This window comes from Pagrus major, chromosome 18, assembly GCF_040436345.1.
Source record: "Pagrus major chromosome 18, Pma_NU_1.0".
Lineage (NCBI taxonomy): Eukaryota > Metazoa > Chordata > Actinopteri > Spariformes > Sparidae > Pagrus > Pagrus major.
The window spans coordinates 7,113,996-7,178,669 of NC_133232.1; the positions used below are offsets into that span (position 1 = coordinate 7,113,996).

Below are 64,674 nucleotides of genomic sequence, written 5' to 3' on the forward strand. Positions count from 1 at the left end.
CATCTACTTGAGTATAATGTTCCTCGTTTCTTTCCATCTCGAGCTCAGCTAAATGACTTTGTGTTGCTGGCAGCCATTTTCAAGAGCTCTGATGCTAACATGTGAGTATAATGATGCATATTAACATTAAGGATTACTGAAGCAGAGGAGTAAGACACGTTGTTGGTCTTGAATGTGATTTATCACCATGACCCAGAATCTCTAACACATTCAGCAGATTAGTTATCACAGTCCATCTCATTTTGAACCTTTACTGATGTCTGACTCCTCTTTTAGTCAAGTTGTCAAGTTATAACAAATTGGGGTCTCGTCCTCTGTGAGACTCAGAGACCTTTTCATTTCCTTCAGAGGAAATTTAACAAAACTCAACTCAACTATGAGTTAATTAAGGATTAATTTGAGTTATTCGGCATGTTGACGTGGGTGTGTCTACCACTGCACATTATTTTTATTATAAGATTTGCTGAAGGCATCAGGTAAAAAAAAAAAGACATTTAACCTTTCTGCAGCTGTTGATCATATCATACGATCTTCATCAGCAGATGAAGGTCAATATCAACACGGATGAGAAGTCCTTTATGTGCTCGGAAGAAATGTAAATTTTGACATCTACAGTTCCACGACAACAACGGGGTGATGAAGAGCATGTGAAATGAACTGTAGACGTTCTTAGAGGACATTAAATGTTTCCAAGGTCAAGACTAAACTTAATTTTCATTTTTATTTAGGAAAAAAAATATATCAGGCTGTGATACACACACATTCCTTGTTGGTTTGGCCTTTTAATGGAAAATGTAAGATGGAATATCATCAGACTTCTTCAGGACTTTAACTTTCTTTACAAAGAAATCCACCTACAGTAATACACATGTCAACACTAAATATATTTCTATTTATTAAAAGTTTGATTCTGGTGTCCTCATAATGTGTTTTTCTGCATCAGTTTTGTATGTTCTGTGTGAGTAAACGCGCTGCATATGAGGATTTGTTTCCTCCGCTGAATTTAATCATTCTCGCTCCTCTCCAAAGGCCAACAGAGACGCAGACCTGAATCACTTATCTGCCTTTGACTTCTAAATGTTTTTCCTTGATTCTCATCATTTCAGAGCTAAAGAGGGCCAGAACAAAAATACAGAAAGCTAATGAAAAGACCTCCTGTGAATGCGAAGAAAGCTTTTAAAAAGCCCTGAGAGGGAGCAGATGTTGCTGTGTATCGCTGCGATTCAGCCGAGTCTGGAGGTGTGGATCAGGGTCACATTCTCCGTTCTCCTTCCTACTCGATTTTGAAAGAATCTGCTATGCTGACAGGAGACCTTCTGGTTTTTCTGCTTAGAGAAAGGAGAGGTGGAAGTGAGGGTGAGTCCGCCTGAGCTTGGTGAACTCCCGACCTTTAGCTGGCTGAAGCCGATCGATGGAAAGCTTCTGAGAATGGTCAAATGGTCACATGGTATGGATCAGAGTCGGGTGCCTAATGGTTTATGGATTCGGACCAAATATACATTCATTCTGGGATGTGTTTTTGTGTTGTTTCAGGCTGTTAAATGTCTGGAATATAAAGCATTACCTTTCAGAGGTTCAGTTTGAGTCATCGTGTGTTAGGAAGCTACGAGAGGGCACGCGGGTCATCACCGCACATTTTATAGTTTCCTTGAAAAGAGATTTTTTTCTAAAGTAAATCTTCTCTAAATGTCACAAAAAGGCCTGAGTTAGGAAAAAACAAGCTGTTGAGAAAACAGTTAAAGTAGGCAAATGAAAAATGTGATTCCACAAAGCTGTGCTTGCCTGATGTTTGAACTGTGTTAATCACTCACAATCAACAAACAGTCTTTACGTGCTAACTCAAAACGTTTCCATCTGGCCAGTCATCTCCTCTGTCTGTTCACATTTGTGGTCTGTCACACTTGAGGCTTTTTGCAAGTAGTCAAGTACCTACTTATGTGATGTATTTACAGTCAATGCCAACAGTTCACAAGTGGCCATTAAGGCGGCAGGCGAGTGGAGGTTCTTCAGAAAATTATCACACGTACGGTAAACGAGGCTGTTCTGTCACTGATGTTCCTGCCCGGCTCACTCGAACTCTGATGGTTTAAATCGCTGCATAATTGATTTTTCTTGGCCAATTGGAGGTAAATGCAACAAACTGTAAACACAACAATTACATACTGTCACAGGAATACATAAAGTTGACATGCCGAATATGTCAACAGTTTTTTCACGGCAGACATTTTGATTTCCCTCAACAGGAATATCACAGGTGAAACAAGTTTCTTTAAAGATGGTTCAGCTCCATGAAGAGCCCCAGTAAACAGCCCGTCCAGAGGCAGTATATAGAAGAGTCTGCAGCTGTATTGTGTGATTTCTGCGTAAAAAGGGCTTTTGACTCAATCTGCAGTAGTTTGGTGCTGGTGCTGAGTCTTTACCAGAGCTTCTTCACTGAAAACAGCTGCCTGCTTCTGGAAACCAAGTTATGAGCGATATGAGTGAATCAAAATAGAAAAGTTGTGAAACCTAAATAATAATAAATAATGAGCTGAAAGTTGTTAAACCCTAATTTTTCTTGTCTTGCCTGCAATGCCTGTTATGCCTGTTACCATGCGTCTCCATGGTTACGACAAGTTTCCATGGTTACGGACGCATTTCCATGGTTACGGACGCGTCTCCATGGTTACTAACATGTTTCCATGGTTACCGACAAGTTTCCATGGTCGCAGAAGTGTTTCAATGGTTACGGAAGTGTTTCCATGGTTACGGACACGTTTCCATGGCTACAGACGCATTTCCATGGTTACAGACATGTTATCATGGTTACCGATGCGTTTCCATGGTAAAGTAATCTGATAACTGTGGCAGAAGAAAACCAACACCAAAAACTACTCTCTAAATCCTAACATCTGAACTTATAATGTAATATAACTTCAGGTCAATTGTTGTTCTACACTGCTGTGACCACATCCTTACAAAGGAGGTTGTGGAAATGCGTTTGTCCAAAACCGAGTGAGCTGAGCAAAAACTGTTGTGGTTTTTAATGTATTTTGCGCTTTCAACACCTGTTCGAGACATAGATGCATGCGTGTTCTTTCTTATGAACTTGTAACCTGTCTGTGACACATGGAAATTAACTTGTACCCTCTTTTTTTGTGAATGAAGTATAAAAAGCTGGATGGAGAGGAAAGTTTTGGGTTTTTGGGGGGCTTCAGATTTGTGGAGGAATTAAATTAGATGGTTCTGTCTTTGACCTCTTTGACTTTGTTCCTTTTTTGACTTTTGTATTTTCCTGAATTGAAGACCAAAAAAAAAAAGCTGTAAAACTTTAATAAAACTGGGTTTTATTTTGTACATCCCAAGTTCTTTTGTTGAACTCTTACTCCCTGTGATAGGCTGACAGTAGATTGTTACTTTTTTTGTCAAAGCAAAAGATTTGAAATTTGATAAAGTTAAAATCCTGGATGTTAATTAAAGTTGACTAAGAATTGAATTGTTGAAAGTTAAAGTTGCGATCTGACACTGATGAAGTAACATGGTGAACTGTTGTGGTTGAGAACTTGAGTTCATGACTGAAACTCATTTGGTTTGGTTGTGGTTTTACATATGGATGATTTCACTCTGGTAGTGATTGATGTGTTCATGTGGATGAATCAGAGGTGAGGGTAAAAAGCGATAAGTACAAGTCTCACACAACCTACACACACACATCTTGTTGTTAACCAGATAGTTACTAGTAACATAAATACATCCTGAAATAAGTGTTACAACGATGGTTTGGTGATTAGAGCGTCCAGGCTGGAAGTTCCTTAATAAGCAAGTAGCAGTTCAACTTGTGTGTAGATTGTTTCGGGAGTTCTTGAGCCCTGGTTAAGAAGTGTTTGACCGGTCATTTCATTAATCTAATCAGGGGATTATTTTAATGCGATACCATTTCACTGACACATGAAGAAGACATGCAAATCAAATGTTGAATCAACGGTGGCAGCACTCGTGTTGGTGCTGTGACCTTTGGAAGAACTCAGTGATACTTCAGATAAGAGCTGCAATTGAAACCAAGAACATTGAGTCATGTTCACATCCACTGCAAGAATAGATAATTCTTTATATACCACGTGTTTTTCTTATGTGTCTTCACCACCACAGCTTCTTTTCACTCTGATAAAGACGTTATGGCACAACCTTGACTACAGAAACTATGCACTCCAAATTCCACAAAGATACCATTCAATCAGGCTGATACTGTATGTTAATATTGGCTGACTTCTATTCAGACCCACTCAAATAGATACTTGATGGCAACACAAGCATGTAATTCAGAAATGTTGCATGTTGTTTTGTCTCTCAAGAGGTGCCTGAGCCTTGTATTTATACTGACTGTTGTTGGATCTCTGTGTCAGTTTGTGCAACCATCAACTCCTCCGATCTGCCCGGTCACTCTCGTTTAGAAAAGTTGACCCAACTTGTCATTTCATGCCCCGCAGACACTCAGCATATTAATATTCTCACTCTGCATTTGCCTCAGGATGATTACAAAGCTTACCTCTCAATCACAGAACGCTAATGACGGCGGCGGGGCGTGATCGGGTGATTGATAGGTGGCATTTAGCCGTGATGGAGCCCAATATACTCTGTCCTCTCACCGGAGGCCCGCGGGGAGGAGAGCGAGCCACAACCTTTCAATAATCGAAAGCCTCTCGCCCGGCGAAAGGCTGATCCTTTTGTTCTAATTAACCCGTGAAATGAGTTCAACGGCTCCCTCTCTACCTGCAGCGTAAACGCTCTAATAGTCTGCGAACGACCGAGCGAGGAGAAGAATGCCAAGAGGTGGAAGGTCCGCCGGGCGATTTTTCCGATGCTCTCCGTCTCTGATAGCATTAGCATCAGGAGAGAGGAAGATCAGGTACAGCCTGAGTCGGAGGGGATTAAATCAGAAATGAGACTTCCTGAATGACAAAATGACCGATGGGACAGAAGCAGGTTACAGCTGGATATTAAAAAAATCATCCCGGGGTGAGAGATCATTCAACAAGTGCTCTTATAACTTTAACTAAGTAGCTTTTTCATTAACTTAACTTTTAAAGGGGCTCTTCGAACACTTTGTAGCAATTTGCATGTGTTAATCACTTTTTTATTGGCAATACGTGAGCGGATTGTAAGGTCTCTCTCTCTCTCAGTTGTCTACACAAGCCTGTGGACGATGTGGTGAAGTTGTTCAAATGCTGCTGGACTGTGGATTGCTTTCTGAAGAACCCAGAGTTTCTGCAACAATCCAAAGGATGTGACTGTAAACAATAGTTTAATGTGCTAAAGTATACCTACGACCGGCTTTATTTTTGTCATGATGTTGGGATTCAGTTTTATTGTTTCCTGTTTTATTTTGTAGGATTCAACCTAATGTGTCATAATGTGCTTTATTCATGCTTTATTCTTTTTGTACTTTTGTACTTTTTGTACTTTTTGTAATTTTCTTGTTTTTTCCCTTCTACCTGTTTTCTTAGTTTTTGTTGCCTCCCTGTATTTATATCAGCTTTTCGTGAAAACATTAAAAGCTTTTCATTAAAAGCTCTTTTTTTACATTTGCCTGCCCGGATTCTGCTACTATAATAATATTTTCTGACTTTATTAAAGATAAGAGTCAGGTGACATACAATATAAGGAAGGGAGAGAGGGGAGAGAAATACATTCACAGGTCAAGGAGATAAAATTCAACCAGAAAGTACACAGATATATTAAATCATCTTACTTCTGATGTCTGGTGTCATTTAGACTCCAGAGCACTTTAACCAGGTGATAAATCAATTTGTATGATTTCTTATAGCTGTTTTTTGAAGTCTCACGTGCTGAAGCCAATAGTCTGTATACAGTCCTCTTCACAGTCTTGGTCGTGGATGTTTTTCTTGGTTGGGTGATGGCCCTACATTTAAATTAAGTGCCAATTAAGGGAGAGAAAGTCCATTCATCAGTTGAACTTAAACATCATTCTAATTATTTATCATGTTGCTGTGTCTCTGGTGGATGTGGAAGTAATCCACTGTCAGCTGGTTTTGTTGTTTTCCGATGGTTAACAGCTGATAAATGCAGCCTTAATGGACTAATAACTATCTTGTGCAGATTACTTGAGTCCATCTGGTTTTTAAGATTTCCTCCTTTTATGTTACAAGAATGCACACAGACAGCAGCAACAGGAGCTTACTAAACCACAAAAACCCACTCATCCTTGATGGTTTTGATATTCTGGTGTTTTTCTGCTCCACCAAACCCCACTGAGCTTGTATCTATTTCTGCAGACGGGAAGCAGCGGAGGACTCGCAGAGAAAGAGAGAAGAGGAGCGAGGTGGAAAAAACAAAACAATTTCTCCGACATGACGCCTGAGGCGGAGAGGCTCTGCAGGCGGACCGACTCTCCTTCATCTTCCTGCCGAACTGAGGAGAAGATTTTCAAACGCCGTCAGAAGCAGAGGGCATCCCCGCTAACAGGGAAGAGGGCCGGTGGCGACGCTGTCAGTCACAATGTGAAACGAAGCAGCTCATCCGTCCACGTGTATAGCTTTATATTTATACCCTGTTATTGGGTCAGCTGACAACACTACAATATGAGTGTGTGTGTGTGTGTGTGTGTGTGTGTGTGTGTGTGTGTGTGTGTGTGCATGGGAAACAACTCACTGTAGGTGTGAAAAACAACATCGAATCAAACTTCCTGCAGCCTGCCGCAAGTTGTTAATCACTTCATTTTTATTTAGATTCAAGACTTATCAACACGTTCTACTAATTAAAACGGCAAAATGAGAGCGCTCGACGCCTTCAAGAGTGAAATGTTGTCTGACGGGATGACATTGCTGTTTCAAAAATTAAACAGTTGGTTTGGAAAGAGCATAGTGTGGGATCTATATATCCAATCCATGGATTATTTCTCTGTAATGTCACACTACTCCCTCCTTTGTCCCCGACAGACAATCGTCATAATTACTTGGGCTGCTAAAGGTCTTAACGGCAAAACGTATAATTGAGGTGCATTTGCTGAAATTACTGATGCTCCTGTTTTATCTGCAGTATTATTGCAGATATTTCCAAGAATAAGCATAGACAGCATAGATTAAACCAGCCATAAGTCCCTTTCCTGTCACCAGAACAACCACACCACCTTTTGGGTAAAAAACGAGCACTGTGAAAGTGCCGACGCCGGACTGAAATAGCTAGTCAGACCACGCAGCACAGAGCCACTGTGCTGCATTTTAGGCATCAGGCAATTAAAAACACAACAGTTTCCAAGTTTCTTTACCTCCCCAAAGAACACAGGACAGCTACAAAAGAGATCTGTGGCTTCAGGCCATCCGCAGACTGAATTAATTGGTAAAATGTGGGACCAGACCTGTCAAAAACCTTTCCATCTGAGGCAAACACTTCATCACAGGTTATTTAATAATGTTAATAAGTAACTGATTAACGATTCCGATTGGAATCAGAGAAGAGTTTTTGTGATGATCTAACTACACTTTTTATTGTGAAAAAAATATGGCCGATCATAAAACATCTGCTTTAAAAATGGAGTTTGGTTTAACAGTCTTGACAGACCAAGGGAAGCAGAAGGTATTCTACGTAAATAAGTCATAAAAGTTTAGCTTGATTATGAAGCATAAAGTAATGTGAGAAGTGTGAAAAATAAACCTGTTTTCTGCTTTTCTTGGCTTGCAGTAAAAGTCAAATGAAAGTGGGGGCATGATGAAAAAGCGACATACCTGGCTGGGCTGCTTTTAATCTATAGAGCTCTAAAAGCGACTGACACAGAGCCACACAGTCCAGTAGAGCAGTGGTTCTGAGTCTTGAGGGGTTTCAGGCCGTCCCCAGCAAAAATATATTTTCACAACAATTCCATCCATAAGTGCCACAATAACAGAAAGAATGTTTTGTAATAATATTCTGTAAGAAAATATTTAAAGGCAAAAATCTTATCAGCTGGGGGATCCTGGTCTTTTCAGATTGGGCCCTGTCGTCAAATTTGTGTCAATTTTGGAGTCCTTGATGTGAAAAAGTTTGAGAATCACAGCATTGGAAAACACTCTGGCTTGTTTGTATTTCTTTCACAATCTTCTTGAGTGAAACTAAAACCCAGGATGCAGCAACATTGTCCCTGCTGCTGGTGTTTTGCTCTTCGGGAGGCGAGCCCTGGCATTAAAATGGCTAAAAGATAACATCTGCTAGCCTGCTTATGTTCATACTGTTGGCCACCAGGTTAAGATTAGGGTAACTTTCAGGTACTTCCAGCGTGTAGGTCTCCAGCTCGGAGCTTGTTGGTTTTCCGTAAAGACAGGGATTTTAAAAACTGTAACACACAGACAGTGGAAGGGAGGAGAATGCTAACTGAAATAGTTGGCTAATAGCAGGCGTACACTTACAGTAAACATCCACTGAGTCAGACTAAGTAGAGGGAGAAGACTTTAACACTTGAGCCCACTTATGTGCTGTTTAGTTTGGAGGACTTGTACCACAAACCAGGAAAACCTTGAATGAACAGGGCAAGTATCATGGAATTGTAATTGAAGTACCTTTTTATTTAATTATGTGAATCAAAGTTGTGGATGAACATCTGCCAGAAACCTGAATCTGTTTATTTGAGTAATGCTGCCGCTCATCAAATTCTTTTGTCTGAAAAAAAAAAGTTAAAATTGTTCCTCTCTCAATGGGTACATCTAGTTTATCTTGTTTGTCGTTTCCTCGCTCCTAGCTTGTTGTTCCTGTCCGCCATCTTGCAAACTTCTTATTTGTGCGATCTCTAAGGAGCGATGAGCAAGGACACATGAGAGCAAGTCTTTGTACCGGCCGACACGCCCCCCTTAGTTATCTGACAGCTGATCCAGAATAATCAACAACGGATGTCGCTTCACGTGATGCTGCAGAGGAAAGGACGTCTCATTTCTCTTTAAACATATTTCCTCGCTTCCTCTCCACCAATCCTCGGTGGGAGGGACTTAAAAGCTAGGAAAAAAGACACAAGAGAGGGAAATGTGGATGCAATTAAGAGAAATGGGATGCACACACTGACTGCTCAGAAAAAAACTATGCTACAGCTACTCTAACAGTAATCTCATTTATGGATTAATTTACATGTCTGGTATTGATTCAAATATAGGAGAACTTTCTTGGTTGGAGTGAATGTTTTGTTCTCTGATGCTATGTTCTTCAGTATTGAAGAACATGATCTTGTTTTGTGGTGTAACATTCTCAACATTCTCCCCACAATAAGTTTCATAAACTGCTGAGTGACTGAAATGCCTGACTCTCAGAGAGATGGATATCCAGACCTGTGACACAGCCTGGATTATAACAAGCGACAAAACAGTCGTGTCTTAGCTTGACAAAAAAAAGCCTCAGTTATGTTGGCTCCTTGAGTACAGAGATGCTATACATCCATACCTACATAGTCTAGACTGTATGGTTACCATGGATCTCAAAGGTTAATCAACACTGACTTCACTCCCTGTTCACTTTATTATGTCCTGTATAGGACGGTTGGCTGACCTTTAGGCCTAGACATCTATTGCTATGTTGGTCTTACAGACGTTTTGTGACTGACTCAGGTGAAATGTTAATGATAAAGATAGTCATGTAAACTTCAATGGATGCACCATTGCAAACAATGACCGGCTGTGTTATTGTTGTATAAGTGGCTTGTTGTGGCCAAGTGAGCAGAAAATAACAAGAAAAAGTTGCATTTTGGGCAATGTTGGTCCAACAGTGGAATACTTTTCAAAACACATCTGGAGCCAAAAAAAGGCTTTATACTATTTCTTTTGCATATGCAGTTGTACTCCCTAGGACCGGTAAACACACTTTAATGTGGAAACATGGCGGAGTTACCCTGTAAGTCTGTTTTACTGATGCTGAGCTAAACTACTCACCATCACGCTTGCTCATGCTAATGCTAGTTTAGCTGCGGCTTTCTGGTATAACTTACCATATTTGGACAATGTTGGAATCCTGACATAAAGTAGAATGGAGGTCTGTTTGTTCTGCAGCTTAAAGGAGCAGTCAGTGTAACTTCTTTCTCACTCTATTTGCAACTGGTTTTATTGAGGATTTATGGAAACATTTATTTGTATGCCTTGTAATTGCCAGTTCTCCGCTGTGGAGCACCTGTCCATCTGTCTCCGGTGAGTGGAAGATTCTTAATAGCTGTGTTAAAATCAATAGATAATAACTGTGACCAACAAAGTAGACATAGACTGAATTAAATTGTATTACCACATCTGTATGAACCCAAAACAAAGAGATTACACTGCGATCTGACTGCAATAAATGAATCAAAGGGACACGGAAAAAACATCATAATGCTGCCTTTTAAGAAGCCTGAATTCATGCTTCGTCAGGTCTGTTGACTAGACGACAAGCCGACTTCCTTTTTGTCCTGTCTCTATGTGAGTAGATGTGTTATCGTACAGCTCCAGGTGTCTGCAAACAGTTGTGATAAGTGATTATGATCCTCTCCTCCATTGTTGTTCATGACGTCAGTGTGAATGACTACACCAATAGGCTTTTCACGACACAGCGTCACGTAAAATCTTCGGTTGAGTTCAACATTTTCAGCTTGCACGTATGACGTGAATTTCATGTTACATAAATGTTTTTCGGATTATCTGCCATGAACTAGGGAAAGTTCTGAATTCAGGGTGAGTTGACATGAAAAGGTTCCTCAGTAGTTTTTGGCGACACTGCACAATGTACACTTAGGCTGCCGAAGGCCTACATTTAAATTAGTGAGCCAGTTTAACAAAGATATAGAGAGTGAAACAAGCTTGTTAAGGTGAGAGCAGTTAACATTACAACAAAGAGGGCTGATGAGAGGCTGATTTTAGACTTTAAGATGGATCTTTGGATCTATTTCTACTTTTCTTAATCCAGTAAACAAACAAACACACACAGATGTATAATCGGGTCTTTTCCGATCACTAATACCGAGGGCCGCCTCGTTAACATGCAGCTCTGCTGCGGGTTTGTTTTGAGTCCAGATGCGGCCGACGATCCGACGATTTCTGGCATCAATCTGCTGCAGTTGGCAGCTCGACCAGCCAAACAGAAATATAGATTTCACCCCAAACACAAACACACACACACTCAAACATTTACACTTGCATGCACATTACCTTTGGCTGTTATTATCACACCGCACCCACTCAGTGATTCGGTGTATTGGTTGAGTGGCCAGGGGCTTGAAGTATTGAGTCCTATTACAGCGGTTCGAGCCGAGCGGGATAGCATCAATGTAAAGTTGGTAAACAGCAGGGGGGGCCTCTGGCTGTTTCTTCTACTCTCAGGCAGGAAAATGAGCACAGACTTCAAAATGTCATTTGTGGTTGCTGGGCAGATTAAATGGACTTGTATACATTTGCGGAGAAAAAAAAAACAACACCTCTGATGGAAGAAGTCAGAGCAGCTCGGGGCTGTTTGGCTGCAGTTAATAAAACACCTTGTATCTCTGTCTGGTCTGTTGAATGGATAAAAATAAACAAGCACAAACACCTTTTCAGACCTTCACCTGCACATTATTCATTTACATCGTCTTCTACACTCTAACCTTTAAACACCTCACCAAGTCTGTCTCAAAGCTCATCCAAAACTTTTATTCAGATTTTCTTTCAGTATATTAACTTTCTTCTCCCAAACCTCTGCCTTTATCCAAATCCTCTCAAACCCATCATTCCAACTTTGATCTAACCCTTCATCTGAAAGCTTATCCAAACCTTTGCTTTTATTAAAATCTTCTTCTCGAACTTCTATTGAATTAAAATATTCTTCCTAAGCGGCAACATTATAAAAGCCTTACCCAAATCTTCCGAACCCATCCTCTAAAACAGTTGTCTGAACCTCAATCACAATAATCTTCGCCCAAAATTTAATCTTTATCCAGATTTTTTTTATCCATGATGTACAAACATCAATCCCAGCCTTTAAATTAAACTTTCAACTTTTTCTCAAAAATCTTCACCTTCATCCAAACCTTAACTTTACCCTTTAAAATATTTGTCCAACTTTATGTTATGGTTTGGATTTTTTGGATCACCATTTCCTGTTTTATTTTGTAATTATATCCTCTTGTGTCTTGTTGTGACTTTCTACTTCCTGCTCACCTGTGTAGCAGAGTTCCCCTCTTGTGTTCCTGTGCTTCTCCCCAGTCTGACTGTCCCTCCACACCTGTCTCACATCGGCCTCGTTAGCACTGGACTGTTCCCAGTGTCTCTCCACTTGCAGCTCATCCCCTCGTTAGTTTAGTTTGTATTCAAGCCTGCGTTGTTTTTGTTTTCAACTCAGTCCAAATCATCCGAAGTACAACCTTTATCTAAACCTCCACTTTTTTTTCAAGGCTTCTTCCAATCCCTAACCCCAAACTTTAAACATTAACCATTCAGTAAATTGCATCTGAATGTTAAGATTAGATTTTCACCGCTATCCATCTGTTGTCGTCCAAATCCTCCAAACTTTTACTTCTTAATCTCCATCAAAACTTCAGTTCATTCAAGTGTTTACCTTCATAAAAACTTGATTAACTATGAAGGCGCGTTCATTGCATCCAAACTACCTCACAATCCTTCAACTTTAAACCTTTTCTCCCAGGCAGCACTTACATCCAATCCTCAAGCCTTCACCTTATTGTTAAATCTTCTCTTTGAACTGCATTTCTATGAAATCGTGCTTTGCACTTTAATTTATATTCCTTCCAAATTTTCACTTAAATCTTTGTTTCTTTGTCATGTTATCTTCACCTTGATATTTGAGTCCAATTATTCCAAAAATCAGACTCCAAACTTTATCTTAACCTTTGCTTCCCTCTAAACTTTAACCACTTTTATCCCTTCTTTTCATTCAAACCTGGTCTTCCATCCAAACTTTCAACATCCTCCAAATTTTGCTTTTCACCACCTTACAGTGCAGCCAGTCTCTAGCTGTGACTGTCATTTATCACAGTGTGAAACACAGCAGTAATAGACCCCAAGCTGTAGGCTACATCACACCGCACACCATCTATTCCTCCTCAGTTTATACTCTCTCCCAAAGGTTTAGCACTTTGACAAATGTTCAAAATGTCCTCCATTGACTGACAACAGCTAGGGCATCGGCTGATGGTCTCCAGGGATCTGCCCGGTTTGGATGCTGACTGTTTAGCAGCATAAAGCAAACCTCGTTAATGGGGTACTGGGAGAAAAAAAAATATGCCAAAAAACGCTCAATTAAAAGGAAGACAGGAGCTGAGGGAGAGAGAGGAATAAGAATACAAGAAAGACAGATGGAGAGAAGTAATAATCGAAATGAACAAAAGCAGGTGAGGAAGGTGGAGAGTGAGGCAGAGGGAAATAATGAGGGGAGGCTAATCCAGGTAGAGTCGGAGAGGAAGGCGAAATGAGCGAGGGAAATAAAGAAAGGTGGACTGAAGGAGGAAAGCAAAGCAAGCCAGTTAAGTACTGGCTGTTTGCATCATGGAGCTGCAGGCCTGAATGACAAAGTCCCCATTAAACCAAGATGGAGTCTCCTGCCTGCAGCAATGCGCAGCCAGCACTGAACTCGCTCAGGTGGATCCATTACAGCGACGTAATTAGAGAGGGAACACAGTGATTTCCACAGCCGGGTCACTGCTGCAGTTTACAGGAGAGCTGCTGAAAAGCTGCACAGGAAGATGACAGGTTTCCACAGGATGAGTTCTTAAAGTCTGGACTCTGATATCCACATTCTTCATTCTGTTTGTTGTCTGTTTGCAGATCGTTGTGACACTGACTTGTTGAGATGTTGAGTGTGCCCTGACAAATGACAGATGAACATACGACTGCTAATCCTAAGCCAAAAAAAATCCCAAAAAGCATTTAAAACGGCAGATTTTTTTGCCAAAATCTCTTAATTTCAATGTCTCGATCAGCAGATTGTTTTAAGTTGACAAAGTAACTATGTGCCAATGTTTTTCTTTGACGTCAGTTTTGGTGAACCTTGTTGTGCAGATTTGCGCATTTGATTTACAGCAAAGCATCTTGAACATGCTGCGTTTGAGGGAGTGTAAAGCCAAAGTGAGTGTAAACCCTCCAAGACATCACTCAAGGATTTTTCGACTCATGTTTTGAAGCCTCAAGTTTGGCATCATATGCGTCGCCATTTAGCTTTTGCTTTTTGGACACAAAAGGTACCATAATCGGACAAGAGAGCGGAGCTGGGGAGGATATTTGACGACCCTGAAGCGTATCCTGCTTTATCGTCTGTTTTACACTACATGGGTCCATAATTTACAGAATGAACATCATGCTGTGTTGAAGAACAGTTGAAACTAGAGATTGAGACCTTAAACTCACCAGGAAACTGTTTACCGAGGTCATAATTTAAGTGAGAAGCACGGTCCTTTCTCATGATCTTACTTCAATCAGACTTTGTTTTGAAACCAGTGAAGGTCATTCTAAGGTCATTAGAAATAATGCAGATTTAAGGCACCTTTATGTCGACTTAAATAATAAACCTGCTTTGTTGGATAGCTAACCCTGACCCGATCAGTAAAGGCAAATTAGCTTTCTCCACTTCATAAATCTACAGAGACAAGACGAAAGGAGAGAGAGCTGGACATCCTGGTGACTTCTGTTCAAGTCAGAACTGTATTGGAGACACACACACACACACACACACACACACACACACACACACACACACACAGAGTCAATGTTAGCATGCTAACATCTAGCTCTGTCCAAAATAAAAGTATGCAAACCAACACCCGTAAAGACAACACCTGTCTCATTAACATGACGGGATCAATGTTGTTTAATCCACACATTAATAGAAATTCCCAACAACACATAACTTCCCCTATAATCATAAAATTGTTGTTGTTAAATTAGATATTGAAAAAAACACACAACAACTCTAATGAGTGTAAATATAGTTGAGTGAAATTGGCTAAATAATGGAAGAATTCCAGCACAAATAACTTCAGCACAGTATCACACAGACAGAGATTAAATAAAATGAAGGTATAAGGATGGAAAGTATGAAAACAGCCAGAATATAAACAAAAAAGCGCGCTGAGACAAAGGAATAAATGAAAAATATAAACAATAATCTCATCCTCCAGGCCTTTTTATCTTCTCTGAGCTCTTTCATATACGTGCGAATCTCTCCATCTATCTGTCTCTGTCAGCCACTTTCATTTTCCTGCATCTCCTCCACCATCTTTCATTATTTCTCTTTCTCTCTGTCTCTCTCAGCCTCTCAGCCTTAATTGAAGCAGTAGCAGCAGGGCGAGTGAGGCGATACCTGATTAGGAGGTTAAACCAATGGTGCGGCCCGATGGCAAATCCATCTGCTAATAAAAACAGGGAGGCGATTATATCTGCACATCGCTCGCGGCCTCGCTCCCTTATTTGATTTTCAATTCAAAGGTGTTTTATTGGCAGAAAAAATCTAAAGCCTCTCATCAAAGCACAAATCATCTTCTACATCTTTCCTTCATCGAATCCAATATCAAATCAATCAAGTGGGAAAAGATAAGACTCAAGTATAGTAAGACTAGCACTTAGCGGCCCCTTGTTGATGCATTTTTCATCAAGCATTACAATAAAAAGTCACCGTTTTCAGGTAAAGTTTGGAAATTAGGTGAGTAACAGTTAGAGAACTTGAATCATCAGTTAAAAAGATGAACAACTGTGTTAGAAAATGTCTCTTTTTTTGGATAAAATTCAAAGTTCCAGACCTGCCAGCCTCAGTGAAAGTTGTTGAGTACCACCTAATGCCGAAAAAACGTTCAGGTCATGTATTTGTGTGTGTGGCCAATAGTCATATACCTAATCACTTCTTTTTCATTAATTAAATACATTACTTTAAAAGAACAGATTCAGAGCATACAACCACATGTTATTTCTGGAGTAGCAACAGTAATGTTTACAACAGAAAAGCCCCTTTATACACTCAATACCTCAGTACTCAGTTAAATAAATATTTTTCCTGACATCACAAGAGTGAATGAAGAGCAGACATCAGTCAGCATCAGTCATCTCTCCTGTCCTCCGTCCTCCTGCTCAGGTGATTCACTGCCTGCATACAGACAGCTTCTGTTTTGGGCTTGTTTGTGACAATTTGCTGGCGTGTTGTGTGAACTGAGCAGATTGAAATATCGCTTCTCTACATGTTTATTCTTATTCTTGAACAGGTGTATAGATAAAGTACTGGCTTTTAAGGGTGTCTGTTCTCCTTGATGGAGATGGCAACGTCTGTGTCGGGAACATCAGCCCATGCAATATTGAAAAGTAACGACATAAGAGCAACTAACGTTATTAATACAAACGTTACAGTCTTTAATAGTTTAGCTTTAATTTAGTCCCAGGCCCATTATTCACCATGTTTTTGTACCTATCCCTACGTTACCTTATGCAAAGTTCACACTACAGGATTTTTGCCCCGATCTTCCACTCACCGACTATTTTTAAAGCTTGCAGACAAAAAGTCCAGATCAGAGGCAGATTGGCACACAAGCAGTAAGAAATGATTATAGATGTGATCCGGGAGCTCAGGGACAGCTCGCCAGAGTGTTGCCAACATCTGCTTGATATCTAGCAGGCTAAATATCTGTTTGAGATGCTGACAATAATGTAGTTTCTATCAGACTACAGGCACAAAAGCTGTTCAGTATTTGTTGGCGTGATGCCTTGCTGAACCCCAAGAACGAGCAGACAGATTTCTACACATCCTAATGCATCCTAACTTCCTATATTTCCTTTTCTTTCTTGTTTTTTCGCTGAAAATCAGCACACAAACAACTTGGACTGCGTCTCTCCCATGTCTTGTCTCGTGTGTGTGAGACCGCAAGATTCCAGATTACAAGACAGAAAGTTGTGTGGTGTGGCCAAGGCATTAATTGTTCTTTCCACATACACCTCAGTCTGTTTACCTATGCAAAAGGAGAACAGTCTTAACTTGTGGAAACATGAGTGAGGAGGGATAAAATCACGGTCAAGAGTGTTGCTGTTTCTGGATCCAAGCTAGTCTCTAAAGGTGACGTCACACATTTTGACAATCATCCCCACACGAAGCTTTGGGGAACAAAGGCAAGGGGAATGAATGCAGCACTGTGACTGGTCTAACTTCTCTTCTTCGTTGTTTGATTTTGGCTACATGCTTGTTGCTGTATTGCTGCTGCCTCCTACTATCAGACATGAGCACGATTAGTCAAATTAACAAGGCGTTGCCAGTTCTTTGCGTACTTTGTAGTGACAAAACATACCAGCATACTTTGATGTCAGGTTGGCAGGTCTGCAGCGCCTCTGCCTTTTCCCAGTTTGATGTGGAAGAAGTCGACTGGCCTGCAAACCCATCCTAGACAATTGGGATGAACTGGAACGCGGACTGTGAGTCGGTCCTGATTACCAACAGAAGTTTGTCGGACATCACTGATGCTCCTGTGTCTGAACATGTGGTGGACAGTGTGAGAGCAGAAGAGTGGAGGCTGTTCTAGCAGCACAATAATGAACACGGTTTTGGAAAGACGTGCTCGGCTATCACATATGGACATAATGTTCTTGTGTTCCCATTCCTTTGGCGACGTAGCGTACCACCACTTACTTTGGACCAATTTCCTCCACCAACTGTTCTCTCCATCTTTCTGGCGCCGCCGCTGGGCATTTTCATTTAGGCTCCCAGTTTGTCCAAATTAAATTGTGGTGTCAGTCTGGTCACTGGTGGGAAATCTGCTCCCACACACAGGAAGTGACTGATCCAAACCGAGGAGTCAAATCCAAATATTTTTCCAAAAACAGCCTTTAAGTCCAACTGTTTCCTCTTTCTGCCATATGAGACCGAAAAGCAAGTTACACTCTGACAAATTAGGTAGAGAATCTGGTCCCCTACAAGCTCTGCAACTGTAATATGTTGATATAGGTTTTCTTTTCTCTTATAACATTACCAATATGCTTTTTCATTTGGGAAAAGATTTTCAAAATAAGTGCATACTAGTTCAACTTTGGGAGTTTGGAGGTTTCTTTAGTTTCATTGGTCGGCCGTCTCCATGCCTCCCTCAGGTTATACTGTTGTATTAATGGGGTTTCGGACACACACACACACATGCACACACGCACACACACAACCTTACTAATACGCATTCACACACACTCTCACATACACACACTTCTTACTGCAGCCACTGAGCTTGTGGTTCTTCCCCAGGTGATGCCGAGCTGCTCATAAAGCTATATGAGGTGTGGGATTAAACCTGTGTGTGTGTGTGTGTGTGTGTGTGTGTGTGTGTGTGTTTGTGTATGAAAAACTGAACTGTTTCTAAAGTGAAACTTTATGTACAGAATGCACAAAACATTTTGAAAGCAGCTTCAGACTGAATCCCTACCTGCTGCAGATCCTGACCTTTGACCTCTGGTTACTGTTTCTTACTTGGCCAGAGGATGCTTCCCTGCTGTCGTTTGAGAATGTTGAAATCAGCAGAAAAGTGAACCAAATGCTGACAGTCGGTAGACTTTCTTCTTCGCCTTCAGTCTGATATTCTGTCTCTTTATATGTGTTCATGACTGCAGAAGATGGTCCAGGAGTAAAACTCAGCACAGTCCCAGGAAAACTTGGAAATGTGGATCAACAATCGACTCCATTTTTACTTGTGGTTTGTACCCAGAGGTGGCAAAAGTAGAGATACTTGTGTAAAAAAGACAGATTCAATTTCTGTACTCCAGTAAAAGTAATAGAGTACAGGCTCTGAAAAGTACTCAGAGTATCAGAGTAAAAAGTCTCTCTCTGAAGGACATTTGTGGTCAAAGCTAACTGAAGCTCACGTCATATTAATATAATTCAAAGACTATTAAAGTTAAAGGTAGAGTCAGTAGGATTTTGTCCCAGCTGTTCCTGAACGCACCACAAAGATAGTTGATTGTTGAGTCTCATTCCCAGGACGTCAAATAGCCACATTTTGGGTTGGTAAAGTGTCCCGAGCAGCAACAAAGAGAGAAAATAAGAAAATCTCTGCAGATACGAGACACTAACACGCCTTTTCTCCCCATTCCAGCCTCCCTCTCTGTCTGTTTACGTCTTCTTACGTCTTTGTTTTGTCTCGCTGCGTCTGCCGTGCGTGATGTGCACTGATAGAAATCAGTCTTGTGTTGTTGGGAAGGCGGCGTGCGATGACGCCAAATAAAAATAATCCATAATTCACCTCATATGCATCAAACTGAAGTAACAAGCTTGTTTTGAAAATGTGAGGAGGAGAAAGTTCAGATGTTTGTGTTCAGATGTAGAGAGGGAAAGTCAAAGAGATACTCAAGTAAAGTACAGATACCTGAAAACTTTGTTACTTCCCACCTCTATCTGTATCTGGGACGATATGAAAATTTCATGTCACGTTTAGCCCGTTCAACACAATTGCAATTCACAATATTTTCCCGATTGCAATCAAAATATTCTTAAATCTTTTAAACCAAAACTAAATTGGACCAAAACATACTGGAGTCTGGAGACAGAACACATAATGTGACAAACAAAGGATCTTAAATAAGTAATCAGAAATCATCAGATTCATTTTGAATTGTCTGAGCCTATAACTGTAGCAGAAAGCATGGCTTGCACATCGTAGCCCCACAGAAACAAGTTAAATTGGACGTGTGTAAATATTACATATTCCAAACAACAAAAACAACCTATACAGCCATTTTTCTAAAGAGGACTAGCTGCAGAAAAACAAACATAATTGACCATAATTCTTCAATCAACATGGCAAATATTAACTTCTCCTACCAACCACAGCAAAAAGTGATGCTGACAGGATGAATTTGTCTGACTGAGTAATGAAATGCAAATTAAACGGCAATTTTTGTCTGATAATCAGACAGTGTAAAGTAGTAGACGCCCAAAAATGAGGAAACAAAATAGCCAAAAATATCAAACATGTCTGATACAGTTCAACACTGCGGAGAAAATAAAGTCAGTGTTGTCTGAAATAAACGCAGGAGGATGAAGAGAGACAAAGAAAGGGAAAGAGGACTGTTTGGAGGATCAGAGAGAGAGAGAAGTGAACCTGGAAGATAAACCTCCATCAGCAGCAGCAGCTTAGACTCTAATAAATGTTTGGTGTGGAGTAAATTGGCTGCTCGCTGCTGGTGTTTGACCACAGTCTGCTCTGTCACTGAGCTTTACAGCCTCTGAACTCACATCTGAGAAAAAAAACCCATCTGGGCCTCTCACACACTCTCCACTGCTGAGGCCTGGAGAGCAAATAAACATTTATCTGCTCCGTGGACGCAGGAATGAAGGAGAAAAACATGTTAATTCTACGAGCTCGACACCATGTTCTGAACAGGATTTCCAAATCCTGCTGCTGTTATTCCATCAGGACTTCGGTTGACTGTTATTACATTAAATTCTACATAATTCTGTGTCTGCGTCCGCTCTCAAACAGATATAAAGAGCTGTTTTGAAGCCCGGTTCATCTGCAGCCTTACTTGTTTGTGTGCGACCACAACAGAGTCCTGAAGCGTGCACAAAGCTGGCTTTCTGTGTCGACTGAAAGGAGTATTTCAGACAAAAGTAAGTCAGACTGTTTCCTCCTCTGAGGCTGACTGTGTTTATCAGAGAAATCATCTGGTGGAGGATTTGGCAGCGAGAAAAACCTGCAGACGTCTGGCTCCATGTGGCACATAAAGGCCCAGGAAGGTGGAAAAGGAAAACTTCAGTTGACGCACAACAAGAGAACCTCAACAAACAGGACAATACAAATGTTTTTGGGGTGTGTTCAATGTAAAATTTACAATATTTTCAAGGTTGAAAAGTGTAATTTTTCAGAAATAGCCGGCATTATAGCTCCAAAAGTATAGCAGTACAAAAATCTAGAAAGACTTTCACGTTTTACACTTCATAAAACACCACCATAAAAAAGTGACCACCACTTTATTGGCAAATTTAGTTTGGTAGCAACAACAACACCAAAAAAAAAGGAGTAGGTGACCTTCAGCAGCGAGGAAAAAGGACGAGGCAGGGACTGGTGTTGGTTCGGCCAGCGGCGACGTTCACCGCCAGGTAAAGTCACTGCGTGTGACAGGTGGCTGCGAGACAGAACAGACAGACAAACAAACAGACAGCCAAACACACACACAGAGCCGAGGAGGATGTCCAACTGCAGCGACAGATGTAAACGGCTCGCTGCCTGGAACAGCGTGGACGCTAACGGCTGCAACGCTCCACAGATCTGCTGTTAACTCCTGTGAAAACTGAGAGAGAGATCGGCTGGACGGAGAGACGCTGCTGACACTTCTCCCTCCATCCATCTCTGAACAACTTATTATGTCTTTGGTTCAAATATGTCATAATGTTCTGTGAGCTGTGTGTTTTAATAACCTCTTGACCCCCACATTGACAGCATCGTATACTCTTTACTTACCTGATCTAACTCTTTCTGGAAGCTGTTTAAACCCGGGGTTTTCTAAAAATCACTGATGAACACCATTTAACACCAAAAATCAGCCTGACATGTTATTTTTAGAAGTGTTGGGACATCTCCTGGAACTTTGAACCATGTTTGACAACACAGCTGGACTTCCTACTCACCTCTGGGATTGTGACATTTAAAGGAATAGTTCAACGTTTTGGGAAATACGCTTATTTTCGTCGCCAAGTATCATGTCTGTGTGCTAAATATGAGACTCGAGCTGGCAGGCGGTTATCTATCTATGTTTATATTCATCCATGTACTAATCTGCATCTGTGTGGGTTAAAACAATGGAGATACAAGTTAATTAGCGAGCTTTAGAGGCACTGTGAGTTGTATATTTTTGAACTCTGGAACTGTTTCCACTGCTTTCAGTCTTCATTTTAAGCCAGGCTAATTGTGTCCTGGCTCATGCTCTGTGCTTCAGATCTGAGGGTGGCATCTTCTCATCTCGCTCTCAGTATAAAAAATTTCCCTAAATGGTAGACTTGTCATGGTCCTGGCTTTTACTTCAGTTATTTCCTGTGTTATCCTCATGTGCCGTGTTTCGTTTTACACTTCCTCTGTGCGTCTTGGTGTGTTTTCTGCCCTGGCTTCACACCGGACGCCCCTGATTTGTTTAAAGTAACCAGAAGTCAACGTTATGCAAATGAGGACCTAGCAACGTGATGCCCCATCTCTCAACACAATGTGACGCTACCAGAATGCATTGCACGGCTTCCTTCGACAATGAATGAGGAGCGTGGAAACGACGGATCATGTGAACACGCTGTGCGTTCATGTGCGGCTGGAGTTAATGGAAACATGTTTCTCCGACTGGGAAAATTCATGCCCTCTCAAGTCGGAACAACACTTGGAAAGTCGACGTCTTGTGATGCTGAAACATGGCGGACAAAACAACACTGGATTGACGGTAAAAATCGTTACCAGAGTCATGTAGTGTTTCTGTAGTGTCACTGTAGTGTTTCCTTTGCTCCTCCTTGTCGCTCGAATACTGGAAACAGCTGTCAACAATGTTGTTTAAAATGCAATAAAATTCAAAACAACTTCTCTCTGGTGTCCATGTTTCTTCCACATTGAGACACGATGCACATGAACACACTGAAGTCGGAAGAACGATGACTTCCCAACTCAGGATTCGAGACCATCCAAGGAACATGTGAATGTAGTGACGTACCTCACCAGTTACACACCTGTTCCCGCTCCTCATCAGCTCTGCAGTAACCCGTCCTACTCCGCCCACTCTCACACCTGTCTCCTCTCTCCCTCGTCAGCCATACAGGTACCGAGCCAGCCCATTCTCACTCACACTCTGCCAGTTCATCCTAGCAGCCATGTTGGGTTGTTGTTTTTCCTTGTTTTTGAGTTCTGTTATCGGGACCTGTTTTCTTGTAAAGCTGCCAGTCTGTCTACTTACCTGTGTACCTGCCTGCTGCTCCGCATGTAAGCTTCTACAATGAATCACTGAAGTTATCCGGCTGTCTCTTCTGTCATCTGCCTTTGGTTTAACACCCGTTAATCAGCATTACCAGCCATGACAGATGGATATAGATATAGATGGCTAACTGCCTGCCAGCACTAGCTTCATATTTCGCATAGAGACACGAGTAATTTTCTCTTTTTTAACTGTTGGCAATAAAAAAAAGTGTTTCCCCAAATGTTTTAACTATCCCAGAGGAGAGAGAGTCAAAGACGAGCTGTGTTGTCAAATGGTGTTCAAACCCATAGAAGCATTTCACATACTTCGTATTGGAACATGCTAATTATTTTTAGGGATAATCTACATTCAGCGTTACTCACCAAAACACATTTCATGTCCTGAAAGTCTCACAAAGGTGTTGAATGCATTTCCTTCCTCATTAAACCTTTAAAATGCTGATTTTGTTCCTTCCTGCTCCTTGTTGGCCCGTTGCTACATATCTCAGGGTGTTATCACTGCCTGTAGATCAGTGTGATAGTCTGAAATTACTTGTGTGCATGTGGGACAAATAAGACAGGGACCCACTCATAGAAAAACAGCTCAATAGCGCTACGACAGGTCACAGACTCTACAGGGAATTCTTTATACACTCAAGCTATAAACAAGTTTAACAATACAAGTTAAAATACAGAATTTCATCTTATTTGAATGTGAAACCTCCGATGATAAAACTTACAGGACAGAACTTCTAGGTGTAGCGTAGCTAACTAGCTATTAGCTGCAGAGTTTGATGCTATAGAAATGATTTGCATAAAAATGTTGGTTTAAAAGTCATTTTTTGTAAGTTGACGTGCAGCGTTCTGTCCAGCCGCATCAATGTCATCCACACTCGTCACTCACATTTTTCTATAAATATTTCCATGGATGTGTCTCGCTTTGTTAGTTGATGACATTCCCATTCAGTTAACTTGACAAATGGGACACAGACATCATGAATGTTGGGAAAAAAGGTTGTCACCGCAGTTTAAGTTTGACAGCAGAGTTGCAAAGCAGTGGCGCATGTATGTGTTAATCCTCCACTGAAAATGAACATTTGACTCCCGTTTATGAGAGTTTGTTAATAACTACAGGGCCCAGCTGTTTAAGAGAGATTACTGAGCCTTTAAAGAAATCATATGTGTGAGGTGTTTGTGTCACCAGTGGGCAGGATGATCCAGCATGTGGCTGGTTTTGATTTTATGATTATTGTTGCCAAAAACAGAAAAGAACCAAAGAATTCAGATAATGTGAACAAATGCAGCCGTCTTTAGTCTGAAACTGGAGGTCATTATGTCCTCGTGTACTTTTTGATCGGACAGAAAAATATTTCCATTTCATGTTTGGCAAAACTGGTCAGAAATGAGCAAACTTGGAGCTAAAATGTTTCCCATCATTACATGAAAAAAACCTTTTTTTTTCTTGCTATAGCCAACCACTGCCCCACCAAACATTCAAGGCCACATGTCGATTTGTCCCATACACATGCCGTTGCCACAGTAACGGCAGTAAACAGTCCTGTCCTGCTCGCCGTCCTCAGCAGGGAGCTGACAGTAACATCTGAGAACATCTTGTTATTAAAAATATCATTTATTTGAACAGAGTTTGGTGCAGAGCTGTAGCAGTTGGTGTTTTAATAACGACAGCGCTGCAGCTGCTGTGATGACTGCAAAGTTTGTGGTGTTACAAATGTTTTCCCATCTTAAACTAGTATGTTTTGGATGCATCATTTGTTGTGTGATTGATTATTGATCAGTTATTGATTTAAAAAAAGGCTTGTTAGATGTGAAATCCATCAGTGAGGTTGTGGAAGGAGACGCTGTGGATAAAACACTTGCCCTGACTCATCCTGATTTGAGTCTCAGCTTTTGAGGCTGCAGTTGTTCATCCGCAGGCTGCTGCTGCCCTCCAGTGTTTCCTGCAGCTGCAGCATCACACTGAACAACATCTCTGCTGCTCTGATGGTGTGTCACGGTATTTATACATACTGTATTTTACATAACCAATAGATGTTTACATTTTAAAAGGTGATAGAGCAGCATTTGCATCGTAATCCATTTCAAGGATTACACTTGAACCACTATTTTAAAAGCTGTAAAGCAGGCTGTGATGCACAGGACTGATGAGTATTACATTCATTCAGGTAAAGGAAGGAAGTTTAAAGAGTGTGTGGTTATTTAAGTGCAAGTACTCGACCTTATTCCAGCCCAGTTGCAGGATAAAATGTTGGCGGTTAATGTTTCTGCAAACCACTGATCCGTTCGCATTTGTACCAGTCGTAGGCTACGTATATTTACATTACATGTTTAGGACCTGACCTCCACGTCTGCAGATGGAGGGGATGGTGGTGGAGTTACAGGCGATAAGGCTGTCAAGCCAGTGACGGCACTTTGACATTTGAAAGTGTGAAACCACAGGATATTTTTAACAAGAGGTAAGGACAATTTCTAGTTGTGTTTGTAGCGATCAAAACAGGAATCTTGAGCCAAAACATGTTTTCCTAACCCTTACCAAGTGGTTTCTGTGTCAAAACCTAACCTGAGCACAAACACAGCGGTGTCACAACATAACATTGAAAAAATGTTTTGCACAAAGGTACATTGCCAACATTCATTCTTGTGCTTTTGTTGACACGAAGTCCGAGGCCCATTTTCTACCACAATACCACCAACTCACTTTGTATTGAATCATGTGAATGAACATCCCACCTGCACTGGGAACCAAAATACCACACGGGTGGGCGAAGAGAAGTCCAAGGTCAGAAGAGCACCAAACTATCTGCTGGTGTTGGTTGTTGCACCACATTCAAAGTTTTGCTCTTCCAGCCAGAGTTCAAATTGTTCTCTACATACAGAGGTCAACTGTATGTGATATATCGACTTTCTGCTTGTATAAATTGGTGGTTTACTTTTACTCACATTATATCGATCTACCTGTTTTGGTCAGTCAATGTTCAACTGAATAATTTATTTCATATGTACTGTAAACCTCAAGTTCACTAAAGTTATAAAGTTTACGACCTTTAAGTCGTTCTGTGCCCCTTTTTGATATAAGATAAGAAATGATATGAAGGAAAACAAGTAAATAAAATATAAAAATTAAATAAATGCTCTTTCCTGCAGCTGCGGTCAGAAGCGGAGGCTGTAGACTCCAGGTGAAGTCCGACCGCAGGGGGAAAACCTCCCAAAGAGAGCCTTTTTAATTGGTCTCTTTTCGTCCACCACTTGGCAGGAATTTGGTCAAAACAATCAATAACTGCAGCCTGAGCCGAAGCAAACTACCAGCGTTTTAGAGGACATGTGTGGAGTCTAAAAAGCAAAACACAGTTCAAAGAAGCAGCCTACGGCAAGCCTGGAGGCCAAAACCCACCAGCAGTTTAACGCTCTGAAAGTTATACAGTACTTACACATTACCAGATACGTTCGCAGTGTTATATATGCCCACTGGTGTTTTATATAAGAAGAAAGAAGGAATGGATGGATTGATGAAAATGATGAGCACCTCCTGTATATTTTATCAGTCTCATCATGTGTAACTGTAGATGTAACAGCAGAGAGAACAGCCTGACTGACTGACTGACTGACTGCCCAAAGCAAAAAACAACCGTAAGAATCCCAGTTTGACCTGGAAACTCTGATCAGTCAGAGTAAAACAGCCGGTTGTATTAATAAGTCGGCAGGTTTAGTAGAAAAAATGGCGGTTTTGAAGCGTCTCAAGTCCCAGTGTTAAGAGGAAACACACATCAACGGGGGAACAGACTTTGACACAACACCGGAGCGCTCTCCATCCAGTGAATGTCCGTCTGTTCACACTTGTTTTACCTCAGGTTAGGGTTAGGACTGAAGCTCACGTCATATTAATATAATTCAAAGACTATTAAAGTTAAAGGTAGAATCAGTAGGATTTTGTCCCAGCTGTTCCTGAACGCTCCACAAAGATAGTTGATTGTTGAGTCTCATTCCCAGGACGTCAAATAGCCACATTTTGGGTTGGTAAAGCGTCCCGAGCAGCAACAAAGAGAGAAAATAAGAAAATATCTGCAGATACGAGACACTAACATGCGTTTTCTCCCTATTCCAGTCTGTCTCTCTGTCTGTTTACGTCTTCTTACGTCTTTGTTTCGTCTCGCTGTGTCTGAAATAAAATCCATACTTCCCCTCAAATGCATCAAACTAAAGTAACCAGCCTGTTTTTAAAAATGTGAGGAGGAGAAAGTTCAGATATTTGTGTTCAGATGTAGAGAGGGAAGGTCAAAAAAATACTCAAGTAGATGTTTCAGGTATGTGTACTTTACCTGAGTATTTGTCCTCTGTTACTTCACGCCGCTGCTCTTCCTGTTCTGGTGGCTCAGTGGCAGTTGTGCTTCCTTTTGTGCAGTAATTCGACCTTCATTTTTTCATGAAAAATCCCACCTGGTGGCAGATTGAAAAGCAGAGTGAAAGAAAGGTTTATAGAGAACCAATCTGTACATGGATGGTGACATTTTTCTGCAGCGAGGACACTGAGACATCAGTATTCACTTCAGAGTCATAACTTAAAGCAAATACGTTGTCTATTGCCACTTTAACGGTTGAGTATCCTCTGCGTGATTTGGGGGATGGAAATCATTAAATCTACAATAATTTATAGTCATTTTCATAATAAAAGACAGAGTTAAACATAGTCGAGCCTGATCATGAGACAGGAGGTATTTCAGTGGACTTAAACTATGTTTCAGTCTCAGTTTCTCTGTGAAACTAACTGAAGGATAAAGAGCCGATGACTTCATCGTGCTGCGTTGTTTCTCTGCACTTTTAAACCGACCCTCCTTATTATAGTGTAACTAATAACATCAGCAGAGATCAGAAATCCCAAATCAATAAAAAAAGAAAACATGTTTTCAGTGTAAATTAATCACAAACCAAAGTCCTTTTCTTTTCCTCCTGCTCTCTTCTTTAATACAAACAACAGTTTATTTCCTCGGCCTAAAATTATATTCCAGCTCTTTCATCATCCGACATGACTGGAGCAAAATTAAACACCTGTTGTTCCAACTCTGTTTCCGTGCGTCTGCTTTTATTTATCGTTCCTTTACATATTTCCACGGAGGCCCGGCCGGCTGTGTTTTATTCTGCAGCAGGTGAATCTACTTCTCCTCCTGGGATTCGCTCTCCGGCCCAAACGTCCTCACATTTGTGCCAGAAATGAGTTTATACTCGGCTCGTATTATTAGGCCTTACAAATAAAATACTAGTGTTGTTTTAATCGAGTTTTTATTGGATTTTGGAGTTTCTCTCACATTCTGTAACTCACAGGTGGCACATTTAATAGTAGACTGTGCATTAGCAGCTTCCAGATCTATTTCCTGCCTCAGGGCCGCTGCTCCCACACCTACCTGTTTACTCTCCATCTGTGGAGGAAGGAAAGTGTTTGTTTTGCTCTTTTTCGCTCCTCGGTAAATCTAAACCGGACCAGTTTGTCTTATAAATTAATATTTTTCTCTACAGACCGGGATTGTTATAAATGCTCAGCGCTCATCGGAAGTGTCCCAAGAAAAGTTAGACTTTAACTCACTAATGAAAGTAGTGGACTCCTGCAGACTCTCTGCACTAAGTTTACTGGGGAAAAGAAACAGAAAGAGGTTGATGAATGAATCTCAAGGTCCACACAATACACCTGGAAGCTAAAATAGAAAGTACTGAAAGTGTGATGCAAGAAGCAATGCAAGAAAAGCAAAGGACAGAAATGATCAATCAGTAAAATGAATTCTATCTAATCTAGAATTAGCTGTAGCCTACTGAAAATGTAATATTTACAAAGTCTACAAATGAAAACAGGCACAAAAACAATATAATTAATTCTTTAGAAAACGTATGTAGCCTACAGAGCTTCATATTAAACAGGATATAAAATAATCCAAATATCTAGGAACCCATCCAAGCTAGGTCATCACAGAGGCAGGTGATGGTCGTCAGAGATAATCAGACTCACCTGGACTTGACCCTCTCGTAACAATACAAGCTGGTGGCAGTCAGACTTACATCCCGGTTGGTTTGGTTGCATTTGGTTTTCTTTGGTTCAGTTACTCTTGTGTGTAAAATAAGCCTGTATTTGTGTGTTTTTTGTGTTGACATGCAAAATAAGCAAAACTTAAAGCTTAACAAAACTGATATAAAGAGAGAATGTCTGTCTGACAAGTATAAAGACGAGAATATCATCTAAAATAACAACTATATCTTTACACAATACTCACATGCCATACGTATGTTGAAAGTCCAACTCAAGCGCCAGAACAAATGTTGGCAATTTAGGTTCAATTTTCAATTTCATGTTGTTACAACTCTGTGCTTAAGCTCTGGTTAGGTTTAGGAACAAAAAAAACCCCACTGTTTTGGCTCAAAATACCTGGTTCTGTCACCACAAACATGGCCTCATCTCACGTCTCATTAAAAATCCTGAACTGCAGTCTGGAACTGAGGGCTCAGGCCTGGCATCCTTAAGCCGTAACTCCACTACCATCCCCTCCACCTCACAACATAAAAGTCAGTTAATATTTACACTTTTAATGTGAATTTTATACAACACGTATTGTAGAAATGTCAATATGGTACGTAAGACAAAAACTGAGAGTTCAATACCCTTCAGGTTGAAAACTTTACAGAAGGAAATCCCCACAGTTTCATTCAGCTTCATTCATCCACTCTAGTGACAATCATGAAGTCTTCAGACTGAGAGTAGTTGTTCTTCTCTTTTCTTTGCATTATAATTCATTAGTTGCATAAGAGTTAACACCACAATGTAAAACTGCAGTATCATTTATTTCCTAAATCATTTTTTTAGTGTGCATTCAAGGGAAATATTTTTTTTTATTTTAAGAACGGATTTCCTGTCTGTTTTTGCTAAATAACAATAATAACAATAACAATTTGCTGGTTGTTCCTGAAGCTGCCACCAGGTCGTGCTGTTGTTCATGTTTTAGGTGAAGTATGAGTGTAATGTGTCCCTCAAACACCAGATGGCGCTTTGCACAAGGGAAACGTGAGCAGTTATTATTCACCTACCTTTCACACTTGTGAGAATCCTGTACTGCCTTACAGTTTATTGTGTTGAGGTTCAGTTTCAACCATCCGTCATTCTAACCTCCACTGAAAAATAATCATCATCCCAAAATAAGCGGCTGACTTTGAGGAGACCAAATGTTTGTTTGATCCCACAGAAAGAAGGCGAGGAACCATAATGTGAGCAGATGTTTGTGGAGTCACACACACACACAGACACACACACGTGCACAAACCAACCAAACCTCCATCACACAGCAGAAAAGGAGGATACACACACATACTATATGTATGAATTGTAAAATCTGCTGTTTTTCCAATGAAGTTCTGAATGCTGTTACATAAAATCTGCTGTTTTTCCAATGAAGTTCAGAATGCTATAAATAAAATCTGCTGTTTTTCCAGTGAAGTTCTGAATGCTGTTGAATAAAATCTGCTGTTTTTCCAATGAAGTTCTGAATGCTGTTGAATAAAATCTGCTGTTTTTCCAATGAAGTTCTGAATGCTGTTTAGAGTTTAGATTTCTGCACTTAATAACTTGAAAACACGATGACCTCTTATAGATCCAGTTTAAACATGATAAACACTTTTTATTGAAAACGTTATAAAACATGAAAATGTTTCACAGAAGTTTTCTTGACACGAATAGTTTCACAAATTTCCTCAATACAAAAAGTTGTACACACATTTTCTTGATACAAAAAGTTTTACAAAAGTTTTCTTGATACAAAAAGTTTTACAAAAGACTATTTACAAAGTGCTGTTCATCTGGTTTGTAAAATACAGTAAATAAAAATGCTACGCGTAAAGAGTAAGACAACTTTGGATAGAAGTTACACCAATAATTTAAGAGACAACAAGGAGTTACTGCAACCTAAAATCATTTCAGTTGAAATTCCAAAATCATCTTGAAAAAAGCGACAGTAACCTTAAAGTTTACTCAGAGGAGGTGGCGACCAGGGGTGGCTCAGACTGAGCTGCTCTACTGTCAACAAACACTTTTTCTTCCCTGCATTCAGCTTGTTTCTGTTTAGTCTTGAGGAAAAACAAAAAAGACAAAGAGACATTTCCTTCTTGTCGCCGGCTTGCTTTCTGCCAGCGAAAGAACAAAAAACTACCCCCCAAGTTTATTATGTCCTGACACATCCGTCCTGAGTTAAGACGTAAAGTTTCACTGTTCCGAGTACGAGACAACAAAGAAACCAAACAACTTTTCAACTTTCAGATTCACCATTAATATGCATTTCTCCTGCTGTTTGGAGATCTCACCGTCACTTCCTGTTTTCCTTCATATTGTCTGTTTTTCTCCACCTCACTTGACTTTCTGTGTAAATATTCTCAAACTAAATCTGTTTCAATCTTCCTTCCAGTTTCTCTGTTAGAACAAACTTTGTCTTTCTGTTCCTTCCACCACATTCAATTCCTCCCATTGTACTGTAGCACCATTTTAACAGGATCTGTCATTTTCAACACACATCCCAGTCACTAGAATTAAATGATGGCATTTTACCGCAAACCTTGGATATGTTCTTATTTGTACATGTCATAGTATCATCAATATCTCAACAATGCGTGTCATATAACGTTCAAGTTAAATGTTTATGAGCAATCCATTATGTTGGGAGGTAAAGAGGACGGTGGTGGAGCTACAGTATAGCGAGGCAAGATGGCTTCCAAGCCAAAGACCACTGTTCAAGATTTTTGTAAGCGTCAACCACTGGATATTTTTCATGACATATTTGGACATTTTCCAGTTGTGTTGGTGGCAACAAAATCTGATATTTAAGGCAAAACATGATCTTTACCTGACCCATAACAATTCATAAATTGAAGGTAATGAAACGCAAAGTTGCAACATAAAGAAGTGTGAAGTTTCAGCATGTCTGTATTTACAGAAATGTACATTGTCAACATTTGCTCTGCAGATTGGATTGCTCGTATGTACTTGCCCCTCTAAAATGAAATTTTCACCTTTTAGCTAGCTGGAGTGCAATGAACTACTTTAAGCTAGCACCTCAGCTAGATAAAAGGTGAAAATTTCACCTTTTAGCTAGCTGGCATAGATGCACAAACTGCATCTAGGTGATGTCACAGAGCGTGAAGTGGAAAATAGAGGCAGTGAAGAAACAAAGTCAGCAGAAAGATGCAAACTAGACCTACTTGTCGTGGGAGAAGACGACAAGCTGTCTCTTTGCTAAAGTTTACCTCCTGAGTGATCTGTTTACATGAATCGTTTTCCTGTATCGAGTCCCGGGGGCTTATCGCAGCATACAGTAGAGAATTTTACGAAGAAATCCATGAAGTTGCATAATTTTGCATAAAATCAAAACTTCCTTAACTCCTCCACTTCATCTCTCTATTCTTGAGTCTAGACATCGGTGCCAGAATATTTATGAACCTCAATTCCCAAACGGCATCACGCCTCCTCTCCAGTCTTTGGGCCTGTATGTGTGAACAGAACGAGAACTACAAAAGCACCCAAACAGGCAGATTAGTGTGAATATAATGAGCCAGACATCAGCTTCATGTTCACCCTCAGTCCTCTTTGGAAGTGACACATCCTTTTATATTTAACCTCTAATTCTAAAAAAAAAAAACAATTAATCATGGCATTATTTACAGCTGCACTCATCATATTTAATGATATGATATTTGATCATGTAATGCCTCTAAAATCCCAACATACTCCTCAAACACAGAGGCGTAGGAAACATTTTCCTGATCTGAGCTACTTTCGTCAGCTCTCAGTCTTTTCCAGTGTTCACTGAACAAACTTATTGATAAAGTCCTGAGGTTGGAGCCACACCCGACCTCTTCTCTGGATTCCCAGAGTTCCTCGGTGCGTTGCCTGCGACGGTCATGGCGGTGCCGTCCAGGCCAAGCGAGCGGCGGTACGCTGCAGAGAGTCGGTACAGGACGTCAGGCCGTGGGCCGGGGTGGGCGTCGGCTTTCTGCGTCATCAGCATCTCGAACAGCGTGCTGACCTCAGACAAGAGGGCCCCGCCCAGTGGGCCGTCCTTCTCTGGAGTTTTTCCTGAGAGGAAGAGGAGGAGAGGGGAGGTGTCATTAACAGAAGTTCTACTTGAAATACAGCAATTAATTAATCAATCATCAATCATTGGAGTTATCCAAAATTCACTGACAGCTTCTAAAATGTTATCTATTGTTGCTTTTCTCATTCTTCACTGATAATACACTTAACCCCTTTGTGATCTGGAAAGTTTTTTTTTTTTGAGAAATGCATGAGGCTGTTTGTTCAAAAGTAAAAGTGGTGAGATAAAGAGATGAAAAAGCTATATTTGAATAAAGTAGTTAAGTAGATTTAATGGCTTTTGATTTTTTACTTTTTAGAGATCAACAAATTGCAGCAAAAAGTTGTTTGTGTTTTACCAAAGGTGGAGAAGGACGAGGAGTCCAGGGCGTCCCGGGGAAGCAGCTCGCTGTCGGTGGACGGAGGCCCATTGGGGACAAAAACGTTGTCGTGGTAATCAGCAGCGAGGGGCAGAGAGAGTCTGGCCATCCAGGCTGGATCGTTGATCTCTGAGAACACATCATCTGCATAGAGAGAGAGCCACATGAGATGTTTGATTAATCTACAGTTCATTTGAGTTCTGGATTCAAGTCCTGCTGCTGAGTGAAGTCACAGGGAATAAACAATTAAGAGATTTTAAAAATTGTTGCGTGAGTCACTGATCATGCAAAAATGTCAAACATTCTTCGTTTACAGCTTCTCAAATATGAGGAGTTACTGCTTTTCTCTGACCTTTATCATACAACTGTTGCTGAAATCAGGGTCCTCGACAAACCAGATGTTTGGGTAGTTTTTTATTTGACATTTCCTCACTATCAGAATAAACTTTACACTTTGAGCCCCATTCCTACATCATGGACATGGATAACTGTTGTCACATATATATCGTAACTTAGCATAAGCAAATAACGTATAAGTTATGGCTGACGTGTAATTGGCTCATGAGAGAGCTGATGGAACAAGGAGTGGGTCTCCTGTCTAAGAAGTCAGTCATTGGCTGTTTCAGGCCACAGGGCGGGCATAAAAGCTCCTAACTGGTCAAATGAGGTGTAAAACAATAGGTCAGAGGTTGGCAGCCATCTTAGGTAAGTCTGTTTTGCAGTTTTATGGTGTTTTACTTTCAAATAGTGGCATGAACAGGAGTTAGGTGGTTTCTTATATAAGACCATTGGTTGTGTGCTCAGAATCAGGATGGCAAGGTCCAAACAAAATACAACAATAATGTAAGAAAACTTTGCAGAGAAATTATAGTTAAGCTTTCTTCGCTGTATGTATGTAGTCACAGTATTGCCAAGTCAAGTTATGTTCAGCTTGTGCAAAATCACTTCTCAAGGATACTGTGCTGTCGGCCAAAGAAGATTCAGCTCTGATCTGCCCCCAAATGTTATGCTTTACAATCATCCAGCTACAAATGCACTTAGTCAACAACAAGCAAGTAAAGGATGAGCCTTGATCTTAAAGTCTTTAAAACAACAGAGGCCTCTATCATTTTATGATGAGTATTCATTCAGGCCAAAAGTCTTTGTTCCAGATTGGTTTCTCATTTTGTAAACTGAAATCTGAAGAGACTCATTTATAAAATCCTCAGACACTCCCGTGACTGATATGCTGTCTGCAGGACAGATTAAAAGTAATCTCTTCTTTTAGCTTCTCTCTGAATGCTGGATGAGAATGAGGCAGGAAGAGAAGAAGGAAGGGACACAGGGGTTTTATCTGGCAGCTGACAACAGGCTTTTCCTGCCATCCATGGCGTCCTGACGCGCTCCCAACGTGCGGCCAAACATCACGTCCTCACCGACATAAAACCCCCCCTCGGCCTGATCGCTGCCTCCAGTCTGATAGTGATGGGATTTTCGGCTCCTTTGCGAGATCCGGCTCTAACGGCTCTTCTTGATGTGGAGAGCCGGCTCTTTCGGCTCCCAAACGGCTCACATACGCATTTTTTTACATTATTAATTAATTAATAGTGTAAACCTAATTTTACGTCATTTTGTTTCATTATTGACATTGTTAAGCACTTATATGAGTAAAAATGCAGCACAACAATGCTTTATGAATAAAACTTTTATTTAAACCAATTCAATTATCACAAAATAGCACCACTTCCATAAAAATAACTTAAAAAATAAATAGTTAAATATAAATAGGGCCTAGAAACACCCACCACAATACAAAAAAGTAGGCTGTCAAAGCAGCTTCATAACAGAAAAGGTGCCCCAATACAAATATTAAATACAGTGCTATTAAATTAAAGTATAAAACTATTAACATGTCACAACGTGAACAACACCAGTTTTGAACCACTATAGAGTTAAGGAACTTACTGTATCACTCAAAGACTTACAGATTGGCGTTCGAGAAGGAGGAGGGGAGGGGAGAGAGAGCAAGGAGGCACCGCAGGGTAAAAAAACGACGTGGGAAACAACAGAGCACACGCACAGTACAGGGAAGTGGAGAGACAGCGATATACTGAAGAAAAAAAAACGGCTCCCAACAAACGGCTCTCATTGGAGAACCGGTTCTAATCGTTCACGGCAAAGAGCCGGCTCTTTGAACCGGCTCGTTCGTGAACGACACATCACTACAGTCTGACATTCCTGTCAGTGTCAGAGGCGTAAACACCGGGTGTGTCCGGGTGAAAGCACACAAACCGAGTCTCTGAGTCACAAACAAACACATCCAAGATGATTACATGATTATACGTCTCTTTGCATTTATTCATTTACTGTAAAACATGATGTCTGCTGGACGTTTTGGGCTTTAACACCCGCATTTTGTCTGATCTTATCCTCATCACTTCCTGTTTATGTCCTGCTCTTCCTGGTTGTGTCTCGTTTATCTGCTCACACAACATGTTAGAGCTATTTAAGTTTCATCTGATCTAATTTAATCTAAAAAAACATGAAAGAGCCTCTCTGATCCTCCCAGCATGGAGCTGGAATCAGCTCATGCATGTGGAGGATTACTTACGGAAGGTGAGAGGAGAGAAAACACAACTTGTCATGAATGGAAAGACATTCAAAGGAGAAAGACGAGCACAGACGCCTATACAGCAGGTTTATATTCTCTTTAATATAATTTTCAATATAAAATATATGACACAGATTGTTGTAGCCTAACAAGCTTTGTCTGTATACATGGAGACAGTTTGACCTGCTGGGTTGTTCCTGATTCTGCCACAAAGATAGAAAACGTTTGGATGGATGTCTTTAGTCAAAGAGCATTTCAGACACATTTTAAAACTATGGTACTCCGCAGAGCACATACCTCCGCCAAGACAGTCCCCTTTAATTCAATCCCGTATCAAACTTGATAGCCTTTTATCTCTTAAATTTGAGCTCACCAGATCTAGGATCTATATCAAATTGTACTCATTCATAAACAGCTAAATACACCCGTTGCTTTTCATCAAGAGCCATGAATTGTTCCGAGAGAAATTAACGAATATGTAGAAAATGCCTCACAGTCTCACAGTGGCAAAGAAACCTTTATCCAGATCAGCACCAAAAGTTCACGGTGCCTCTGTAGTTTTTTTCGTAATCCTGCTGACAAACCAACCAAACAATGCAGTCAGCGATTACAGAAGTCAAAACTTTACATGAATAGCACCTTTCTGCAAAGTGCTTTACAGTAAAATCATATCATTTAAATAATAGGTAGGCTATTTCAAACTAGAAATTCTTTAGCCTACATGTAAGTCTGCAATGTTTTAGCAAAGAATGAAAAGTTTCTGAGTGTTAAATTATTGATGGCAGGGTGAACAGATTGACAAATTGAATAATAAATACACTGACGCTCTTTCAGCCTAGATAAGGTTTGATGTGGCCTGCAAGATCTACCAGCTACACAAAATAAATAAATAAAAATATAAGTTGCCGTTCTTGTAAAAATGCTCTTTTAATATGTAGGATTCCTTAATACTAATTATTAACCTGTGTGAGGTGGGCAGAGTGACACTTTGCACAGGGAGTCAGTTAATTAAGGGAACTGTTGATCTTCTTTTTGAATCTTAAAAATACAAAAAGGTGTTTGTGTTTGTCCCGTGGCCCACTGTTAACTCAGTTCTGGGCGTCAAAAGGAAAAATTCAGAGCTCATTTAAAATGAAAAAACTAAAACACCAGATTTATTAAATGTTGAATGTCAAATATGAAAGTACCAGTAACCATCAACTCCAACCATCAGATTAATGAAATGGAGTCAAAGTTCAACACTGTGGGTCTCTCCACTCAGCCCGCTGAAGAGCTGCGGTCTCCTTCATCTAACCACGACCAGATGCAGAGAGTTAACTTACTAACACACACATAGGCTTAACACACACACACACACACATATATTTTACACCCCGTGTGGCACAGACCGCCCCTGGAGTTAAGCCCCCTCCCCCTCTTTCCTCCTTTTGTTTTGGCACTTTTTCACCACAGATCCTCCCAACGCTAAATGCTCCTGAAATTTACTGAACGCATCGAGTTACAGCTGATCCTTCACAGATAAAAAGTCTGCTGCGTTAATGTCTTTCCCTGTGTTTAACCTGTGAGTTAAACCTCCCTTTACCCTTTTTCTTATCTGGAAAATCAAATTTGAACACTTTTTTTTTCTAGGCCGGTGCATTATTGACCTTTTGCAAGCAATATGATGAGGATAAGAGCTTGATAGGTAACTTTAAATCACAGACAGCTGCTTTAAAAAAAACCTCAAACCCTTCAAACTAGATTGTAATATTATTGTGAATCAAGAGAATATGTTTTACACATTAATGTGGTAAAATACCGCCATCATGAACACAACAGTCCTGACAGCGTAAGAAGAAAACACACATCCACATTCTCATACACAGAGCCATAAACTCTTCTCTCAACAGCTGTAACATCACCTTCACACCTGAACAAAGGAGCAGGTTTGTGTTTGTATGATTCATGGTGACGGTCTTCAAGGTGAAGCAGTTACAGTCAGAAAGAAAGAGCAAGAGAGAAAGAGAGAGGAATGTGTTGCTGCGACGGCCTCATCAAAGCTGAGATGTCACAGTACTCTGGTGTGAGTTACACTGATAATACAGCCCTGCAGGCTGGAGGTGAGTCAAGTATCACACACACACCACAACACACTCCCACTCACTCTTTTTGTTCCTCTCTCTCCTCTCATAAAGTGATGCTCGCTCTACCATCATCAGGCGGTAAACCCCTCTTTACGCCCCAAGGCTCTGACCACTACAATACCAGGAAGAAACTGTTTAACACACACACACATCCATACACACACACACACTGATACTCACGGACAATGTAGCCCACAAACCGAGCTGGCCTTTACACTGTGGAATTCCCAGCTAAACAATAAGCCTCCAGTATGTTTGATGTTTGGCAGCTAAAACTTCTTAGTTAGACTTTGAAAAAATGAAAGTCATGGTTGAATAGTTAAATGACTCGTACCTCACAGCCCGACCATTGTCGAAACTGTCTTGCAAAGCTGCTGTAAAGGCTAACATGCTGTTAACACAATATAATGACACAAAAGTAAGTTAATGTTTCAATATCAAAATGATAACATGTTCATGTTGGTTATAATATCGCTAATATAAAAATACTATTGAACAACATGCTAATGCTTACATGCCAATAACCCATCATGCTGACAATTCAATATGCTAACACGTACTTGCTAAAAACACCATCCTTTACCAATGCTAACATGCTAGTATGCTAGGCCTATCACCCTAACATGACAATAACAATGTCACCCTCATAAAACTAATCAAACTAGCATGCTCACAACACTGACACACTAATAACATTATCATAATATCACCAACATCCTAACAACCCTATCATACAGCCTAGCCCTTATGCTAAAACCATGACTAACTAATAATACTATCTGCTAATAACCCTAACATGCAAACACCAATATGCCAATGCTAACATGCTAATAACACTTAGCTGCTAATGTAGCAGACTTTTTTTTTATCTCTCATAATACTAACAATAAAAAGCTAACACAAGGTGATCATGCTATCACTAAAATGCTGAAAACACTCTCTGCTAACTACACTAACAAGTTAGTAACACTATCTGTTCATAACCCCTGAAAGCTAATAACAATGTTGTTGTAAATAAACTAATAACTCCTGTACACTCCTGTATCAGCATTATCATGCCAACAACCATAACATGCTAATATCACACTAATGAGAGCTAACTAACACTTACGTGCTAATTCCATTAACACAACAAGCTATGTCTGTTGGACTCTCAATAATATTCAGCATTGTTTTTATAAAGTACGCTACTGAAACTACACTTGTTTATGAGAAAACTAAACTGATTCTAATGAGACGTTTTATTGTCTCAATAGTTTGAGTTTTGGGGAATCTTAAGCATGAAAACATCACACTTGAAGACAAAGAAAGAAAACATATCCATCAACAGTCTGAGTTGTAGTAAGAGACCCAGATGAATGGAGCGTGTGGGTGGATGTGGATGTAAAACCTGCCACTGTGTTATTTCCTGCTGTCTTCCTGTTTTCTACATTTGTCAGTATGTGTCCATTGTGAGTGACAGGTCTGTACGTTCTGCAGGGGCCGAGGTTCAGCTGCTTTTGTCCCCATGAATCAAAGAGTTTCACCAGGAGGTCGTGGCTACACTCAGTGACACCAGGAGACTTCACACAATCAAATAAAGACAGTAACGACGAACACTGTAGAGTCAGACAATACCAGAATTAAAAACGACCTGAAATTTGATTCAATACTGACCGGATGATCCCATTGACCATATCCTAAGAATTATTGTTTAGCAGCAGATGATACTGTTGAGCCTCGATCAGTGTGTTACAGTGTGCCTTTGTGTGTGTGTACCTGCGTTGTTGAGCAGGTTGTGAAGCCCCTCCTCCAGCTGTGGGTCTATGGGCGACTCTCTTCCTGGTTCCCAGTCCACATCTCCAGCCTCGCTCTCGCCGTGTCCGCTGTCTTTGGTGCTCTGCCAATCAGAGCAGTCCTGACCGCCATATCTGTACAGAACGCACAACTGTCAGGTAACATCAGAGATGACACTCTCAAGTGTTTACACCCAACTGAATAGGCACGTTTAGTTCCCTTCATCAGTTTGGTTTAAAACAAATTCAGTAGTAAAGTCACAAGTTAACGGACTACAAAATGAGACCAATGAAGTCAAGTCAATTTTATTTGTAAAGCCCCAAATCACAAATTTCTCTTGGACACCCTTTTTCCTTGGATGCTTGATTTTCCAGCCTCGTTTGTGATGACACAAATTTATGATGGGAAGTTGAGACATCTCCAGCCATGTTTGAGGCAACAAAACCAGGTGCTTTAAACAAAATGTATAGACATCTCCAGCTGTGTTTGTGGTGACAAAAACTGGATATTTCTGCCGGGAAGTCAGACGTTTTTTGGGGGACTAAACTGGGTGTTTTTAACAAGATGTCAGAACATCTCCAGCTGCATTTGTGGCAGCAAAAAAAAAGATATTTAAAAGAGACTTCGGGACAATATCCAGCCGTGCTTGTAGCGACAAAAACCTGATATTTTTGATGGGAGGTCGGAACATCTTGTGCCGTGTCTTTTAAGCCAATACATGATCTTTTCCTAACCCTAACCAAAGTGCTTTTGTGCCTAAACCTAACCAGAGCATCAGCACAATGTTGCCACAACACAAAATTGAAAGTTGAACCTAAAAGAAAGCAAAGTTTCAATGTGGTTGCAGAGACGTACATTGCTAACATTTATTCTGGTGATTGGACTGAAATTGAGAGATGAACATGGATATGACGAGCACTGAGCAGGTCTCCACCTTCAGGAGCAGGATGGGCTGAGCTGGGTCATCAGGAAGATTCAGCTCACCTGGTTGTGTGGCAGCCAGTCACTCTCTGCCAGCTTCCACCCTGTTTAGTTGTGTTGTATTCAGCTTCTCTGTGCCTTAGTTTTCTTTTAATTTATGTAAAATACACTTATTTTAGTTCCAACTCGTGTGCGTTCTACCCTCCTTTGTCCAGCTTGGAGCGGGTTGTGACATGAAAAAAATATGTCACCTGAAAATTTGAACCTTTTTATAAATTGCAGGTTAATTCCTACAACCCTGAGTGCCAGATTTTTCTCTCCCAAAGAGAAACAAAGAACATAAATCCTGATAAAAAAAAAAATGAAAACAGACAGAACTCCAGTGCCAGATCTCCAGATCAGACCAGAGGTCTGTCACGAGATAAGATGGTGATAAAATGCCTGAGGCATTAGGTGGCAAATCCATTGATAACACCCCCAACGCCAGCACACACACACCTCTGAACCTGTAGAGCTGCAGTATCAGCAGCTCTACAGGCAGCGGGCTCAGACAGGAAGTGCCAGTCAGATAATGGTGAGCTCACTCCGAAGCAAACATACAAACTCATTTTATTCCGGTACTGAAGATTAAAATATTATCTGAGTGTGAGGTGAGGAGATGAGTCCACTTGTTTTCACTTCAGATTACTTCATGACAACTTTCAATAATCACGCCAGTGTTCAAATAATGACCAGGACTTAAAAACAATTGTAATCATGAACAAAACAAGTGATAAAATATCGCCTTTATCATTAACTTTCAAATACAAAGGAGCCTTTTCTAATTTTCTGGAAAAAACGCGCGTGTGTGTGTGTGTGTGTGTGTGTGGTTTGCGTTGAAACAGTGCCCTGTGTGTATCAAGGTGATGTCAGATCTAATCTCATCGCCACGGTGCCGCTGAGGTAGCTGCTTCCTGTCAAGAGACTCTGAATCACTCAGACAGAGCTGCCATAACCTGCCTGCACACACGTAAACACACACAGACACACACACACACACTTGAATACTTCAGGGGTTATGAGACACTCTTCCTGTGACACTGAGCGTTGGACTTTTGTGTCCTGTTTGTCTGTTGCTGTTATTTCAGTCACAGCAGGTCAGTCGGTCAGAAACATGGAGGAAGACGTTTATCAGCTACTTCTGACTTTCACCACATCAACGAAAAAGCAAAAGTCAACAGCAGCTTACTCTGACTTGGTCTCTGTTTTTACCCTGAAAAAGAAAGATGTCGGAACATTTTAGCAAAGTGGACCCTAGGCTCTGTCTTTCTACTGCTTCGACCGACTGCTGCTATCCTGACTGTGAATTTTGCTTTGTACCATAATGCTCGTATAGTTATTGGTTTGTTTCTGGAACAGTGCACAGCACAAAGGTGAAAGGAGGATGGAGGGGTTTAATTCAAATAAGGAAGATGAAGAATTTTTGGTAGAAACTTTAAAGGAAAAGCTCACCAAAAAATTCAAATTAAGCCATTATCTCCTCACCCCCATGCTGATGGAAAGTCAGGTGATTTCGTACTCCACAAAACATTTCTGGAGTAAAACAGCGTTGCAGCATTCTCCTACACAACTGAAGTAGATGTGAACTAAAACATGAAAAACAACTCAATAAAACATAAAATGGCTCCATGCATCTTGTCCGGTGTAATCAAAGTCTCTGGAAGCCCCAATATCCAAACTAATTTGAAAAGTTATTTATGTTATTTACACCCTTTTTAAATCTGAAATCTTGTAAAACTGTAGCTGCTAAGCTAAAAGTGTTAGTTCCGAAGTGGGTGCGCGAGCTCACCCGCACGTTGAGGGTGGAAATAAAGTATTTAAAAATCACTTTGGGATCACAGGGCTTCTGGAGACTTGGATCACACCAGAGGAGCTGTATGGAGCCATGTTTTATATTTTTTCAGTTGTTTTTTTTTCTGTTTTAAAACAAGTCCCCAACTACTTTAGTTTTTTTGGAGAATGCTGCGACACTGTTTTGCTGTGAAGCTCCAGAAGTGTTCTGTGGACTAAGAAACTTCATCTGACTTTCCATCAGTATGGGGGTGAGGAGATGATGACTGAATTTCAATTTCAATTTGAACTTTTCCTTTAATAGCTGTGGCAGAACCACCACTGAGTCACTCTGCTGGTAATTTGGTGGTTCTGTCACAAATACCATAATAAAACATGCTCCATGTACTTAAACTGTGTCTGTCACAGCTATATAAAGGCAGTGGATGTATGATAAATAATGTAATGACTTGTCAGGACCATATTGGAAATTAGATGTTGCATCTCAAAGAGTCTCAGATCTGTTTAAATCTGCAGCCTCCAGTTTGGAGCGTGGTGCACCACAGCACAGTAACGTTATGTGCACCCAGCTGCTGAGTGATAGAATCACATGCAAATGACACGAGGCTGCTACAATATGACCACACACACGTCTGCATAGATCAGACTGGTTGCACATAAACCAATAATTTGTGCAGACGTGTCTGATTTTACAAAAACAAACTGAACTGTCGTGCAGAGCCAAAACATCTGTGACTTCTTAAAATAGGCGGCATTCCCCTTTAATGTCTGTCTGTCCTCCTATCAGAGGCAGCCTGTTTTGATCAGAGAGCGCAGCAGTGATCACAGTCAGCCAGCTGGCTTCGAAACAAACCTCTGCTGATGAAGAGAGTGATGGAGAAGAGGAGGAAAGATACGACCGACATCAAGATGTTCTGTTGTGAAGTCAAGCAGCAAGGTCAACAGATGAGACTGAGGTCAGGTGTAGTGACCTGTGTTGACCGCCTCATTATTACCACCTTGAAGATTTAGTGATGCACTTTAGGGATACAAATATTGCATTTTGAGTTTTATCTGTTCGAACAGTCACTGTGATTACACATCTACTAAATAAACAACATCATGTGTTGGTGGTAAAAACAGAAAAAAACCACAAACAGCCACAAGATAAACCCAGTGTCTCTGTTGTGTTTTCATTTTGAAAACCTCCGACTGAAAACCACACGAGAGACAGACAGTGTGAGGTCCCTGTCACCACATTACACATGAAGTTACAGTCAAATGAGATTACTTTTTACTGTATAGTAAATGACACGTAATCTAGAAAATTCCCAGTTTTTCTACCCCGCTGTTAACTTCATCTAAACATCGAACACGTCACAAACTCTGGTTTATTTATATCAGATGAAAACCATGCATTAACAACTGAAGGACCTGTTTCAGTCCATATGCTGTTTAGTGTAACTTGTCACATACAGCATTAAAAACTACTAACGTTTCTATGACATCATGCTGACATTTACTGTTATGTTTTAAATTATGTTGGTAACTGCTGTAATGTGAGTTTTGGGGTGAGTTAATGAAAAAAGTTGTGACATGAAACCAAATGAAAATCTGAAGGCTTTGTATCAAATACTCTTTTTTACTGTCCACAGGAGGAGGAGGAGCGTTTTGGTTTAACTTTGTTGTGGGTTTGTTGTGTCTGTGCTTCAGAGGAGAAAGATGGAGGGAGGAGTGGGAGGATAGAGGGATACATTGAGGATGAGGGGAGTCGGACTGACCTGCGATGAGAGTATTTGTTCCCCCTGAAGTTTGGCCTCGGCTGCAGCTGACCCTGCCGGAGGAGGGAGAGGAGCTGGGAGATCTGCTGCAGGGAGGAAGGTGAAAGAGAGAGAAGAGGAAGAATGATTTTACACATCGTATAAAGACTTTAATTCAATACTTGTTCTTTTCATCATCAGCTGATCTGAAACCATGAAAATCCCCAAAATATAAAGACTTAGCGTGAAACTACTGGGTATTTTTAAGGAGACCTCAGGACAATTTTTTGTTGAATTTTTGGCCATCAGCACAGCGTTGTGACAAAATACAATTGAAAATTGAACCTAAACAACGTTAAGCTGCAACATAAAGAAATGTTAAGATTCAACATATCAGTGTTTTGCAGAGACCACTGATTTTCCACCATTTATTCTGGTCGCTTGGTTAACTGATGAGTCTTCTCATGTAAAATACTCCAGCTGATCATGACCACTCGACCAGTGAGTGTGTCCTTGTGTTGTTTTAACTGCTGACAGTAGCATGCAGCTGATTTCAGCTCAGCTCAGGTAGAGAGTGAGTAAACATTTTCTATTTTTTTTTCTTGGTTGTGTGAGAACCGAGCGGCTGCGTCCGTCTCACTGCTCACAGCTTTCTGCTGACAGCTCTGTTATACAGCGGATACACACTGCACACCAGGGAGGAAACAGACACACACACACACATTGGTGAAGGTAAGTGTGTGTGTGTGTGTGTGTGTGTGTGTGTGTTGGCATTGCTAATATATGACTTTGTTTTAGCCATGACATTTGCGTGTTTTTGCACGTGCATGCTGCCGCAGCGACAGGAAATGGCCTCTACGTAAAACCCTATTCTTCTCTGGCCCATTTCCTTCTAGGATGGGCTGCGAAATATGGACGAGTGGAGTAGCTCTCTGTGTGTGTGTGTGGGTGTGGGTGTGGAGGTGTTGAGGTGGAGGTGAACTGTAAATCCCCCTCCTCGCAGGCATCCAGCAGGCCTCTTCCTCTGCGACCTCGAGGGAGGAGAGAACCGTCTGAAGGCCGATGAGTGCCAACTGGGCCAGCTAGGAGGGTAGAGGAGGAAGAGAGGGGGATTCTGGGTAAAAAGAAAAAGGCCTCTTCCTGTCTCTAATGTGATTCACGTGAGGATGTCGGACCTGGCCGAGCTCTTTGTTCTGTGTCTGCTGGGCGTTGGCAGCAACTTTTGCCCTCATTGACGCAGGTCTGTGTTTTAACCAGGGCAGCTTTTCTACAGTTCAGAAGTGTTCGAACTGTTGGTTCTGATGACTCTCTGATCGTTAACATCTGTCTGAATGTTTCTGGATGATTTATTAAGTATAACTGATAAGTTTGAAATGTGTTTTCTTCTGCTTTAAACAGCACCTGACAGTGGCTCCATCTATGTTTTGGTCAAAACTTAATATTTGATTCTAGCGGAGGTCCAAAGCTTTCTAAAGATACCACATATGTCATGTAAAATGTTGGCAAAATGTGTTTTGCAGACTACATCCAGGTAGTAAACCCAAAACAAACCTGGATATCATTTCTAATTTTTGTACGAATATGGCTCGGCCTGTCTGGTTCCATTGGGCCCCGATGGTTTGGGTCAGATATTCATGCTTTAATAGAGTGCACAACCAATCAATTATGGTTATCGAGATCTCAAATGGATTTAAAAAACATTATTTACACCCTCAATGTGTGGTCAAGCTCGTGCACCCACTTCAGACGGGGTGCTGCTAAGCTAACAGTGAGGATTTCAGCTTAAAAAGAGTGTAAACAACATCTTTTCAAATCAATTTGGGATCTTGGGGCCTCTGCAGACTTGGATTATGCCGGACATTTCAGGTTTTTTTGGTTGAATTGTCACCAGCTACAATTCGCTTCAGTTGTTTAGGAGAATGCTGCAATGAAACTTCATCTGACTTTCCATCGTGCTCACCAGTATCACACATCTTTAAAACATCTTTAAAACACAGCGGACCACAAATTTAACCGCTACTTGATTAACAACACTGTGTTGTGTTTGCAGTCACAGTGCCGTCCCGCTCTGATAATTAAATCTGTGTACATTCAGTATCTGCAGTTGACAGGCGGTGCTCTGCTTCAGTATCCTGTTCTGCTCTCTGAGCTGCTGTTTTTAGCCTGAGCTGTTTTGCTTTCCTCCGGCTGCAGCAGCAAAAAAGTGATTTTTTGGGTCATTTGTAAGTGACAGAGCAGCGTGTCAGAGTGGTGTTAGTTTACACTACAAACACATCACAGCTTACTTTAGCTGTCCCGTCCTTACCCTCCTCAGAGCCTGAGTGGAGTCCCCCTCCTCCTCCTCCTCCACCTCCTACTTCACCTCCTCCTCCTGGTTTCAATATGAATCTGATATGTGATATTCAGTAAAAAGGCCTGTCAGAGTTTCTCGAGGGGGATTACTGTCTGTGACACATGAGCACCTGAATAAACTCACTGCTTTTTCTCTTCACAGTCATCCGTCAGCTAGTTATACCCCCGACACACACACACACACACACACACACACACACACACACACACACACACACACACACACACACACACATCTTCACCCGACTCCGGCCTTCAGGCTGTCTGAGTAAGTCATCATACAGGAGGCTGAAAAAGCAGAGAGGCTGCTGGGAAAGTGTAAGGAATGCTGGTCTATGTGCGTGTGCGTGTGTGTGTGTGTGTGTGTTTGGGATCTCTACTCTCTAATGGACTTCACTTCAGATTAATCTCAAAGCCTGCAGGGGGGATACTTAATTAGTCCAACTCTAACTGTAAGCACATGTTGAAATGAATATGAGCCAGCAGCCGTGCATTAGCCTTAATGTTTAAGATACAGAGGAGAATGTAAATCAGAAGACATTAATCAAACACACATTAGACATTAGTGAAATCCTTACTGCAATGCACATCAACTTGCAGTGAAGTTATTTACTGCCTTGAAAACAACTTCAAAGCTTGTTACCATGAGCTAAAGATTATGATATAGAATTAAACAACCTGAGAAATAGGTTATAGTTAAGACGGAATTCATTGAAAGTCCTTCAAATTCAAATATTCAATTATTATTAAATTATTGTCACAAAAGTGTTTTTGTTCCAGAAGACGTGGTGTGGGCAGGCAACTCTTTTAAAAAAGATGAGATAAATTCTGGTAAACAAAGGAGATTTTGTATAATTATGAAGCTTATTTGTAATTATTTGTGAAAGTAATGTGATTTTAAATATGAGTATTGTGATTTTCCCCCTTTAAAAGCCCTATGGTTTGTTTGTTTTGAGTTGTAGAGTCTGGTGTGGTGGATTTATATCCTGTAGCTGGAAATTTTCAGTGAATTACATCAATTAAATTCAATAAATTACCCCAGAATAAATAATATTTGTTGTAAAAGACATTCCAAGCTTGTTAGCATGGTTCCAATTATGCACTGTATTTAAGTAAACTCCTTATTGTTGTGTCTTTTTATGCATATGATGAAACATAGGATTGTCTTGCCGACCAAAACAATTTCACAATAAAAATGCTTAAAATAACTAAACCCTGCACCTTTTTTCTTCTGCAGAAATAAATCTAATAAGGAATGCAAATCTGAGTAGAAATACATATGGCTAACGTGGTTAACTTGGCAAACAACCATATCATCCACACCCAAATTAATGCTAACAAACTTTAGCCCTTTCATGCAAAAGTTATTAAATCACAAAGTGACAATGCACCAAAGAGTATATTCTCGACAAAAAATTAAAAAACAATCTAGTTAAAGTATTTCAAACCCGCTTTTTGGTTGAAGAATAGTTTTTACCTGCCTGGTTTCCTGAGAATGAAAGGATTTAATAGTTAATCCAGGCATACTAAGTGCATCTCATCTTCCCTCTGCCATTTCAAATGTATGATGCCTTCTCAAAATGATGAAGACATTCAAGGATAATAATCAGATGGAATTGTGGACAAGGTTTTGGGGATCTAATACCTGGTCATAGCAACAAGGCTTTCAAATATCTGTCTACTGTGATGGAGGCCATGCATGAAAGGGTTAAACAAAACGAAACAAAGTAGATAAGATACCAAACTGACCTGCACTTCTGGAGAAGCAGATGAAAGCTCTATGGAGTCTCCAAACGCAGCCATGGACAGGCGAACCAGGTTTCGAAGCATCTGCCGATGTTCTGCATCGTGCCCCCCTCGTCCCTCCGAGGTCTTTGGCCTCCTGAGAGTCGCCTGAGATGCTGAACACTGCTCCTTTTCCCCTTCAGCGCGAGTCTGGCGCTTCAAGGTGCTCGAATGTGACACTGAAGAAGATGATGAAGGGTTCCTGGATGTCCGAAGAGTCCGGTAGGATGTGGCAGGTGTCAGAGGCAAAGTGCCATCAAGTTCAATGTTTCCAGGTTTCCGAAGCGTTCTGCTGTGGTGGGGTTGAGACTGAGTGGCGTCCCCTTCTGGGTAGCCTTGGGAATGGAAGCTTGTGTTCATGACTGATGGTGTTAAGGTATACTGTCGCTCAGTTTGTAGATCCTCTGACATCATTGGAGTTGGAGAAAGAGGCTGGGCTTCACTATCATCTTCAGGGGGATCCTCTTTTCGCCCTCTGATGACGGGAATTAGCTGGATGTCTGACTTCCTGATGTTCTTCTGAGGGCGCCGTGGGTGACGGGTGTATGTTGATTCCGCCTGTCTGCAGTTGTAAGCCCGGTTGTCCCGTTTCTCTGGGCGGCAGAACGTTGTCACCAAAGCGACGGCCAGCAGAAGCAGCAGGCAGGTGGCACCCAGGCAGATCGCCATCATCATGGTGAAGCTGAGCTGTCCGCGGTTACCTGGTGACGAGTTCTTCAGGTGGTCCTTGAGATTGATGAAAGTCACCTCCAGAGTCGCCTTAGTGGCCAGGCTGGGACTGCCCATGTCAGAAACAGCAATGTCCACCTTAAAGGTCTTCCCGATTAGCTCAGTAGCGTTGGTGGTATTAACAAACAGCTGCCCTGTAGCCTCGTCCAACCAGAACAATCCATAAGGGTTCCCATCAGTGATGAGGTAGCTGAGTTGTCCACTCAGCCCCGAGTCGGGGTCTTCTGCTTTTATGGTGGATGCAAGGAATCCAACCTCTCTGACTAAGTGATTGATCGGCAAGGTGGTGGATGCCTCTTCCATGTCATTCCCAAGCTCGGTCACAATCTCCCCCCTGTCTGCATTGACAGGAACACTAAGGGAAGCCACACCCTTTCTGGGTTTGGGCTCCTTGATGACTGGGTAGTTGTCATTGACATCTTGAATGTCGATTTGCACTGTGGCCGTGCTGGTGAGAGGCGGATGACCCTGGTCGACGGCCTCTACAATGAAAGAGTGGGCATGGGATTCCTCATAGTCCAGTGGACGCTTGACGCTTATGATGCCACTCGTTGGGTGGATGGAGAAAGACTCTGTGTCAGGTTCCACTTCATTGCCATTGCGTATGAAGTAGGACACTCTTCCGCTGAGCTCCAAGTCGACATCGGTGGCTTCGACTTTGAGAGCCTGGTAGCCTGCCATGTTGTTCTCACTGAAGGATGCCTTATAGATGGAGGTGGAGAACACAGGGGCGTTGTCATTCTCATCCAGAACATGGACAGGCAGGTGTTTAATACAAGACAGCCGGGGATCTCCATAATCCTGGGCGAGGAGCGTGATGTTATAATGCATCACCTTCTCTCGATCCAGGCTGCCATTGGTGACAATCATGTAATTGTCACCGTGGATACGTTTAAGGCGGAAAGGGCCTGATCCTTGCTGAATTTGTGCTCTCACTTTGCCATTGTTTCCTGAATCTGCATCAGAGACCATCACCAGAGCAAGGAAGGTGTCTTCCTGGGCTCCTTCCAGCACAGTCGCCACAGGTGAGTTGGGTGGAGTCCAGGTCATGTGTATCCTCGGTGCATTATCGTTTACATCTCTAAGCTTGACATGCAGTTTGCAGTGCGTGGGGATCGCATTGGGCCCACGATCACGGGCCTGTATGATCACTTCATAAGAGGTCTGGACCTCGTAGTCCAGAGGAGCTGAGAGACTTACAGCTCCAGTTTTTGGATCCACAAAGAAGAGCCTCTGAACCTCCGGACGTGTGTGCTTACTGAGAGAATACTCCACCTCCCCATTCGCACCTTGGTCGGGGTCAGTGGCCTTGAGGTTGATGATGGTTGTCCCACGGGCTGTGTCCTCAGGTAGCTCCACAGTGGGGGTGCTGTCCTCAAACGTGGGGCTGTTATCATTAGAGTCTTGAATATTAACACGAACTAATGTGCTGCCAGATCTGGGGGGGTTCCCTTTATCCCATGCCACCAGGGTGAGATCAAATGAGGCCTGAACCTCCCGGTCCAGTTCTTTGATCACCACCAGTTCTGCCTGTTTTGTCCCACCTGGAGCGACGGTCACATCCAGAGCAAAGTGTTGGTTGACAGACAGTGAGTAGGTCTGGAGGCCATTAGGTCCTGCATCAGGATCCACAGCCCGGTCCAAAGGGATTCGCATCCTGAGGCCAGCTGTTTCTGAGATCTCCACTTCCTGCAATGCACTGGGGAAGCTGGGACTGTGATCATTCTGGTCCATCACCTCCACTCGAACCCGCAGACAGTTCATGGCACCGCTCTTCCTGTAGAGGACGCTGAAGGCCAGCTCGCACAGGTCCGACCCCCGGCACAGCTCCTCCCTGTCCAGCCGGCCCTGGGTGGACACGATCCCATCTCGAGTGCTGACGGAGAAGGGAAGGGCTTTTTCGTGCTCCACCACCTGGAAATCCTCGAAAGGACCACCTTCATCTCTCTGGCGGAGGTCGTCCACCAGACGCCCGACCCGGGTGCCCGCAGGCTGCTCCTCCCAAACCCGGTACTGGATGGTTACTGATGATGGCTCAGAGGAGTGAGCGTCAGAGCAAAGACTCAGGAGCAGAAGCAGAGCCAGCAGCATAATGATGTGAAGTAATCTCCTGACTATTGGCTAAACAGACATTTCTAAAAATCACTATAAAAGAAAAAGACACAAAAAATTTAAATTACTTTAAAACTATGTTCTTTTGAAAGTTAAAAATATTAGTTAAGTGAAATATAATCCATCTACGTATCTGTAAGAAACATGATACAAAAAGATGATCAAATCCAATTTTTCTTCAAAATAATCTACAATTTCCTCTCACAAAACAAACAACCTCAACCAAAACCAGTGAAGAAAACTGTTGGTTTTGTAAAACAAATACCTAGAAAAGAAAAAAAAAAAACCTCCAGACAGGAGACAGCTATAGAAACCTAAAATTAAGATATCATCCTCTCTGTTCATAAAACCTCCAGCCTCTCTCTGCCTGCTGTTATTACTCACTCACACAGCTGCTGGCGTCCTGCCTCTCACTTCATCCTCACCTCAGGAAAGTTTTGCTCCAACTGAGAAAGTTTGGATGTGGGTTTCCCCATGCTAGCGGAGCCTTGGCCAATCCAAATGAGGAGGAGGGTCATATGCAAATGTATCCAAACTCAACACAAAGAGAAAAGCCCTCCTGCCCTGAGGAGACTCACAGCTCTGGAGTGCTTTTAAAGAAACATGACACCGCCTTCTCTCCCCATTTCTGTCTGCATAAAGTCATCACAACCTGCCATCTGAGCACTTAAAATCATTTGGAAAAGTTGTGTTACTTCAAATCCCAGAGGGAGCAGAACGTATATTTACACTCCATCGCACTGACGTATGATTCAGAAAGAAATACATATACAAAAGGACATCATCATAAATACACCGACAGTTTCACAGCTGTCAGTCATCTTTAATCTTCTTTGTGAAAACAGACAGGCTTTTTTTCCCCTTCAGAGTATAAAGAGTAAATTATTATTGTGTATTCTTTAAATCCAAACTTTAATGTGTCCACAATCCAAGACAGCTTTCTCTTCTTTGAGCTGACACTTGTTTTTGATGTGTGTCCTTGGAAATGAACAAGATGATGTGGTTGTTTCAACTCGTAGGGGGGGAGACAATCCTTGAAGACTCATCCAGCTATGAAGTGAATGCTGAAAATTCAGACGCCTGTCCTTAATGTGACACAACTCACATTCCAGCTTTTTCCAATATATAATTATGAGGAGTTAGAGTGTTCATCTCCAACCACATCCAGGCATTTCCAGCAAATCAGGGGCAGGAGCTCATCCCAGTCATTCCTTTGCAGTTAAAGGTTTGTTTGTTAGTGAAGAGAGTCCTTTGTGTCACGTGAAATTATCATAAATTCCTGCTTCAGTGAAGGAATGATGGAGAAGCCATGCACAGATGTATTCTAAAAGCAGCTGATCAATTAAAGTTTGTTTCCAGCAAAAAAGATTCAATTCCTGCACACACTTTTCACCTCTGCTTTGATTTGATTCATTAAAATTCGACTGGAAATTTGGGTCACAAAGACTTTTGATGATCATGATGTTGGTGATATCTTGAGAAATGCCTTTGTGAGCAAGACCTTTATTAGTAAATCAAATCAATGCATAAAAGGGAGTTTACTATTTCATTCTGGAATTAGATCTTTTAGATGATTTGATTCTCTGCACCACAAAAAGAGACAGGGAGGGTTGTGTGCATGTTGCCTTCGACTCGATGCAGAATGTGTTCGCATTAAAGATTTGCTCAAAATGGACGATTCAAGGCTTTAAGAAAAAGTTTCATGTACATGTTTGTGAAGTTTCATGTTCTTTTTCAAAGTTTTCTCACTCCCAACTCGTTAAATACGGCAGCTTGGTCAGTGGCCTCAAACACAGGACAAAACATTTATTCATTCATTTAGTCATTTAGCTCTTTTCAGGTGATTTCATGCCCTGTGGAAGACAAAATTGTACAGTGATAGCGAGGTTTACAGGGAACCAATCTAGTGTAAATTCTTTCCTTATTCTATATCCATTCATCCAACATTACAAGTTATAACTCAGAAGACGTCTCAGTGGAAGTTTGCAGACTTGGGGAAATACAGTCCTGTCACAGTCTTTACAAAGACCATGTAGAAAACATTCTATGAGACAGTACTTCAGATGTAGATATTTCTGTCTCTTCTGGCTCTGGTCGGATTAAAAAACCTGCAGACACCAAGTTAAAACCATTAAAACCAGTCTGAGCTCAACAGCTGCAGATCCACTGAGCTGAATGTCTTCCCAATATGCTCAGCGCTTATTTTTCATTCGGTCCTGCGGGCTGAGAGAGAGTCAGGCCGAGGAGGGTTCAAGAGTATCACTTTCCTCTCGGCTCGGAGGGAGGGGGACTGTTTAAATCATAAAGACATCAGCACTGTCATCTTCTAATGCACGGAGAGATGGATGACTGAGGGTATACTGACGGGGTTGGACGTTGCTCTCAAGCATTATTTTGGCACTTTGAGCACCACAAGCTGAATGCCATCTAATCCCATTTTACTGGAGAGAAGGCAGACATCTCCAAAACTCTGCAACTCACACTAAAACATTCAAGATGGATAAAATACACTGCAGGTAAGAGGAAATATTTAGCTTTGAATTTAGGTTGAACCATCCCTTTAAGTTTAGGCAAAACAAATCTACCTATAAAAGCTACTGAATGTATATACCTCAATATACAAAACAATCTTAAATCCTAAACAGAACCAGAAATATTTAAAATGACCTCTAACTTTCTGTGAAGTCTGCAGTCGCCTGTTGAGGAGATCCAAACCTGAGACATCCAGGCAGAGCAGAGGTCAGCCAATCAGATTAGATTATCAGCAAAACAAACACCATGAACCTCCTGTCTGCAGCCAATCAACTGGCTCAGTGTGTGTGTGTGTGTGTGTGTGTGTGTGTGTGTGTGTGTGTGTTAGAGAGAGAGAGAGAGTACATTCCCAGTTGAAAAAAGTTACAGGAAGTGAGTGCTTTTGCAGACACACACAGGAACACGTCTGTTTCTAATTAATCCACCACCTGGATGAAGGTTTGTGGTCAGAACGTAGCAGACCATCAATCTTCAACTTTCTTCACTTCAAGACGCTCAGATGAAGCTGTTCAACATTAACTCTTTCAGTGTTGCATCATTTGCTTTCATTCATTTGTCATTTGAAGTTGATATATAATGTTTCTTGTGTTCTTTAGCTGCTGGAAATGTCTGAATGAGACTTTACAGTTTGACAGGAAGGAAAAACTGTAATAAAAACCAAATGAAGAACATCTGCAACAGCTGCAGGGATTTGGGACAAGTATGTGATTAAGGTGAACCTTTTTTACGGTGTTATCTGCAAGTATTGCTGAACCCCCATTCCTCCTACATGGCTGATAACAGATCACAGCATGCTGGCTTATCACACAGACGTGTGTGTGTGTGAAAGAAAAACTCCCTGAACTGTTCGACAAACGACATTTAACAAAGTGCTCTGAGGAAACATCCGACACATTCTTCAAGATACTGAAACTTTACTGGACTTTTTTTGTGACCAGTTCAGTTTAATATAATTCGTCATACAAGAAGAGGCAGCCACAGTGAGCTGTAAGATGACTACTGCAAGAAAAAAACTTGCATATGATTCTACAAAAACCTCACTTTACGTTCATTGATGACGTTTTTTAACAGTTAATGCCAATATTTTTTAAAATTCTCACTTTTTACAAACCTGCTTATGGCAACTATGCTATAGTTATGATACAAGATACTGTAGATTATATACTGTACATAATATGCAAGTTTTTATTGTAAATGTCTATTCTATATTTCAGATTACTTTTTGCGGGACTGTATTTTGACTGTTATGCATCACTTTTGGAAAAAGACTTAATCTGTTTCAGATTCTGAGTATTAAAGGGGAGCTGTGATCTCAATGATAAGAGGAACATAAATTCGTGGAGAGCATGCAGCATTTTCCTATTGCGGGGTGGCCGGTGTGGTTCACGCCACCTGACGGTGGTTTTGATGCTGTGGCTGATCAGTGTATATATGCATATCTGTATGTATGTATTTATGTATGTATGCACGTATGTGTATGTATGTATTTGTGCTTTCTTTTCTTTTTTTTTGCCTTCTTGTTTTAACTTCAACTAGTCTGGCTTGACTGTTATATCATCTTCCTGAGTGTCCTGCTTTTGTTCTGTCAAAGCACTGTCTACTCTGTGAGGTGCTCTACAAATAAAGTTATTATTATTATTATTATCATGTGTTTTCTTAAGTTGTAGCGTTTGCCCTTGTCAGCCACTGTAAAACAGCGTTTAGATCACACTTGTACCCCTTTCACACCCCAAACCCACTAATATTCAGCTTTTTTGTCTTTTAATCAGAACAATTGGTACAATCAGCATTTGAAGAGAAACTGAAAAATAAAGAGAAAGCCGTTTGAGCCGTAGTATCCATGATTTCCACCATCTAGCACGGTTTCTCCCATTCTGGCATATGGAACATATGACTTGATTATCTCTGAGCTGTAGTCTTTGCGGTGTGTTCAGGTGCAGCTTTTTGGCCGAGACACAGGCGACGTGACTGTCGGCATTTGTCACAGCTAGTTCTTCGATGTCGGTTGGGTGTGTCTGGGATCTTTCATGCTTTTAGTTTTAGAAAGTCCTCTTAACAAATACATGTTATTTTGTATGAAGGGTTCCAAAACAAACCATGTTGTGTACATATAGAACAAAACGAAGAAATCACCAATCATTGGTGAAATAAGCTGGAAGCTCAGTGTCAGAATCTGTTCAGTGTTGGCCCTGGATGTCATCAGGTCATCAAGGTGAGCAACACCTTTCACCACCAGCCTCCTGTCCTGTTGAAGACATCTTATTGTAGCTTTAATAGCTGTGTGGAAAAGTGGCAGCAGATTTAGAGCTTCACCCTGAGTGTGTGTGTGTGTGTGTGTGTGTGTGTGTGTGTGTGTGTTTATGTTTGTGTGTGACCCCATTAGCAGCCATTAGAACTGCATTCAACAGTACATTCACCTTTTGTTTAGCCTGTGTGTGTGTGTGTGTGTGTGTGTGTTAAAGGCAGGATGTAGCTGATCTGCTGACCCACATGTTGCCAGATAAGGATCAGAGTGGAAGAAGACAAATACCACACTCTCCTGTGAGAGGATACACTGTGTGTGTGTGTGTGTGTGTGTGTGTGTGTGTGTGTGTGTGTGTGTGTGTGTGTGTGTGTGTGTGTGTGTGTGTGTCTAACTCCATTCATTTTCATATTAGCTGATTGTGTTCCTGGTAAAAAAAAAAATCTTTGGAGCTCTCATTGTCCAAAAACTAGTAAAGACACATCAGCGGGCCACACTGATTAATCTACCGCTGAAAATAGTCTTCAATAAATGCACTATTCGTGTGTCTTCAGTAGGAACCAATGGGCTCGGGGCTGAGGCCACAGACATGGAAGAGAAGTCAGAAAGTTCTTAGAAACAGAATAACACATTATTTGTTTGGCTCTTGTCACAGGATTTGTTGGCAATAAGAAAAATAAAGTACAGAATATTTTTAGGATTATCTTTGTAGCCAGAAGGCTGTTGAATCGACATTACTTCCTTTGACTAGAAACGTTCTTCTAACTTCTGTGTTTTTAGGGCAACACATCCTCAGACCCACACAAAATCTGCAACAACCTGACAGCAGCAGCAAAATGGCAACAGACGTACTGGACCTTCCTCTTACAGTCACAGTTGGTCAGGTTTAAGAAAACATTGTGTTTTGGTTAAAATGACGTTGCTGAGTTAAAATAACTCTCCATTGACATTTGGTTTCACACTGGACTTAAACAGCGACCTCCTTGATAAAAGTCCTGTACTTGTTTGACCCACCTCGTCCTCCTCCCTATTTGGACTTTCTTGTATCAAACTAATCCTGACTTCATTGCGCTATGAGAAGAAAATAGTCCTGATTATTTTTTTTTTGTTCGTCTAATATTTTGACAAAATGTCTAAAATGAAATAGTTTTTTTGTTAATTTATGGAACTTTATATTTGATTTGTGACTGTTGTGGTTCTTGTTGTCTGGTGTCTTGTAAAGGTGCAGGCCACTTAAATAAACCAACCAATCATTTAATCAATCATTTCTACTAATCACTTTTATACAGTTGAAGTGACACTCACAATGACAAATAGCAGAAATATACATTTAAAACCCATAACTCTGAAAGACTCTCCCTCACCCCAACTAGACCTTCAGTACTTTCTGTCTGAACCTTCGTCTGATTGGTGGATCCCGCCTGACAACAGGTGATGACACCAGTTTGTTCACACCCAATCAGTGATCGAGCTGAACCCGTTCACCTCCAGTTCTATTGTTTGACTGAATCGCTGATTTGTTTACATGTTGACCTCTGAACCCCTCCTCCTTCTCCTCTTCATCACCTCCTCCACCCTTCTTTCTCCTCCTTAAACATTTCTGCAGACGTTCCTCCTCCTTCTCTCCTCCTCCTCTCCATCCTGCCTCCTCCTCCCTCGCCTCTTCTCCTCCCCTGCATCTGTGGACAAGTTTCCTGTCGCAGGAAACAGCCTGATGGTGGAGGTCAGAAACAGGATGTCCTGCAGAGAGGGAGGAGAGGAGAGGAGAGGAGAGGAGAGGAGAGGAGAGGAGAGGAGAGGAGAGGAGAGGAGAGGAGAGGAGAGGAGAGGAGAGGAGAGGAGAGGAGAGGAGAGGAGAGGAGGAAACAGGAGAGGCATCAAGAGGATAAACTAAAGAGTGGTGAGAAGAGAAGAGGACAATAAACAAGGAAAGGAGAGGAGACGAGGAGATGAAGAGGAGAGGGGGAAAGGAGATTAAACAAGGAGAGGAAAGTAGAAAGTAGAAAGGAAAGGAAAGAAGGACAGATGAGTAGAGATGGAAACAAGGAGATGAAATGAGGCGAGGAAAAGAGAAAAAAGGACAGATGATGAGAAAAGAGGCAACAAAGAGTTGAGGAAATAAAGAGAGCAGATGAAACAAGAGATTGAACAAGGCGATGAAACAGAGACAGAAGAGAAGAGGAAAGGAAAGGACAAATAAAAGGAATCATCAAATAATATTTCCTCCGCTTTTATTTCAGCCACTAAATCAGACATTGGGACGTATCAACATGGGCAGCGCTACACCTGAAGAAAACCTTTTTTTTTAAATGAATGCTAGCAAAGTGTTTGGAGGAGTTTGGAAGAAAAGTACTTTGCTCCAGTATCATTGGACATAACAGGGTTGGACATGTCCTTCAAAGTTTTGACAGATTTCTAACAGACTCTGGGTCACGTCTGAGGTTGTGTGTTGATGTTTTGTGTTAGTTTTCAACATGTATTATTTAATCATTCTATTTATTACACACACTCTCTGACAGTGATCTCTGTGGCGTCTTCCTTCCTCGACGTTCCACATCCTCATCCTGATCTACTGTCTCATATATTGTGTGTTGTGTTTATATGAAATAACATCAACAGCTTGTTGCTCTGCAGAAGAAGCGATGATGCGTGTTACACTTCCTGTTTGTTTGGAACGACCACAACTGGATGCAGAAGCCACACAGGAACAAACACTCGAAGAAATGAGATGTTTACTGTTTTCACATCATCAAATCATCAAATTTTAAAAAGAAATCTGCACAATACCGTTATATCAATTAACAGTCGTGTTATTGAACTGGTTACATAAAGGTGACACGCTGAGCCGCAGACGGAGGAAACAGCAGCATCTTAACATTTTTGTGTGTATGTCTGCAGGATTAATAGTTTCTTCCTGTGATTGTGGATCTTCCTCCTTCTCACCCAGACCTACTGACCTCCTCGGAGCACACACACAAACACACACACACACCCATAAACACACGCACACACACAATATGTGTGTATCAGGGTTGTATATCAGGATCAAGATTCTGGTATTTCCCTGGATTTTTTCAACCAAAATCTTCTGGTATTGAAAACCTCAGGTCAGCAGGAGGTTAGAGCCATTCAGATGCAGCGGCAGCTGGTGGGGGGCAGTATGTAAAAGTAATTTGTCAGGTGCGCTTTAACCAGTAGGAGGTGCCAAAGCAGTCTATTAAAAAATAAATAAATAAAAATACTCTGCTTGGAACATATATTAATATATATCACATAATAAAATATTGTCTGATGTGGTTTTTCCACAAAAAAGTATAATTACCACATTAAAAAATTACCCTCATTAAAAATTCAGGATTTCGCAAGAGCAAATGTTAAACAAAGTCAGCATGCCTGATTTCTTCAGTGATGTGTACTCTCAAAACAGAGCATGCAGTCAAGGAGTTGAGATTATTCAGTGCTGATCGGCTTTTACTTGTGATATCAGATAGTATCGGGGACACTGAGACCACAGAGTGGTGACCGCTAACAGAGAAAGGATGCTGCATCAGAGCAAAAGTACTGTATTTTTAAATTTCTTTATTTTATCAGCAATCAGAAACACTGAATATCGGATGAATGCTGACTGATAATCACTATACCCCTAGTTTTCATTGTACTTTTTTAAAAAAAAGTGTTTTTCTGACTGCTAGGATCTTGTTGCTGGTGTGCAGGGGCAATTGTTGATTTTATGACTTGTTGTGATGGATAACTTGATCAGTTACTAGCTCTTCTTTTTGGAATCAGGGTTCTGGAAGCAGCAAGTGCTCGGAGCACAAGACGGCATGAAGCAGAGTTCGGTTCAGCACGTTTAATGACGTACGCAGGAATTTATACAGGCTGAAAAAAAAAAACCTTACACAATGCTTAATATAAAAGAAGCACATGGAAATAAGTAAGTAGTTTTAAAATATGAATAAGTGGTTGCAAAACAATGGGATGAGCAGGGAATGGAAACAGCTTGAGTCAAAATGAGTCACGGTCAGATTTAAAGGCTATATTCAGGGTCCAGGAAGTGATGAGAGTGGAATGAAATGTTTCCCAACATGATGGGTCCTTTAAAAAGAGAGCTCTCTGCTGTCATACAAACTGCAGAAGTAGGCCTACATCAAGAGAACAACAACTGTACAACAAGTAACAAATGAGCTTTTAATTTAGTATATCAGAACTTTGCGCACATTCATTTACCAATACAGAGTCAAATTCTAGACCTTATAAAATCCTTTAAAAACCTTCCAGGGAACCCTTTGTGAACTTTTATTTGGCATAAGTAGATAAAAATAAATAAGTACAGAGTGATTAGATAACACATTAGAGGCTATTTTGCAGTGATATGAATACAGGTGTGCCTTGAGATTTTAGCTTACTCTGCTTATCCTTATAGGATGGACAAGTTCCCACCTCAGTGTGTTGCTAGGTTTGAAGTCAACCGGGATGTGATGTTTATTGAAGATCCTCCAGAGTTTTTCATGTGATCTTGCAAATCCATCTTGCCAGGCTCCAAGCTCGTGGCAGACTTAAAGTGGTTCAACCAATCAGTGTGGATGTGGTTCTGACGTGAAGACTAGCAAGAGAAGCAACAATTTGTTTAAAAAACAACAATGGTGGCTCCTCAAGGGGTTAGCGTAGCTGCTATTGCATCAGTTCTACCACAACTGGAGCATTTATTTCATTTAAAGAAGTACATGGAAAAGATGTTTACTCTCTTCTCCCGGCTGATGCCTGTAAATTTACCAAATGGTCCATTCACGCTCTATTACTGTTGATCTGATTGGTTGAGGTTAGCTTGTGATAAAGGAATGGTTCGTCCACCTGCCAAGTATTTATTTCGAAGTGCCTGCCCTTTTCCAAACAGTTTCAAGTGGTGCTTGTGGTGAAACTTGACCAACCTGAAGTAAACATTGACAGGTCAACTGAATGAAAACAGCGTAACAGTCATTATTACATCCACATTTAGTCAGAAACAGTTGAATATCATCCAGTTTTTAAACAGATGTTATCAATGAAGGTTTATCAGACTGAAGATGAGGCAGTTGTGTGTGTATGTGTGTGTGCTTTTAACAGGAATTGTTGATCACCAGACTTTTACGTTGATTTAGCTCTCTTCATTAACAGTTGAAATGGTGAAACAGGCAAAAAAATTATGACTCCTATTCTACTGTTATTGTTTCTTTTGCTTTTATGTGGTAGATAACCCTGCTTTAAATTTTGGAACTACAGTTCCCATAATGCTTTGAGAGTAGTGCCAAATTAACCATTAGCCATTCCTGTTTGCAATACACCCATGACTGCACAGACAACTGTCACCTGATTACTGTGAGACTGAAGAAACCTTAAAAACATGATGATTCTTAAGGAAGTCCTAGAGATAGAAGGAGCTCCTTTTCTTCTATGGTTTCTAAGCAGATTTATGGATTTTGTTTGTGTACGGAACTGAAACTACTAAAGGCTACTACTGTACTTCAAAATCAATCAGTGAAACATGTTGGACTAACTGCCAGTTATCATGTGACAGGTTCATCTTTCAGTTTGGTTTCACCTCTGAGTCTCTGTCAGAATTTAGTTCTTCTGTATCTTAATCAATTGCACACAGAGCTGAGACAGAAGCATCCAGATAAAACCAGTTTAAAGTCAGTCACGCTCTGACGATGTTAGTGAACTCAACACATTCAACTCTAATCCAGTTTTGACGTGGAGCTAAAAAAGACATAAATAAAAATGGACTTTGATTCGATTTCAATCTGAAGTCACTTTAACACATCTGAGAACACAGCTTTAATGCAGACGCTGTGATGTTTCTAATACTTGATTTTAACAGGGGAAATAACATTTGATACACTTCAAATTTTCATCTCATGATCAGAATTATTGTGTTGTTATTAGATTTACAAAAGAATCTGTCAGACCAGGGAGTGTTTAAAGTATCTCAGTGCTGATAAGCTGGTAGCTGAAAGTGAGGTTCAGATATAGAAACGTGTGCTTCAGTTTCAGAAGAACCGGTTCAGATTCCAATGATGCTAAATATCATTCAACCCAAAGTATTTATATCGTTGATATGGGACAATTTTGACATTTGTGTTTATGTTTGTGGAAAGGTTTAAACTACCCCTCTGCAAATCTTGTTCAGTTTGGTTATTCTGATTGAGATGTCTATATGGAGCATTTTCATTCTGTTTGGGCTTTTAAACCGATTATAATCAGAATATTAGGCTCCATGTCAATGCAGTTTGTGTTTCAGGTGTGCCGTACCCCTCTCTGAATGATCACCTGAACACTCACCTGGATATCAACCTCAAGAACCAGTGTTCAGTTTGGCCACTGAGCTGTTGTTCGGTTGGTGCTGCTGATTTAGTTGCTGAAACTGTGATTTTAAAAAAAAAATGTAATCGTAGATTTATTAGAACGACTAGATACCAAATGCAAAGATGGCGCCCATTCAGTCCAATGAAAACTGCTCAGCTTGTGCATACCAAAAAAATGTTTTCTAGCTCCCAGGTTTACATTAAGGAAAGGTTTTTTAAAATGTTACATCCATTGCAAGAGCATAAGAAATGAGAAATCAGGGAGGTGGATGTTAAAGTGTTTTTATTACAGAAGTTCAGCTGTTAAATTCATGCCACCCACGTTGACCTCCTCGCAGTTGGCTTCCCAGCTATCTCTAACAGAGAAGAGGCTAAATTCCACGAGCCCACCAGAGCACACTGTGATCAATAAGTCTTACACACTTAGTGAGTCAACACATTTCAAAGGCTTACACATGTGATTGTTTTCACAGCCAACCATTAAAAATCCAGCTACCGGCTCACTTGCCAGGGCAGAGGCAACATAGAAAGACCAGAAAAAACAAAAGGCAAACAACAGAATAATCCCACGGCAAGAGCAGCTAACGCACCACTGATGCTCAGTCACATCGATTTACTTCCCTTCACCTTCAACCCCGCTGGGAAGCAGCTCAGTTGTGTCTGGCCTCGGCATCTTCCCTACACACCAGCATGGAGTGAGCTGTGCACCTGCCTCACTCTAAACATCTCAAACCTGTGTTCCTAGGCCTCTATCCTGCAAACCCCACTAGATGGTGCACCTCTCCTTTTTTCTAAAACCACCATAGATCAAAAATCCATAATAGAAAGAGTCGTCAAGGTGTCCAAAAATGGAAGCAAGGCTGAGCGGTGCCGCTGTATCCAGGTCTAATTCATGATTTCAATTATATCTGGTGATACAGCTCTTCATCCTTTGACTTTGCTGACTGTCTCTGCAATTTGTTTTGCTCAGGTGTAGAGCAGTGTGAATATTTCTGCCCTCTAGTGGCCTCAATCACACAATGCAGGTATAAGAAATGACATTATAAACCAAGTGTATTATTAATGTGCATGCGTATATGTATGTATGTCTGGTGTCCACATGCTGTGGTTTCAAATTAATGTCTCTCTGGTTAAAACGTTGCAGCTGCCACAGCGGTGCACTTCCTGTCTGAGATTAAGAGGAACAAGTGGCCTGCAGCTGCACCACTGTAATCAAACTGCATGTATATCTATCTGTTAATCACTTGTTCTGAGTTCTCCTTTGAGAAATACCTGAACCACAAAGAGAGAAATTTAAATTTGGATAAATAACACATGGTGTGTACAGTAGATATATCAGGATGTGTCCTTCAAAATAAAAGCCACATGCTGTGCAGCTGCTGGTTCAGAGCAGCCTTGTGTAGTTTTTTGGTTTTAGTTCAAGTATTGATGCTAACAGGAAGGTCACAGCATTACTGTTTAAGTTCTGTTCTTTACAAATACTCTAATGAGCAGGGGTCAGAGGTGAAAGCGTCCTTATGAAGAAAAAAGCTGATTGGCTTGTTGTGGTTTGTTTCTTCTCCGGAGGTTCAGTCGGTCTTTCATCTCTGATGGAACCACAAAAGAAACAGTTAATGAACGTTAGCAGACGCCGGCAGCCGATTTTCATCAGCAGGTTCAAAGGATCCACACGAGGCTGAAAACACATGTGATCCTGATTCTCTAATTCATTTTTATATTCCTGCACTGTTAAACCTCTTCAGTGAGCATTAAGGAGAACTGCCTCATGCATCACTGTTGAAGAAACTAGTTCACACAGCTCTTCAGTCACATCCAGCTGCTTGACTTCACATCCTGGATGTGTGATTCCTCACTTTCCTCCATTTGTTTTCTGTTTTCTTGGCTGCTTCCTGTTAACATTCACTGCTGCAGCAACCTGAGAGCTGATTTTACACTAAAATGTCTTTGTCGTAATAAAGAAACCAGGACATTGTGTATTATTATGATTTCTTTAAGTTGTGTATTTTACATTTAGTTTGTGTTTGCTGCAGAAGGAAACTTGATCAATCACAAGGGATTGGAAGTGTTATGTTGTTTCTAAAGTTTGTTTACTCTGGTCTAGTGCTGTTTTCATGGTTGCATATAGTTTAGTAGTAATACGTCTAGTGGCAGAAAGTGCAGAAATAACAGTATTTGTACTGTTAAGTGTCTCAGAAAATAATTTAGTGTGTAGTCACCAGATTTTTTCAGGGGAAATGCTGCCACCTTGTGGCGAAATGTGGAGCTGCTGATTCATTGTGA

The 64,674-nt window shown here is 41.0% G+C and overlaps 1 protein-coding gene across 2 annotated transcripts; it reads right to left on the reverse strand.

Annotated features, from left to right (window-relative positions):
• Nucleotides 1–30,475: 30,475 nt before the first annotated feature.
• Nucleotides 30,476–51,704, reverse strand: pcdh12 (protocadherin 12). 2 transcript variants are annotated; one of them, XM_073486795.1, is made up of 5 exons: nucleotides 48,403–51,704; nucleotides 44,323–44,405; nucleotides 39,794–39,945; nucleotides 33,302–33,466; nucleotides 30,476–32,945 (listed from the first exon to the last, which is right to left on the reverse strand). In XM_073486795.1, the coding sequence occupies exons 1-5, from the start codon at nucleotides 51,256–51,258 to the stop codon at nucleotides 32,686–32,688; spliced, it is 3,516 nt and encodes a 1,171-aa protein (XP_073342896.1). In that variant the 5' UTR covers nucleotides 51,259–51,704; the 3' UTR covers nucleotides 30,476–32,685. The 2 variants fall into 2 exon arrangements, with proteins under 2 accessions (XP_073342896.1, XP_073342895.1); XM_073486794.1 differs by having other exon boundaries at nucleotides 44,323–44,408.
• Nucleotides 51,705–64,674: the final 12,970 nt, after the last annotated feature.

What these genes read in the sequence shown, in the direction of transcription:
- pcdh12 (XM_073486794.1), bottom strand. Translation starts at nt 51,258, where the DNA reads ATGCTGCTGGCTCTGCTTCTGCTCCTGAGTCTTTGCTCTGACGCTCAC. An exon ending in CTGCTTCTCCAGAAGTGCAG is followed by an intron (nt 44,409 to 48,402) that starts GTCAGTTTGGTA and finishes TCCTCCCTGCAG; the next exon opens with CAGATCTCCCAGCTCCTCTC. An exon ending in CTCGTCCTTCTCCACCTTTG is followed by an intron (nt 32,946 to 33,301) that starts GTAAAACACAAA and finishes TCTTCCTCTCAG; the next exon opens with GAAAAACTCCAGAGAAGGAC.